The sequence below is a fragment of the Dipodomys merriami genome, unplaced genomic scaffold (assembly GCF_024711535.1).
Source record: "Dipodomys merriami isolate MVZ:Mamm:240054 unplaced genomic scaffold, mDipMer1.0.p SCAF_1717, whole genome shotgun sequence".
Taxonomy (NCBI): Eukaryota; Metazoa; Chordata; class Mammalia; order Rodentia; family Heteromyidae; genus Dipodomys; species Dipodomys merriami.
The window spans coordinates 4,626-76,714 of NW_027203068.1; the positions used below are offsets into that span (position 1 = coordinate 4,626).

Here is a 72,089-nt window from a genome sequence, read left to right on the forward strand (position 1 = left end):
GCTACGTCAAGAGAAAATTCATTTTCCTTGAGGTTTTTTTCCCCCAAGTCACATTTTATGGCTGGAGTTACTCAGCAAATTACTAGGTATAGAAATGCAAAGGTCTTTTTGCATTCTATCGATCTGATTGCAGTGTCATTAATTGAAAGATGGGGTGAGCATGATGGATAGTTGAGAACAGGATTTTACATTCCTGTTGGCCTATTGGAAGAAAGCTGCATGGAGCAGACAGAAGGAAGCCTTTTGGTCTGACATGACTGATTCTTTCTTTGTCAGATCTTGTGAGAGCATTATTCAGCCCTAGTGAGATTTACAATGTGAAAGGGTGAACTGTGTCTGCCCTGAAAGGAAAAATCAAAACCCAAGTTGCTTATTTCTGGAGTTGGAAATAATCCATGTTGTATAACTTCCTCTTAGCGATTCCTTATAGATCACATTTACAACACCCCAATCTGACAACAGCTGATTTTAATCCATTTCACTTGTAATATTGCAGTATTTGCATTCATCCTCATCCCTATGACAGGAGCATGTGAAACTTTAGGAAAGGTGGTATGTGTTTGGGGATATTTGTTTTTAACATTATTTCCCTTATTTGATCATTTGACCTACTATTCCTTGGAATTTGCCCATAAATTCAATCGAGGATTTTTGTGTGTGTACAGAATTGTCCCCATACATATTTCATGGCTAGTTTGTGTGTGAAGGAAAAATTCTTCAGATTGGAAAAGAATATGCCAGTTTATGTTTCACCTGTTTGCAATGGCAAAGAGCATGTCTTTGCTTCCCAGTTGATTGCATGTTAATGAGTCTGGGTAGTTTTCTGTTGTGTTTCTCATGGTAAAGATTTGAAGCTTGGAGTGAATGGGAGGAACAGCTACATTTAAAGCACATCTAAATAGGCCACAGGTCTTCACCCACTCTTCCTGAGCCACGTGCCTTTGAAAACTTGCAGAGTTTGGTCCACATTCTTAATGACTCACCTCCTGTCTCCTCTTGGCCCTCCCATCCATGTTGTTCAGCTTGTCTCTCTCCAGGTGTTTTTTATTTTTTTTTTGTACCTAGCTGTTTGCAGATGTGGGTAGGTAGGATGCAGACATGGTCATGCCTGTGGCATGGTGTCTCTTTGGAGCACCTACTGAAGATGTACAGAGAGCTTTCTGAGCAGAGACAATGGGTGTTGGCTGAGGGTACCACCTCCCTGACCTTAAGTTTGGTGACAAGTGGAAACCATTTCCTCTGGCTTGTCAGCTGCTATCAGAGTTGAAAAGAGGCTGCACTCACGTTGGGAGGCAGATTCTGTGGCTGACTGCACAGGCTGCCTTCCCCATGAGATTGTGTCTAAAAAAAAAATACCTCCAGCGACAGGCAGGCATATGCTGGTGCCTTGGTGTGAAGGAGCTCGCACCTGTGTTTCTTGCTCTTCCCATCCCAGTTCTGGAGTGAGGGGTTAAATGATCCCAGAAGCCCTGCCAGGTTTTGATTTGCTATTGTCTCAGCTTCCTCATAGGTTGTCTTTCAATGGGACTAACAGGAAGTGGCCAGGCAAGATACAGCTTCCAAGGACACATTCCCAGCCACCCACTTCCTCCACCCAGACCCCGTCATTTCCACCAGCTCCCAAGGGTCTAATCAAATCCTGAATCCATCAATAATCAGATCCACTGATCACATCATGATCCGATGAATCCACTGATGATCAGATGTACACTGATCACATCATGATCTGATGAATCCATTCACGATCATCACCCTGATATGATTGGATCATTTCAAAATCCATCATTGACATGGGCAGAAGTGAGCCTCCCCAGTCTCCCCCAAGTTTCTCCATCCAGTCAAGTTGACCAAACAATCAGGGCTAGGACTTCTCAAGCCCTATCACTGGGAGAGGAGGGAGGGGACGTGGGAGTGGTGATGAGGAGGATAGAGAAGAGGGTTTACAAAAAATGGTGTTCAGTAGACAGAAGTGGAGGAAAAGTCCTGGAAACATTTTATTAAGAATTAGGAGACAAAACCTATAGATTCAGAGGCAAGTCAATGACAGACTGGTGGGAAGTTAGGGGGCAGAGGGTCTGCAGGTCTGGAGTCCCAGGCACTGAGCACAGGGGCAGGAAGGCAGGACATCATGTCTAGGGGCATGGGCCAAGATGGACACTGCAGTCCAGAGTGAAACTGCTCTAGGCCTCCCTGAGAAGGCAAGGAGAGGAGTCTATTCTACACAGCTCTCCACCACATGGAAAACATGCGTGTGAGCAGCTCAGGCAGCCAAAGCCATGTCCCACCCCACTTGAGATGGAGGACTGCTGGGGATCTATGGAGGACTCTTCCAAATGCAGCCCCGAAGGCCAGCACGGCAGCTGCGTCCCAGCCAGGGTGCCCTGCTAAGCCTTTTCCATAAGAGCTATTGGTCCATTTGGCTGTCCTCAATGTATTACTCGGTATGTATTGATAGCACAATTGTCAGCCCAGCAAACATTTCCCATTTTAATAGTTCACATGAGATGCTTCATTATTGATCTTACAGCACTAAATAAAAATCTCCTTTGTCAAGGGAACATGAAATGGCTTTTAATGGACACAGCCAAATACCTGCTACTAGTTATGGGAAGAAAAATAATCAACCTGATAGAGGAGATTTGGCTTGGGGATTTTCTGGCCTTTTGGTGACACTGGATATTCCTTCCCCAGCCGACCATCCAAAGGCTGACTCTCAGTGAGAGGAGAAAGAGGAGCCATTGGCCCGAACTTTGCAATGTGCAGGTGGAATGTTTTCTATGCCTCATCTTCCATAGGTCCCCCCACCTCCGTTACAGCCCCAAATGCATGATTCTATCCCCAATAAAAGCAGCTAGGCACTGCAGACATTAACTTCTCACTCAGCCAAAATCTGTTAGTGGATGGTTCCAGGATAGATCCTTCCACTCCTTGGGTTTAGAGCTCTGAGTCCCTATCTCTGTTGTCCTCTTAATTTGATCAACTGGTGCATTAGGACTGCAACCAGACATCTCTGCCATCCCTTTATGTCATCTTCTTCATCTGGGAAGCATGAATAGGGTCCAAAGGCTCCTGGGTTGAAAGCTTGCTGCCATCTGGAGATGAGAGAAATGATTGGGTCATAGAGGTTCTGATTCCACCTATGGGCTCATCCACCAGACATCATAGCTGAATGAACTGTCAGGAGGCAGGGCCTTGATAAGTGATTGGATTGTGAGGGCTCTGACTCTACCAATGGGTTCATCCATCCAGGATGTCACAGCTGGGTGGGATCTGGCTCCTACTTGAAAAACAGGGATCAGGAGGCTCACAATTTAAAGCTAGCTCAGATACACACACACACACACAATTGCAATCAATAAGCAGGTTGTAGTGGCAGCTATGCATGTGGGAGTATCATACAAATAGGAAGTTCACACCAGCCCTGGCAACATGAGACCCTATTTCAAAAGTAAACACCCCATCCTTAACCTAAGCAGTAAGAACTGGGACATGGCTCAAGTAGAGCATCTGCTGAGCAGGCGAGGCCCTGTTCAAATCCTAGTACCACCACAATATAATAATAATAACTTAAGGTACCCTTGGAAAGTCTTGATCGATGTATGTTCTTCCTGGACATCTCCCCTGGGCTCCTCACTGAGGATAGGGGACAGCTTGATTTTTTGAGAAGGGATTAAGAGTTGTGCAATCTCCCTGGCCTTACTAACAAAAGACACTGAGCAGATAAATTTTACAGCAATCAATCTCACCATTAACAAGTGGTAGCCATTTATCTCCATGATAAATCTCATCATTATAAATTGTTTCTACTCCTTATGGAGCTGTTGAGTCATAACTCAGAGCTGAGGCTACATGTGGGACTTACATAGGGCAACAACGGTCCTGGCACCTTATTTCCAAATGGAAGAAACCTGCCAAGGACTCTGGAACTTTACAAATGCAAATAGACCCCCTGAGGCAGGAGAGATGCAGAAACAAGGAAATCGTATCATTTTTAATGAATATTAAAAGTGTCAAACTCAGAAATCAGAAGAAAAAGTAGTTAGTACCCTTCTACCAACTCCATTAAGATGTCAAAACACAGCCAGGGCACCTGTGACTCACACCTGTAATCCCAGCTACTCAGCAGGCTTTAATATGAGGATCACGGTTTGAAGCCAGCCCAGGCAGGAAAGTCCATGAGACACTTATCTCTAATTAACCACCAAAAAGCTGAAAGTAGAACTGTGCCTCAAGTGGTAGAGCATCATCCTTGACCAAATGAAAAAAAAATAACTAAGGGGCAGCACCCAGGCCTTGTGTTCAAGCACCAGGACTGGCACAAAGAAGGAGGAAGAAGAGGAAGAGGACAAAGAGCAGGAGAAGGGAGGTGAGGAGGAGGAGGAAAGCTCCAGTGACTGAGGGATCCTGTATAGTTCAGACCAGAGGCAGGCTCAGCTGACTCCCTGACAGAAGGATGTTTCAGACTTTCATAAGTAGCCCAGACTGTCCTAGAACTCTTGATCTTCCTGCCTCAGCCTTGCAAGTGCTAGGATTTCTGGTGAGTGCTATCAAGCACAGACCTGCCTCCCCCCCCTCTTCCTCAGGATGGGTCACCATAAGCAGTGAGACAGGCTGAGCCCATTCTAGCACCATCAGCAAGCGGCTCCGTGAGCTCCCAGGGAGGAGAAAGGATAAAGTATGAAGGTCACTTTGGACCCTGGATCTCCCAAGGTCACACAGTGCTTAAACCAGAGTCAGGGCCCCCCAACCACAGCACCAGGAGCCCCACATTCCATAGGGCCACTAGTTCCTCTGAGCCAAATAAAGACATGTAGCGAAGGGCAGAAAAGGGATGTCTGTGTCAGGTAATGGATAATGACAGCTCTTCTGTATGTCTTCGGCCATCTTTGGAGAGAGATGTTTGCTTTAGGTTCAACAGAAAGAATCAGGGCGGGAGGAGAGGAGGCAAGCAGAGGCAAAGCAGGGCCTGGTCACCAGTACGTTCAGAACTGGCCAAAGGTGGCTTCAGAAGTGGACTGACAGTTCGTGGTCTTAGGAGAGGTCAGGTGGTGATCCATGGTCTCAAGAGGGGTCAGGTGATGAGCAGCTGCACCTGGCTCTTCGGATGTGAGGAGCCAGGGCCCTGCTGGTCATTGTGAAGGATGATGCCTACCAACTGCCATGGCCACGGTGCTCCAGAATCTATACCCACTGTCACTCCATGGCCACACTCTCCTAACTCCTGACCCACTGCCATGGGTCAGTCAGAGCACTTCTGATTCCCCAAAAGGTGACCATCTTCCTTGATAGCTGTTTGCGGCCATGGGCTCTGACCACCAAGCTCACCCCAGTCTCAGCCCCCCTGTGTGACCCTGGTTCCCATCACCAACCCCTGCACATGGAGTTTCTTCTGGGCAGAGCTCACCCCTTCTCCCCGGGCAGTGGCTCCGAGGACCCCATCCGGGCACAATGGATACACTAAGCAGACACCGAAATGCATGGGCTGGTTTTCCACAGACCTCATTTATCCTAATGGAGCACTAATAACTATGTTTTAAATGTGAATACTGTACTATGTGTCTCCATTAGCTTGCTGTGAGCAGCGAGCAAATGAAGGACAGGATTTCAGGGCATAGAAGGATGGGGAGTAGAGGAAGAAGGAAGCCCCCTGGTGGGGGAGGGAGAGTCTCAAGAGAGCAACTTGGAAAATTCCTGGGTTTCATTACTCTAACCTCGGGGCCTCAAGGACCTCCTGTCCTTACAGGAACTGCCAGTCTCAGCAAGTTCTCCAGCTGCTGTTTCTTGAAAGTGCATCTTAATACCAAAAATGTCCCTTAGCAGGGCTAAGAACACAGAGGTCTCCAGGGGCCCATTCACTCACCCGCTGGCTTGGGGCTGGGGGGGCGGGGAGGGTGCTGTTTCATCTCTGCTATTGCATTAAAGCAGGTAGAAAAGAAAACGGTGGCAAAGAGTGGACCTCTGTTCTGTCTAACTGTGTGTGTGTATATGATTGCTCCCCACCCCATCACCCCAAGCAAAGCTTCATTACTTAGTGGGGATAAAAAAAAAAAAAAGCTAGATCAACCTAAAAATAGTCAATAATTACTTTGCAAATGGTTTCAGAGAGCAATTATGCCATTAGTCCAAGTGCCTTTGACTTCAACGAGTTCTCTCAGGCTCTCCACACTGGGAAAGGAGGCTCCAGAGGAGCATAAATGAGTGGCAGGAGACCACAGCATGACTGCCATCCCTACGTACATACACAGGGGCACAACATCCTGCAGAATCCCCCATGGGAAGGAGACCAGCAGTGGCTCCAAGTGACAGCCCAGTAGGGGTCTCAGCCCCTGGGAATATCTGGCCACAGGACAAAGAAGGTGCCATAGGTGCCCTGCCCCCAACACAACTCTTCCATCATCCAGTAACTGGTCTTGGCTGTTCCCACAAACTGAAGCTCAAATACGCACATATATATGTGTATATATATACATAAATATGTATATGGCACATACATATATATGTAGATATATATGCATATATCCTGTAATTTTGCAATTCCAGCCACTAGGGTGGTGGAGTTAGGAATTTGGCTCTCCTGAGACATAGACAGACACTGACACTGCTCACTGCTCACTGCCCCCAGAGCTCGGCACATGTGGCAGGATGGGAGGGATCCAAGCAGATGTTCACCCCCTGCATCATGGGCAGGGAGTTTGTTACATGGAGTACCAACTGTTGAATGTTGGGTGCTACAATCATAGTATCTATTTATGTGGTAATCTCCAATCATGCATCTACCTAATCAGTGCAAATAAGGTGGCACAACCACACTACCTTGGCTACTAAGATGGGAGCCTATCACCACCAATCCATCCACCCACCCATTGATTGGTTTGGGCTAGCTGTCCTCTGGAAACCAGTGTTTTACACCCCAGATCCAAACCACAAGAGCTCCACTCCAAATAAAGGGACACGGTGAGGGGCATGTAAAGGACAATTCTTCCATGGTGGCGATGGGGTGGAAAACAGCTTGGGCACATCATCAGCTATTTTTGGGGTACAGACATTTGCCTTCAGTTAAATAAGGAGACTTTGGCTGGGAATGTGGCTTAGTGGTAGGGTGCTTGCCTAGCATGCATGAAGCCCTGGGCTTGATTCCTCAGTACCACATACACAGAAAAAAACAAAAGCAGTGCTGTGGCTCAAGTTATAGTACACTAGCAAAAGAAGCTCCAGGACAGTGCCCAGGCCCTGAGTTCAAGCCCCAAGACTGGCAAAAAATAAAAAATAAGGAGACTTGAGGACAAAGGTATGCCAAGTTAAAATGGCCACCAGTCCCTGTGTGGCCTAGGTGGTGATCATTCTGGTCCTTGTTTCTGGTGGATTCTGGAGAGGCATGATGGCTGTCTCAGCTGGTCAGGATGAGCATATCCTGTGTCCTGTGGGGTGATCTGTCCTGAGGAGCTCTGCTGGCCCTCAGTGGTGGCTTCATCCCTTGTCAAATTATCAATTTGTCTGGTCCTTCCTGAACCCTAAAGTGATTGCAAAGCAATGGCTGGAAAAATGGTTCAGAGCAGAGACACATACAACATGAGTTAGAGGTATGAGACTCTGCCCCCACTTTTAGTTCATTTGTGGGCCCAACAAAAGTGGCTTTGAAGCAACTGTCACTTGATGCACAATGAGAATTAGTCATTTTTCTTTTTTCTTTTTGGCTGGTCCTTGGGCTTGAACTCAGAGCCTGGGTGCTATCCCTTCACTTTTTTTGCTCAAGGTTAGTGTTCTACCACCTGAGCCACAGCTTCACTTCTGGCTTTTAGGTGGTTATTTGGAGATAAGAACTTCATGGATTTACTTGCCCAGGATGGCTTCGAACTTCGATCCTCAGATCTCAGCCTCCTGCATAGCTAGGATTACAGGGCACCAGGGCGAGCAGAATCACACACACACACACACACACACACACACACACACACACACACATTTAAATGGGCTTGTCTGAAATGTTTTGCGGGCCATACTGAGGTTGTACTTAGGGCCTCATGCCACACCCAAGCTCTCTTCACTCCAATTATCTTTGAGATGGGGTCTCAACCAATCAGCTGGCCTGTCATAGTCAGTGGCCCAGGCCATGCAGGCCACTTCCCAAACTCCTGAAAACCTCCTTTAACCCTCCACGGACACCATCTGAGGGCTTCCTATACCGAAGAAACTGATCCTTTCTCTCTCAGCTGCACATTTGAGTGATCAAGCTGAGCAGGACTCAACTTCCCACAGCTCCATGGAAGGCAGCCTGGGAGACTACTTCCCACCAGTGGCCTCAGAGGGGCCCTGAAGCAGCAATGCCCTTCTGGCCACACCCCCACACAAACCCCTCTGAGAATGTCTCTTTCCCCTCCCTGTCAAAATCCTCCTGGGGCTTCACAGGAAAACCCTCCAGGGGCTTGACTTGTCAGTGTGAGCTATAATCCCAGGCAGGCCTGGAGTCTAAGCTAAATTGCTCGTGCCACTGTGATGATGAACTCATTCTGCAGGGAATTGGAAATCAATTTTTGTCATCATCCAACAGAGTTCCTTTATCAAGCAGTTCCTGATAATGCAACCGACAAGGAGCTGAAGGGAAACATGGAAATGGGGGGAGGGGCGGGAGGAAACAAGCCTCCGTGTGTGTACATGTGTGTGCATGAACTGTATGTGTGTTTGTGTCTGTGCACATGTGTATATGGATGTATATATGCTCATGTGCATGTGTGCATGCTTGTGTGTGCATACATGTGTTTGCGTGTGCTTGCATGTTGTATGTGTGTATCCCAAAACACACCCTGATCCAATGCTATCCCATGTGCTCCTCATTCTCCCATCTGTAACATAAGACCTGAGGCAATTGGCCTACAGGATGAAAGGTTTCTTTTTGTTCTGGCCCACTTGGCCCTGTTGCTTTGGGTTGTGGAGGGGTAGAACACCTGGTGGAGATCACCAGGTGGGGCAAAATGGCTTCACCCCCACTGGAGACAGACAGAGGAAAAGCAGGGCCAGGCCCCTAACAGCCCCTGCCCGGCCAAGTTTCAATGACCTCACTTCCTCCCTGTGGACCACGCCCCCATTAGCCTTCCTTCTCTAGGCCACACCCCTATGGCCTTACTTTCTTCTCTAGACCCCAATGCTCTTACTTCCTCCCTCTAGGCCACGACTCAAATGCATGGGGTCTCTAGGCCACTTTTCCAATACCATCACTTCCGCCTCTAGGCCGTGCCTCTTACAGGTTCCACTGCCTGCCCATGGTGTGGGGCTGCTGGCCAAGCTGTCAGCCCTGGGCCTTTTCGGGACTGGGACTCAGGCCTTGCCCAGACTCCCCAAGGGGCACCTGGGTCTTGTGGCCCACGCCCAGCCCACCGCAGAGCTGGTGTCTGGAAGCCAGCTGGGCTGCCTTGGCAAGCATCTACGCCCCATGCCCCACTGCTCCTGGGAAGCGGGGCAGGGCTGGACGCCAACTGTCTGGGCCCATATCATTTCAACTATCAGCTGAGAACCCTGAAGCCCAAGGCCAAGACATCAGCCAGGGTCAGCCAGGCTAGGAGCTGCAGGGACAGTGCCCAGGCGCTGAGTTCAAGCCTCAGGACTCGTCCCCATCCCTCTGTGCCCACAACTAATCTTCCCTAAGGTTCATTAGCTGCTGCACTTGTTACACAATCCTCGTAGAACTGTGCTCATAGTAGGTCTGCAAGGAATATCCATGACTCAATAAAGAAGAGACCAGGCTGCAAAAATAAAAAATAGCAATACACACAGGGCCAGGGCCAGCCTTGGCTGTTCCACCCACACACCCACACCCACCCACCCACCCACCTACCCACACACACACACACACCCACACCCACACACACACCCACCCACACACGCACACGCACACGCACACGCACACGCACACGCACACGCACGGCTAAGCCTTCCAGCCTCCTGAAGCAAAATTTGTAACCCAATAATGTCAGCCCCAACAGGGGGGATGAATTTGATCCAGGAAAAATACCATCCCTGGCAACCCTGAAGAATATTAAGGTCTTAACAGCCCGCGGTTTAGAATTGTCTTGAAAGGCAAGCTGGAAATAATTACACACCTGTTACTCAAAACTCAGCAGTAAAAAGGAATTTACATGAGTGCATAAATTACCTTCCCAGCGATATAAATAGGATATAGGATTTGAGTGCAGGCTGAGATTTCCCAGGATGTCAAGCAGCTGGGGCCCATCCCCCAGGCACCAGAGGACCTCAGCTGAGGGGGGATCTAAAGGCCACTGTCACCAGCCCTGCTGGAAGGTTCCATGGCTCCACAGACCACCCTTGGAGAGGAGTGCTGGCCCCGAAAGTCCAGCCTGAGCTTGGCAGAGAACAAAGCAGTCTTCTTCCCTCTCCTCCAGTCTCCCTTGGACAGAGATTCCCCCAGGGTTTTTTACAGCTCTATGTTCACATTATCTACACTTCCCTTACGGATGCTGGGGACTGTTTCCTGTGGTTCGAGCTACCATGATGATACATGAGGTGGGCTGGTTTAGAAGACATGGAAGTTTCTTTCTCCAGCATTCAAGGTCAAGGGCAAACTTGCTGCACCAGGCCATGGCAGAAGATGCCAGATCAGAGAGCAGGACCTAGGTGAACCTCAACCTCAGGAGCCCTCCTGCCATACCTGACCAACTCTGTTCCATTAATCCACACCACAGACCCACTCTCCTCACTTGGGATTCAGTTCCCACCTTCAAACCTCAGCCATGACACCAACTGCCACTGGTCTGACTCGTGGCAAGCATGGACCAAGCAGTTTGGAATCCCAGACTGTCTTTGCAGGAGCTTTGGAGTCTGCAGAGGCATTTCCACTGGCCCTCCTTGGGTCTGCAGGAAGCATTCCCATTGGTCCTCCTTGGGTCTGCAGGAGAAATGCCCATTGGCCCTCCATGGGTGAACAAGAGGTATTCCCATTGGCCCACCTTGGGTCTGCAGAGGCATTCTTATTGGCTCCTCTTGGGCACACACCCACCTCCTGGACCACTCTTTTTATTGTTTGTTTGTTTATGTGGTGCTGAGGAATGGAACCCAGGGCTCATGCAGGCTAGGCAAGTACTCTACCACTGAGCCACCTTCCCAGTCCCCAATCACTCTTGAGAGGGGCTGGAGTGCTGTGATTGGCTGGGCTTAGGTCACATGCCCCTCACTGGTGATGCTGGTGACGGGAAGAATGGTTTTGTGCCACCACAAAGGTGAAGAAAGGGGACAGGACAACACCCAGAGGAAATGGGGCTGGGCCAGAGGCAATGGTGAAGCCAGGTGTTCGGGGCATCAGTGAAGAAGGCAGCACAGGCCTCTACCCTGTGGCTGGGTCCTTCCCCCTGCCATGGCCACAACCTGGGGCCTGCCTGGTCTGAGGCAGCCAGTCTCTCTCCCAGGGAGCCTGGTGAGTCAGAGAGTAGCCCTGAGCTTGGGCAGGGGGTTTGACCTTCAGCAGATCCTCAGGATGCCCCGGGACAGAGCCACTTGGAAGGCCATCCAGGTAAGCCCAAGGCCCTGTATGCATTGCCAGTGGAAGGGCAGACCGTGGTGTGAACTTCCTGGGAAGCTCTGCACAGAGCTGGGGGCCTGTGAGCTGGGTCCAAAGGGGCAGACTGGACGTCTTAGTAGGGGTTACTTACAGAGCAGGAGACAGCTATGAGCCCCTAGCCTGTACCACCCAGAGAGTCATCACGAGGACCCTGGAAGACAGACACACATATACTACCACCCCTAAATTCTCCTGTGACTCTGTCTTTAACAGAATCTAGGTCAGAGCACCACCTAGTGTCAAGCCCGCAGAGTAGCTGCAGGTGGAATATGGGATGGCCTGCTTGCACCCTGCTTGCTGTCACCCAGGATCCAGCCAAGGGAAGGAGGTCTTGTGTGCTGCAGTTCACCTGGTCCAACAGCTAAGTAATGACTTGCTACAAGATGGTGTTACTCCAACTCCAGCAAGGACAGGACCTATACACCTAGAGATCAGTGCTGTGACCTGGAGCTCAGCACTCCTCATGGATAAACAAACCCCTAAGGGTTCACCTAGCCTCACAGAACAACCTCTCTGGGAAGAGAAGGCTGGATGGTGAATCCAAATTCAGAGGTGCAAGATAAGCAGAGCTTAGTTAAGGTCATGCCAAGGACATGACTGCAGTGAGTCTAGATTCCTTCCTGAAACCCATCTGCAAAAGGGGAGAGGGGCTGAGCACATCAGGGCACACCTGTCATCCCATTTACAGAGAAGACATAGGTAGAAGGATCTCAGTCGGAGGCTGACACTGGGCAAAATTGCAAGGACTTTCTGAAAAAGTATCTATAGCAGCTGGGCACTGGTGGTTCAAGCTTTCCATTCTAGCCAATCAGGAAGCTGAGATCTGAGGATCACGTTTCAAAGCCAGTCCGGGCAGGAAAGTCCGTGAGCTCTTAACTCCAATGAAACAACAGGAAGCCAGAAGTGGTGCTGTAGCTCAAGTGGTAGAGTGCTCACCTTGAGCTGAATAGCTGAAGGACAATCCCCATGCCCAGAGTTCAAGCCCCACAACTGACCAAAAAAAAAAAAAAACTTAATTAAAACTGTTGCTGGTGTGCCAGTGCTTCCTGCCACCATCCCCAGCCTTCACCCCACCAGTCCCTAGAGAGATACCAATTATCTCCCCGGAGGATGTGAAGTGTTCAACACGCTCTCTCCTAAATGACACGAATCTTTAACATATTATACCTAAAAAATAAATTCATATAGCACTTTTCTGAGAAAAAGAAATGCTCCAAGTTTGGATGGATGGATGGATGGATGGATGGATGGATGGATGGATGGATGGATGGATGGATGGATTGTGGACAGATGGAGGATGAATTGATGCATGAACGGATGGTAAAGAGGAGGATAAGGGATGGAGGGTAGAAAGATGGATGATAGATGAATTGAGTGGGTGAATGGATGGATGGGTGGATTGTGGATGGATGAGCATGGATGATAGATGGATAGATTGGGTGGGTGGATGGATGATGTGTAGATATTGGATGGGTGAATGGATTATGGATGACTGATGAGTAAATGGGATTGGATTAATGATGGATGGATGGGTGGATGGACAGATGGTGGAGAGATGGATGAGGGATGGATGGGTAGATAGATGGATGATGGATGGATGAATTGACGGGTGGTAGATGGAAATATATTTGGTCTTTGCTCCTCTTAGCACAGAACTTCAAAAATCTTCTTTAAGAAGATATTAAAGTGAATCATGTTTTGATGGTGAGATTCTTACTAAGCCATCTTGACAGGATTCTTGCTATATCTGGGTGATGTAAGGATGAGCAAACCACCTGGAGAGACTTCAGAAAAGCCCCTAAACTTTGGTGCCATTGGGTTATTATGGGGGAGCACTGCCACCTAGTGTCCAAAGAGGTGAAGAGCAGGAGCCTGAAGAGACCATGAAATGGTCAAAGCAGGGTGGTGGCCCCACCAAAAAATCTAATGATACACTTCTTGCCATGTTGTGTGTGTGTGTGTGTGTGTGTGTGTGTGTGTGTGTGTGTGTGTGTGTGAGTTCTGAGCCATGAATTCAGGGCATGGGTGCTGTTCCTGAGCTTTTGTGTTCAAGACTAGTGCTCTACCACTCAGTCCACAGCTCCACTTTCAGCTTCTTTGGGTGGCTAATTGCAGAAGAGTCTCACAGACGTTCCTGCCCAGGCTGGCTTTGAAAAGTGATCCTCAGATCTCAGCATCCTGAGTAGCAAGGATGACAGAAATGAACCTTGCTTTTGCCACCTTTTAATATTTGCAATTGGTTACATTTTTTATTTACTTTGTTAATTTAGAGGTGATATACAGTGGGATTACATTTACATTCACCAGGTAATAAATACATTTCCTTACATAGAGTATCATCTGTTTCCCTCATCCTCTCCCATTCCCTCTCTTCTATCTGCACCCACGAGTTGCATAGTTGGCTTTCATCCATGTTTAGTACACTCCACTGCCACACTTTTTCACCCTTTTCCCTCAGATTCTATGCCCTCCCCTCCCTTTCCACAGATGTTCATGTGAATACACTATCTATAAGGTAAAGAACACAGAGTCATCATATAAATAAAAAAACTAAGAAAAAAGATAGTTATTTCCATATCTTTGGAGTTCATTTCAGTATGTGTATTATATAAATAAAAAGAGGTGCTTGGGTATTTGAGACTAATAGATTATAGGAGAATTATTTCATAGTCTATGAGATCTGGTTCTATTAAATATTGACCCATGTATCTTACAATAAATATATATTTTAAAAATGACCCATGGCAGCTTTAGAATGTCCTTGTTTGTGATCATTTAGGTAAATGCCCAAAAGTGGGATTGCTGGGTCATAGGGAAGCTCTATGTGGAATCTTTTGAGGAACCTCCATACTGCTTTCCAAAGTGGTTGAACAAGTTTACACCAGACCAACAATGCAGTAAGGTTCCCTTCTGTCCACATCCCTCCAGCATCTGTTGTTATTAAAGTTCCTGATTATAGCCATTTTAACTGGGGTGAGGTAGACGAGCAGAAAAGATCAGAAAAGTTGATGTTATGCAAAATGACTCCAAGATAAGGATTCAAATGTTTTTTTTTTTCCTTTCTTGGGATTGTTACATAAGATGAGTTCTTTATTGCTTTGTACGTCCCTCCCCCACAGTATAACCCCTGCTTTCACTCTATTTGATGTTGGTATAATTTGTGAAGAGGAAAGGAAAAAACAAATCATTTAACTCTGGATACAGGAGGACCCACTGCTACAATGATATGTACAAGTCGTTATGTTGAAAAATGAACTTTACAACTTTGGCTGGTGTGGGGGTGGGGGAGTAGGGGTGTGGGGGTAAGTAGGGATGGGAAGGGGAAAAAGGAGGAGGCAACAATTCTTGATAAGAAATGTACTCGTTACCCTGCCCATGTAATTGTAACCCCTCTGTACAGCATTTTCACAATAATTTTAAAAATGACCCATGGTTTGCCTCATTTGTAAGAACTACAATATGTCTATGATATTCTGTAACAAGCTCTCAATACCCCAAATTGCTAAGTGCATAGGACCACATATAATGAAACATAACAACATGAACTCCAGGAATCAGAAAGAAGAGGCTCTTTTCATATCTTGTATGTAGTTATTATTTTTTTCCTCTTATAGTTTTCTGTACCTTGTGTCTTTTATATAAATTTATTCATTCTTTGGAAAAGAAAGGGAATCACAGAAAAAGCAGGACAAAGGATGAAGTAATGCAACATTAATACTCACTTGGCACTAAGTTGGAAATGAACCTTACAACTGTGGGGAAGGGGACTAGGGATGGGTAACATGGAGAAATAGGGATGGGTTAACACTATTTAAAAACAAATGTATCCATTACCTTACTTATGTAAGTGTATACCCCAGATCATCATCTTTTCAATAAAGATAAAAAATTTAAAAAATGTTTTCCTAAAAAGTCAATTCAGCCAAAGGACACTGGATGGAATCTGCACAAGTTAAAGTAACAAGATTATTGCATGCCAAATTCAGTGCCAGAGTTCTTTTTTTTTGGGGGGGGGTCCGGTCGTGGGGCCTGAACTCTGGGCCTGGGCGCTGTCCCTCAGCTCTTCAGCTCAAGGCTAGCACTCTACCACTTGAGCCACAGCACCCCTTCCGGCTTTTTTCTTTTTGCGTATGTGGTGCTGAGGAATCGAACCCAGGGCCTCTGGCATGCAAGGCAAGCGCTCTACCACTGAGCCACCTTCCCAGCCCTCAGTGCCAGAGTTCTAACAGGCACTAAGTATCCTGGTGCCAGTGGCTCACACCTTTAATCCTAGCTACTCAGGAAGCTAAAATCTGAGGATCACCATTCAAAGTCAGCCTGAGCAGGAAAGTCCATGAGACTCTTATCTCCCAAAAAACACCAGAAAATGGGAAGTGGCACTGTGGCTCAAGTGGCAGAGCCCTACCCTTGAGCTGAAGAGTTTGGGTCAATGAGGCCCAGAGTTCAAGCCCCACCACTGACAAAAAGAAAAAAAAAAAAAGAAAACTGGTACTAAATAAATACTAGAGCCCCTAATTCCTTTGAGGTCCTTTGATACCCTCTTGTTACATGCGATCTTTGGGGAATGATACTGTTTTCCAAAACAGTGGCTCATGGGTCATCGGAATCAAAATCATATGAAAAGCTTGTAAAATGAACATTGTCTCAGTCCCAGACAAGAGATGCATTTGTCTGTATCTAGAGAAATAACCTCTCTGTAACAGTCTGGATCTTAGACTCCCTCTGCGTTCCATTACTTCTGGTTGGAGCTGTACTGCAAAAGATGCTACTCGCTGAGCAAGCCATTAAGAACAGTGTCTTCAAATTCACACATTATGGCTGTCCTCATGAGCTACACTCATATGACTGAGATTTCAGAGGCCAGAGAATGACTAAGATACAAAAGCAAAAACTTTTGGCAGGAAAAACTCATAAATACACAAAGTCCTCTACAGACAGACAACAGGAAAAGCTGGAAGTGGGAATACTGGGTAAGGCCTTGGTCCTTACACACCTTACACAAGAGACCAACACAAAACTGAGGCTAGGAAGCACTGCTCTGACAGTTCAAATCAGCAGTTTACAAGAAGTGGCACTGTGGCTCAAGTAGTAGATTGCTAGCCTTGCACAGGACAAGCTGAGGGACAGCGCCCATGCCCAGAGTTCAAGCCACATGATCGCCAAAGAAAAAAAATCCTCTGTTTACTCACACAAAATGAGATGCTACTTTTTTTTTTTTTTTGTGGCTCAAGCGGTAGAGTGCTTGCTTTGAGCTGAAGAGTTGAAGGACAGTGCCCAGGCCCAGAGTTCAAGCGCCACAACCAACAACAACAACAACAAAAAAGAAGAAGACCACTGAGGTTAAAAGTCGATATAGAAGCCCAGCAATGGTGGCTCACACCTTATATAATCCTAGCTACTCAGGAGGCTGAGATCTGAGGATCACAGTTCAAAGCCAGCCCGAGCAGGTAAATCCGTGAGACTCTTATCTCCAATAAACCACTAGAAAACAGGAAGTGGTGCTGTGGCTCAAGTGGTAGAGCTTTTGCCTTGTGCTGAAGAGCACAGGGACAGCTCTCAAGCCCAGAGTTCAAGCCCCATGACCAAACAAAAAAAATCTATAGAAAGAATTATCAAATGTGATTATAGACCAGGCACTGATGGCTCACACCTATAATCCTAGCTACTTAGGAGGCTGAGATCTTAGGATCATGTTCAAAGTTAGCCCAGGCATAAAAGTCACCAGGAGACTTTTATCTCCAATTAACCACTCAAAAGCCAAAAGTGGCACCATGTTAAAGTGGTAGAGGACTAGCTTTGAGGCAAAGAGCTCAACGACAGCACCTAGGCCCTGAGTTCAAACCCCACTACCAAATAATTATAATAATAATAATAATAACCATAACCTAAATTGCTAACAAAAAGCAATATTGCTTTACAAACACTCATCTGAGCCAGGCACCGGTGGTTCACTTCTGTAGTCCTAACTACGTAGGAGCCTGAGGTCTGATAATAATAGTTCAAAGCAAGCCCCACAAGGAAGGTCTCTGAGATGCTTATCTCCAATTAACCACCTAAAAACTAGAAGTGAAACTCTGCCTCAAAGTGGTAGAGTACTGGCCTTGAACAAAAAAGCTCAGGAACAGTTCCCAGGTCCTGAGTTCAAGACATGACCAATGACCAATGGAAAAAGAAAAGAAAAGAAAGCACGAGAGACAGAAGGGTAGGGAGGAAGGGAGGGAGTCAGGAAGGGAGGGAGGGAAGGAGAGAGGGAGGGAGGGAGGGAAGGAAGGGAAGAAGGAAGAAGGAAGGGAGGGAGGGAGGGAGGGAGGGAGAAAAATCTCATCTAAGCATTTTAAACATATAAATTTAATCTTCTTTCTTTGCCAGTTCTAGGACTTGAACTCAGGGCATGTGCACTGTCGCTGAGCTTCTTTTGCTCAAGGATAATACTCTATCACATGAACCACAGTACGACTTCTGGCTTTTTCGTTTATATGGTACCTGCTGAGGGATCAAACCTAGGGCTTCATGCATGGTAGGCAAACACTCAACCATTAAGCCACAGTCCCAGCCTCATAAATTCAATCTTTTTAACACTGCTAGATAGATACCTGTTAGAGAGATACCATTATGACCCTGATTTACAAATCAGGAAAATAAGGTCATTTGCCCTACTTAACAGGACTAATATTAGACAAATTGAATTCATACTTCACAGTTTGGCTCCATGATATGTCATTTTAACCTATAATGCCTTTCTGGAAGAAAAGAAATAATTAAAGGAAATAAAAGTAGACATTCTGAAGAAAATAATTCAATGTGTGTTCAATGCTGAAAAATATCAGACAATGGAGTTGGGAGAGACCCTCCAGCCAGGTGCCAGTGACACACACTAAATCCTAGCTATTCAGGAGGTTAAGATCCAGATCATCAAGGTTTGAAGCCAGCGTGGGGAGGAAAGTCCTAGAGACAACATCTCCAAAATAGCCAGAAAAAAGCCAGTCTGGAGGCATGGCTCAAGCAGCAGAATGCCAGCTAAGCATGCATAAGGACTTGAATTCAAACCTCAGCACAGATAACAGTTCCTCTAATGAGAACTGTTTAAACTCCAAGTCTCATTCAAGCCAGGCATCCTCCCACTTAAGCTATACCATAGATGGGATCACAGATATGCACCACCATGCCAGGCTTATTGACTAAAAAGGAGTGGCACTGTGGCTCAAGTGATAGAGTGCTAGCCTTGAGATGAAGAGCTGAGGGACAGCGCCCAAGTCCAGAGTTTAGGCCCCACTACTGGACTCAAAAAAAAAAAAAAAAAAAAAAAAAAAGAATCAACTCAACAAGAGAAAGAACATGTCAACATAAAGATTGGGGGGAGGGGTATGGTCATGGGCCTTGAACTCAGGACCTAGGCATTGTCCCTGAGCTTTTTGTGCTCAAGGCTAGAACTCTACCACTTTGAGCCACAGCTCCACTTGCAGTTTTCTGGTGCCTTATTGGAGTTATCTCATGGCTTTTCCTGTCCAGGCTGGCTTCCAATCATGATCATCAGATCTCAGCCTCCCAAATTGCTAGGATCACAGGTGTGAGCCACAGGCCCCCTGCTGACATAAGAATTGTATCAAATGTTCATAGAAGTCAAAAGTGGAAACAAAGCAGAGGCCTGGTGGCTCACACCTGTAATCCTAGCTACTCAGGAGGCTGAGATTTAAGGATCGCTGTTCAAAGCCAGCCCCAGTAGGAAAGTCCATGAAACTCTTATCTCCAATAAGCCACCAGAAAACCGAAAGTGGTGCTGTAGCTCAAGTGGTAGAGCAAGCTTAAGAGTTGACGGACAGTGCTCAGGCCCAGAGTTCAAGCCCCATAATTGACAAAAAAAAAAAAAAAAAGTGGAAACAACTCAAACACCTACTAACTACTGAATAGATAACCAAAATGTAGTATATCCATACCATAGAATGTTCAGCAATAAAAAGAAGTAACATTTTAGCCGGGCGCTGGTGGCTCACGCCTGTAATCCTAGCTACTCAGGAGGCTGAGATCTGAGGATCGCGGTTCAAAGCCAGCCCGGGCAGGAAAGACTGTGAGACTCCTATCTCCAATAAACCACCAGAAAACCGGAAGTGGCGCTGTAGCTCAAGTGGTAGAGCGCTCGCCTTGAGCTGAAGAGCTGAGGGACAGCGCCCAGGCCCAGAGTTCAAGCCCCATGACCGACAAAAAAAAAAAAGAAAAAAAAGAAGTAACATTTTGATACAGGCTACAACATGATAAAGCTCAAGAATATGTCCAGTGAAAGAAGACAAATACTACATATTCCATGATATGAATTAGAATCTGTTAAAAGACAAATGTATATGTTACTGGTAGTTTAAATAATTTTTTTTCAAATTCTAGAATTATGAAGAATACTGTAGCCACTAATAATATGAAAGATTTCTAGTCATTTTCCCTTTCCTAACTAAAAAAGAATGAAACTAATGTGAACTATTGTACCATTAATATATTAATACTTTTGTAGGAAAAAGTCTGGACAAATATTTCCCAAAATATTATTGGCAGTAAACTCTAAGAAGTAGGATTACATTCAAACATGTATACCATCTAGATCTATCCTTGCCAAATTAAGTATGAGAAAAGACTATCCCCTCCCAACCCTCATGATGCTTCTGCAGTTTGTATCTGCCATTACTGTGGTTTAAACTCAGGGCCTTTCAGCATCCCTCAGCAATCTCCTCCTCACACTGGTAATATATTACTTGAGCCATACCTCTGCTTCCAGCTTTTTGCTGGTTAACTGGGCGGGGTAGGGGGAGGTTGGGAAGGTATGGGAAGGGGAAACAAAGGAGGAGGCTACAATGCTTGATAAGAAATGTACTCATTGCCGGGCGCTGGTGGCTCACGCCTGTAATCCTAGCTAGTCAGGAGGCTGAGATCTGAGGATCGAGGTTCAAAGCCAGCCCTTGCAGGAGAGACTGTGAGACTCTTATCTCCAATAAACCACCAAAAAACTGGAAGTGGCACTGTAGCTCAAGTGGTAGAGCGCTCGCCTTGAGGTGAAGAGCTGAGGGACAGCGCCCAGGCCCAGAGTTCAAGCCCCATGACCGACAAAAAAATAAAAAGAAATGTACTCATTATCTTGCCCATGTAATTGTAATTCCTCTATACAGTGTTTACAGAATAAATTTAAAACAAATAAAGAATATAAATAAATAAACGTCTCATGGATTTGACTTCCCAAGCTGACTCTGAACCACATTTATCAGATCTCAGCCTCTTGAGTAGCTAAGATAATAGACATTAGCCACTTGCACCTGGCTTGTAGAATATCTTTTTTAAAAGATTTTATTTATTTATTTATTTGTTTGTTTGTTTGTTTGTTTGTTTGTTTGTTTTCGGTCATGGGCCTGAACTCTGGGCCTGGGCCCTGTCCCTGAGCTCTTCAGTTCAAAGCTAGCACTTTACCATTTGAGCCCCAGCGCCACTTCTGGCTTTTTTCTGCTTATGTGGTGCTGAGGAATCGAACCCAGGGCCTCATGAATGCAAGGCAAGCAATATACTGCTTAGCCACCTTCCCAGGCCCTAGAATATCTTTTAAATAAATTATTTTGAAAACAGAATTAAATATACAGAATATAATCCCCAATTATTTTAGATTTAGCAGAATTTTTCTGTTATGTGACTATAAAAGTTCTACATAGCCAGGTGCCAGTGGCTCACGCCTGTAATCCTAGCTACTCAGGAGGCTGAGATCTGAGAATCCACGGTTCAAATCCAGTGCAGACAAGAAAGTCCATGACACTCTTATCTCCAATTAACCACCAAAAAAACAGAAGTGGTGCTGTGGTTCAAGTGGTGGAGCACTAGTCTTGAGCTGAAGAGCTGAGGGACAGCGCCCAGGCCCAGAGTTCAAAGTCCCACGACTGACAAAAAAAAGTTCTACATATATAGGTTCAATTTCTGTACTTACCTTTTTTAAAACTATATTTAATAGAAAGTTAAATTCTCCTCAAGGGCCCAGTTTTGTAATACCTTAGAATACTGTACTCCACCTACCATAGGTGAATGAACTAAAATTAATCACCTTACTCAAAGGTATAAAGGAATCTATGATACAAAAAAGATGAAGCAAGCTGGGCGCTGATGGCTCACACCTGTAATCCTTGCTATTCAGGAGGCTGAGATCTGAGGATCTCGGTTCAAAGCCAGCCAAGCAGGAAAGTCCATGAGACTCTTACCTCCAATAAACCTCCAGAAAACTAGAAGTGGTGCTGTGGCTCAAGTGGTAGAGCATTAGCCTTGAGCTGAAGAGGTGAGGGACAGCACCCAGGCCCAGAGTTCAAGCCCCATGGCCAACAGAAAAAAAAATCTCATTCTACCTTCAAATGATGCAATTAAATGCATCTTCTCAAAATGTAAACTGAGAGATAAAGTACAAGAGCAATTAACAGTAGAGCTAAAACTAAAAGAATGCTTAAGCAGAAGCAATTAGGGCTACTGAGATGAACAAGAGAAATTAGAATCACAGACATTATGGCAAAATGAAATAATGGCCAAACCCAAGTGGAAATAAGCAGAGACACAAGTAAAAGATTTAGAGTAATGGAAAAGAACAACCAAAGCTCTAGTCTCAGGACAAACTTCACATACACAGAGTTAATAAAGTTCACAAAGAAGCATAATAATCCCTATAGAATCTCTGGACCCAGAGCTATGTTTATAAGCCATCATCCTGTTTGCTCCATTTCAAGATATTTTTACTTCCTTTATGCTTCCATCAAAATTCTTCCAATTAGCTCTGACAGTCACAATTACTTGTTCCTTGCAACGAATAGCATTTTTCAACTAAAAAAAAGAGACTGGAGGCTTACCTTTGAGTATCACCAGTGGCACTATTTGAAGAGTTTACACTCATGGTAAGTCTTGCAACTCCTTAAAAATACCCCACTGTTTCTTAATGATATAGTTCTTTATTGGCGATTGAAATTGTTCAAGATGTCTGTGTTACAGGTTAGGTGGACTAAAGTCTGTTAATATAATAAACAATACAACAGCAAGTTTATATTTGAATCCTGAAAGAACTGATTATTTTCCTTTGGATCTATAGGCTGGTTGCTAATTTTTTTTAAATTATTGTATAACAAACAAGGGATTTTTTATTTTTTTTTATTTATTTTTTTTTTTGGTCCGGTCGTGGGGACTGAACTCTGGGCCTGGACACTGTCCCTCAGCTTTTTCAGCTCAAGGCTAGCGCTCTACCACCTGAGCCACAGCACCACTTCCAGCTTTTTACTTTTTGCTTACGTGGGGCTGAGGAATCGAACCCAGGGCCTCATGTATGCAAGGCAAGCGCTCTACCACTGAGCCACCTTCCCAGCCCCACAAGGGATTTTTTCAAAGAAGGGTTTATTTTTATAAAGCAGCAGGCACTGGTGGCTCACACCTGTAATCCTAGCTAATCAGGAGGCTGAGATCTGAAGATAAAAATTCAAAGCCATCCTGGGCAACAAAGTCCATGTGACTTTTTTTTTGGTCGTGGGGCCTGAATTCTGGGCCTGGGCGCTGTCCCTCAGCTCTTCAGCTCAAAGCGAGCACCCTACTACTTGAGCCATGGCGCCACTTCTGGCTTTTTCTGCTTATGTTGTGTTGAGGAATCAAACCCAGGGCCTCATGCATGTGAGGCAAGCACTCTACCATTGAGCCAACTTCCCAGTCCCATGAGAATCTTTTATCTCCAAATAACTACCAGAAAAACTGGAAGTAGCACTGTGGCTCAAAGAGGGAGAGCACTAGCCTTGACCAAAAGAGTTCAGGGACAGCACCCAGTACCCAAGGTTAAGCCCCACAATGGACCAAAAAAAGCATTGGAAGCAAAAATGACGAAAACATTAAAAAAAAAACCCACAAACATGATCCTTCTTGAAAGAACAGGTATTTACTTTTAATATTTTATAAGAAAAGTTATCCAAAAAATAATAATTGTGGAAAAATAATAACAAATTATGTTTGAACTTGGAAATGGAATATGTAGTACCCAACTGCAGGACAGATAATTCTATTTCTTTTAAAAAAAAAAAAAAAAACAAGCAGCTACTCCTAATGAAGTTTTTTGTTTTGTTTTGTTGGTTCTGGTCCTGAAGCTAAAACTCAAGGCCTGAGTTTTTGGGCTCAAGGTTAGCACTCTACCACTTGACGCACAGCTGCACTTCCAGCCGTTTTAGTGGTTAATTGTAGATGAGTAACAAGTCTCCTGGCTGGATTTGAACCAAGAGAGTCAGATCTCAACCTCAGGAATTGCTAAGATTACAGGCATTAGTCACCTACTCCCTCTGCCCAACCAGATAGTTGTAAAACTATATTGCAACTGAAAAGTCCAAACCACTCCCAAATAAAAGGTCCAATGGTGATTTGTGGTTTCTTTTATTCAGCGTTCCTCAATAGAAATTAAAAAAAAAAAACATGAAAAAGAAATAAAACAAAAAGGGGCTGGGAAGGTGGCTCAGTGGTAGAGCACTTGCCTTGCATGCATGAGACCCTGGGTTCTGTTCCTCAGAACCACATAAGCAAAATGAAAAAAGCTGGAAGTGGCGCTGTGGATCAAGTAGTAGAGCACTAGCCTTGAGCTAAAGAGCTGAGGGCCAGCTCTTCCGGTCGTGGGGCCTGAACTCTGGGCCTGGGCACTGTCCCTCAGCTCTTCAGCTCAAGGCTCGTGCTCTACCACTTGAGCCACAGCGCCACTTCCATCTTTTTTCATTTTGCTTATGTGGTGCTGAGAAATCGAACCCAGGGCCTCAGGGATGCAAAGCAAGTGCTCTACCACTGAGCCACCTTCCTAGCCCTAAAAATTTTTTTGAAAAGCTAACAATCCAATAAAATATACAATTTAAAATGCCCCCTTTTTTTTTTAATTCAGCAAGTCCTGGGAAAGAAAACTACAGTTATCTCTCTCGACAGGTAAACTCTCACTGATAAACAAAAATAAAAAACAAAAGCAAGAAAATTCAGCTGACACTGGTGGCTCACTGATAAGAGGACAATTAAAATTTAAAACCATCCTGGTCAGAAGTCTTTGAGACTGCATCTCAAAAAAATAATAATAAATGAAAGATTGAAATTGGGGCTATGTCCATTTTACTATATGGGCCATGTCCATTTTAATATGCTAACTGCTAATTCTGCTTCTGTAAACCTGCTTGCGCTAACACTGACTCTTCCCCTCCCAGAAATAAGTTAAAAAGTTACAAAGTCCAGATGCAGGCCGGCCCAGGGACAGGGTCTGCAAACATAGATATGTTCTTCTAACGCCCTGTTTAGAAACTCTCAGCAAGGGGGCTCAAAATAAAGACCATCTGGTGAGCCCAGCAAACTAGGGAGCCTGTAACTATGTGGACTCCCCTCCAGAGAAGCCTCCCCCCCCCCTTAGGGAACCAACTAGTTTTCAACAAGTGTTACAAAACTTCCTGTGCAGAGCTGAGCCAATCCTGGGGAGCCTGGGGTCTTATGCTAATCCTGTGGTTTTTGTCTTTAAAAGTGCCTGTAACCTCTGCTCGGGGCTTCCAGTCTGCCTTCGACAGGGAGACCGTTTGCACAAACGCCTAATAAAATCCTCTTGCTTGTTGCATCTGCTGGTTTGGAGTCTTGGTTCTTGGGGTGCCCTCCCGTTGAAGAAAGCATCCCAGTGAGTCTGGGGTCTTTCAATTAAAAAAACAGCAAAAAAGGTAGGGCCAAGGCTCAAGTGGTAGAGGTCCATATATGAACAAGAAAGCTAAGTAAGAGCAACAGGCCCTGAGTTCAAGCCCAATACCAACATAGAAAAGAACAATAATGATTAACTCTCTTGATCATAGAGATATCTCTATAAAAATCTTTTTTACTAATGTGTACAAAAGGCCTTCTTCATAAATTACCTTTTAATAATATAATCTACGGTAATTTTCAAAGGCCTTCTTGCAAAAAGATAAAAGGAAGAAGGAGCCAGGTGCTGGTGGCTCACGCCTGTAATCCTAGCTACTCAGGAGGCTGAATAGTTCAAAGCCAGCCTGGTCAGGAAAGGCCATGAGACTCTTATCTCCAATAAACATACAGAAAACAAGACGTAGCGCTGTAGCTCAAGTGGTATAGTACTCGCCTTGAGGGGCAGTGCCCAAGCCCAGAGTGCAAGCCCCACAACTGACAAAAGAAAAAAAAAAAGGAAGAAGGAAAGAGAACTTGTCACTTGCTTTAGCCTGCCTACTTCCTAGAAACCTCTTCTATAGGAGATACTTCAACTTATATAGAGCCAATTTACCTTACTTCAGTATTAAGGAATCTCTGGGTAAATATACTAAACAGAGAGAAAATAATTCACAGCATCCAAATATATGCAAATACTAATAAACCACGAGAACGTCTATTCACAGAAATCTAATATTCTAAGAAGACAATGGGTTTTTGTTATTAATTTTTTTTCATTTTTATCTTCTAATGATTCTACAAAAGGGTTATAGTTTTACATGTACATTTGTTTGTACACTGAGTCTTGATCAGTCACCCCTCCCATCACTCTGTACTACCAACCCACCCATCCAGCAGCCATATCAAGTTCCTGTCCTTCAGTTTTTATTACTTAACCTAGAACTCTGAAAAACATTATTCCTGATTAAGAAAGGGAACAGGTAAAACTTGAAGTGATTTGTTGAAGGGGAAAGAAATAATGAAATAATTATTGACATTTTGAACGTACAAAGACATCCTGAAGGGGCTGGGAAGGTGACTTGGCCATAGAGTGCTTGCCTCACATGCATGAGGCCCTGGGTTCGATTTCTCAGCAACACATAAACAGAAAAGGCTAGAAGTGGCATTGTGGCTCAAGTGGTAGAAAGCCCTAGCCTTGAGCTGAAGAGCTCAGGGACAGCGCACTGGCCTGGAGCTCAAGTATCATGGCCAACAAAAAGAAAAAAGAAAAAAATACATCCTGAAGACTAAAAAGAGGAACAAAATACCAGTGTGCTCTGTCTCTGCTCCCACTAAGCAAGCCTCAGAAAGGACCACTGGGGATTTAAAAAAATTATTCAAATAAAGAGACTAAGGAGAAGACACAACACAGTACCAAGAACTAAGTCTCCAGGCTGGGAAGGTGGCTCATTGGTAGAGCGCTTGCCTTGCATGCATGAGGCCCTGGGGTTCAATTCCTAAGCACCACATAAGCAGAAAACGCTGGAATTGGCTCTGTGGCTCAAGTGCTAGAGTACTAGCCTTGAGCTGAAGAGCTGAGGGACAGTGACCAGGCCTAGGGTTCATGCCCCACAACCTGAAAAAAAAAAAAAGTAAAGTCTACCACAAACACAAAATGTTCAAGAGTAATAGACTAATAAAATAGTTTGGCCTAAAAACGTGAAATATCAGCCAAAAGGTCAAAAGGCTGACAAATGAATGACAAATGATGAGGAATGAACGAATGAGTGAATGGCGTGGCTATGCCCCTAGGGGCTGACTGTGGGGAGGCGGAGTCCTACCTGCTCTTCTCTTCCTAGGATGCTCCTCCGAGATCTAGCTGCAGTGGGCCAGGACTGGCTGGGAAGGCTTGTCCCGGCTAACGATGGGGCCCCGCAGCGGCCCAAACCAGCCCGGGGACCCCCGTTCCCCCCACGGCTCCGCTCCACACCTCCCGTCCCAGTCGAACCCTTTACCTCTGGGGGCGTTGTGGTCCAGAGGTCCTTAGACCCCAGAGGCAGCTCCCAGCCTCCGAGTAGGAGGCCCCAAATGAAAACTGTTGGAACCTGAGGGCCTCTAGGAGCCTGGAGAGGGAGGGGGAATACCCCGCCCCCCGCAGCCCCCACTTCTGGGGGCTGAGCAAAGAAGGAACTTCCCTCACACACAGCTCCTAGGACTTTCTCGGGCCTTCCAGGCTATGCCCAAGTCTCACGTCCCGCCCCCCCACCAGCCGTGGGGCCTGCCCTCTGCTCCCGCCGCCTGCCACCAGCCTCTAGCTTCCCGCTTCCCGCTGCCCAGTGCGGGCAGCTCCAGGATACGTACTCGGAGAATGCCGGGCTCTGATTGGGAGAGCTCACCCGCTTCAGCTTTGCCTTCGCCTAGACAGGCGCATGCACTGTTGCTGTGGAGGGGAAAGGAGAGGGAGGAGGCACCGATGCACCTGCACAAGGTGCGCACGAGTGATCCGGCACTAGGCTCTCCTCCTCCCCAAGCCTGCCTTCATGCTCACACTGCCTTGGCTCCGCAGGGGGTTCTCGGGTCACAGAGACTCCTGATCCTAATGGGAGCGCAGCTTCCCGCTCCTCAGCCCTTTTGCCAGCCTACTGAGTAAACATCACCGAAGCCAGAACCCAGCTCCTGCACCTTTACCCCAGCAGGCGAGCCTGGGGGCGCCCCAAACCCCACCCCAGTGCTGGGGGGGGGCGCAGGACCTCCAGGGACTTCTCTGGGGGGCTGCTGCATAGGTGGCTGCATTTCTCTCGCTCTAGTCCCCTCCTCCCATCCTCTTTGTATCCCAGTTTGGGGTGGGGAGATCAAAGGGGTTGGGAGCATGCAGGTGGATTCAGTGCATCTGTTGGTGCTCCTGTTATAAATAGTGTGTAACAGATCTCGATCTCTCTCGTATACACACACCTAGATAATGTGTACAGTACTCTGATTTCTCTTGTTAGCTGCTTCACAATCTGCCGCTGCTTTGGGGAGATTGGAAAACCAAATCCTCTTTTGTTCCTTGGCTTTTGAAAGCCTATTCCCCAATGAACAATGCAAATTGGCAGGATTTTGATTAATGATTGTATGCTCCTTTCCAAAAAGGTGTTTAACACAAAAAAAGCCTTTTATGTTAAACTATTCCGTGTCGATTGTCTTCAACCTGAAAGCAAGGTGTAGGGGTCGACTTTCCCCAGCTCTCCCTCTGGAGAGGCAATGGTCATAAATGCAAATATAAGTTGAGATTAAAACCTCCTTGATTCTTGTGTCTCTGAAATCTTAATTGGTTTGAGTTTAGTCATTTAGATTTAAAAGGAAGATTGTCTGTTTCCTAATACTTTGGCTAGAAAAAGGATAATTGCTTCAAAAGAAAGAGGCTTAAGGAAAGAAAAAAGAATTAACCTGCTCCAACATTTACAAAAATAATGGAAAAATACATAAAGCTAGTAACAGTAGAGCTTTTTACAAGCTCTAAATAATATTTTGTAATTTCTTATGTAAGTTTTAATAGCATTATAAAAATGTGTAGCAAGAACAAATGGTAAATGTACATTTTTAAATGAAAAATTAGTTCAGGGCTGGGAATGTGACTTAGTGGCAGAGTACTTGCCTAGCATACATGAAGCCCTGGGTTTGCTACCTCAGTCCCACAAAAACGGAAAAAGCCAAAAATGGTGCTCTGGCTCAAGTGGTAGAGTGCCATCCTTGAACAAAAGAAGCTCAGGGACAGTGCCCAGGCCCTGAGTTCAAGCCCCAGGACTTGCAAAAAAAAGACAAGGAATGAAGGAAGGAAGAAGGGTGGGTATAATGTGAAAGCTTGAAATCTGTTTATTCAATCATTTAGTATCTACAGAATACAGAGTATATACCCAACATGGAGAGACCTAATAGAAATACTAAAGAGAAATGTTTATATCAAGCCTGAACTCCTACAAAGAATTTATAGAGAACTTTCAATTTTATCAGGGAAGACACTTATAGACTCAAAGAAACTGGAAGAAAGACATGGAAGATACAGATATAAACACAAAAAACAGCAGGAGGCTGTAAAAGAAGTAGAAACTGTGTGCATGAGGGGACAAAGAGGAGTGAGACCAGATGGAAAAATAATGCAAAACCCATTCACATGACCTTTTAGATTTACTAAAAATTGTAATAATAATTAAAAAATCAGATCAAGCTGAGTGCTAGTGGGTCACACCTGTAATCCTAGCTACTCAAGGGTGAGATCTCAGGATCATGGTTCAAAGACAGCCTCAGTAGGAAACTAACCACCAGAAAACCAGAAGTGGAGCTGTGGCTCAAAGTGGTAGAGTGCTAATCTTGAGCACAAAAGCCCAAGGACAATGAACATGCCCTGAACTCAAGTGCCACAACCGACCCCCACCCCAAAAATTTTTTTGTTAAAAACCAGATCATTCCAAAATACCTATATTATTCTTTTAGTTATAAGGTAGTTCTCTGTTATCTCCTTTAGTTAGCATACTACTTAAGAAACCTGTGTGAGGGGCTGGGAAGGTGGCGCAGTGGTAGAGCGCTTGCCTTGCATGCCTGAGGCCCTAGGTTTGATTCCTCAGCACCACATAAGCAAAAAGAAAAAATGCCGAAAGTGGCGCTGTGGCTCAAGTGGTAGAGTGCTAGCCTTGAGCTGAAGAGCTGAGGGACAGTGCCCAAGCCCAGAGTTCAGGCCCCATGACCGGACCCCCCACTAAAAAAAATCCAAATAATATTATTAAACATATACATTCCATGTTCTATGCTAAGTGGCTTCACCTCTGTTCTTTTTCAACAATACAAATATATTTATCACTCGTTCCAATAATGCATGATAATTTTAAAATTGAGTGCAATTACAGAACAGTAAGTCTCTCAAAGCACCCAAAATAGGTAAAGAACTCTTAAACTAAAAAAAAAAAAAAAAAGAACTCTTAAACTTCAACAATAAAAAGAAAGCAAACCAATTCTAAAAGTTGGCTAAAGGCTTTAAAACACATCAAAGAGGATAAGGCAAACAAGCATATGATAAAATGTTCCACATCATATTTCATAAAAGAATTGCAGGGGCTAGGAAAGTGGCTCAGTGGTAAAGCGCTTGCCTTGCATGCCTGAGGCCCTGGGTTCGATTCTTCAGCACCACATAAGCAAAAAGCCAGAAGTGGCGCTGTGGCTCAAGTGGTAGAGCAGTAGCCTTGAGCTAAAGAGCTGAGGGGCAGCGCACAGGCTCAGAGTACAAACCCCACGACCGGGCTCCCCCCAAAAAAATTGTGGATAAAAGAATCGCAGATTAAAAAGAGCCAGGTGCAGATGGCTCATACCTATAGTCTTAGGTACCCAGAAAGAAAACATTAAAGGATCATGGTTCAAAGCCAGCCTAGGCCTAAAAGCCTGTGAGACTCATTTCCAATTAACCAAAACTCCGGGCTAGCCCTATGCCTCAGTTCAAACCCCAAGATTGGCACGAGCGTATACACACACACATACAGCACAGCACAGCACACTTATCAGAATGGCCAAAATCCAGAACATGGACAACAGTAATTGCTAGTGAGAATCTGGAAGAACAGAAATATTAACTTCTGGGCTCTACTTAACATTCCACTTTGGAAACCAGTCTACCAGACTAAATACTCTTTTTTTTCTTGGGGGGGGGGACAACTAGTTTTGGAGTTTGAACTCAGGGCCTGAGCTGTCCCTGAGCTTTTATGCTTAATGCTTGCACTCTAACATCTAAGACACAGATCCACTTCCAGCTTTTGTGGTGATTTATTAGCAATAAGAGTCTCACAATGGGGCTGAGAAGGTGGCTCAGTGGTAAAGTGCTTGCCTTGCATGCATGAGGCCCTGGGTTCGATTCCTCAGCACCACATAGCAGGAAAAGCTGGAAGTGGCACTGTGGCTCAAGTGGTAGAGCACTAGCCTTGAGCTGAAGAGCTGAGGGACAGTGCCCAAGCCCAGAGTTCAGGCCCCACAACTGGCAAAAAAAAAAAGAAAAGAAAAGAAAAAATAAGAGTCTCACAATGGACAAGTCGTTATGTTGAAAACGAACTTTTGGTCGTGGGGGAGGGTTGGGTGAGAGGGTCTGGGGAGGATAGGAAGGGATGAGAAGGGGAAACAAAGGAGGCTACAATGCTTGATAAGAAATGTACTCATTATCTTGCCCATGTAATTGTAACCCCTCTCTACAGTATTTTCACACACACAAAAAAAAGAGTCTCACAGACTTTCCTGCTTGGGCTGACTGCAAACCACAATCCTCAGATCTCAGCCTCCTGAGTAGCCAAGATTACCAGTGTGAGCACCAGTGCCCAGTCAAATGTATTGTTATACAATCCAGCAATCATGTTAGATGGACTGCTAAGTTCCAGTTAGAGCAACAAGGAGATCAAGTAGAATAAGTAGAGCTTACCTGGTTCTTATCAAGAATTGACCAACAAATATTCTGAAATGACAAAACTCATTAGATGTGATGAGAATTTTAGCATAGATATGCCCAGTATTTTAGAACCATTTAGTCAGTAGTAGAATACACAACACAAAACAAAAAAGGCAAAACTTAAAACCTAAAATTTCGACAACATTTAGACATCTTTGCTAACAAAGCATATCAGATGGTTGGGCCTCCATTACTAGGGCCTGTGAAAAGAGCAACTTGTTAGCAAGGCACCTTAGAATAGATGCAGTAGTAAACTTAGTGGAAGGTTAAGGGTCAGATGGGGTCAAACCCTTAACCCACCACGTGGCCAAGATGGCGAATTCAAGATGGCGAATTTCTGAAAGAATGCAAAGAAACCCTGAACAAATAGATCAAGCCTACATTGGCTAGCCTTTGAGAGGGAACCTAGAGGGGGGTCCCTGGGACCCAGCCTGCGTCGCACTCTTCAAGGCACAAGCCAAAAAGTTGTAGAAAAAAGGGTAGAAAGTTGGACATGAATGGCAGAGAGAGAGCAAAGACAGCCTGAAATTAAACTTCTGACCATTGACCATTGCAGTAGCAAAAACTGTGTAAAATTAGGCTCTCTGGCTTTCCAGGGAGCACAGGAGGCATTTCAAAGGGGTTTCACGGCTCAGGCGTGATTCGTAGCACCCCATTAAATGAGTAGAGTCAGTCTGGTGAGTGAAGGAGAGAGCTGACCAGGCTGAAGTGGCATCCCGACTTCCCCCAGAGCCCTTTAGAGAGAAATGGCCAAGCCCCCAAAGCCAAGCGTCCTCGGCTTCAGAAGTGACCGGCCTTTCAGCTAAAGGCTGTAGGAGCTCTCTGGCGTGGCACCACGTCTGGACAGAGACTGAGTAACAGAGAGCCGTAGAGTAGTTTCACTCACCAGAGTAGAGAAGTGGTGTGGACGTGGATGTGAAGGCAGCAATGGTATCGATGCGTTGATTCCGCCGCAGACAGACTGGTTCGCAAAAGGCCGTCAGAACTGCGGGTATTCCTCAGAGCAAAAAGGAAAGAACAAAAAAAGAAAAAAGAGGAAAAAAAAACACAGAAATCCCAGCTTTCATGACTTTAAGCCTTTATCCGAGTCACGGCACCATTTATGTTAGGTTTTTAAAAAGAGGTAACCGAGTAAGAACTGCACCAGCACTCACGTGGTATTCAGGTAAGGGGTAGGTTTATTCAGTAGCCCTGCTGGGACCAGGCAAGGTTGGCACTACACGTGGCTGGCAAAAGAAAGAGCTAGAAAAGAGCAGAGAGAGCAAGAAAAGAACAGAGAGAGCTAGAAACGAACAGAGAGAGAGCTAGAATAGAACAGAGAGAGCTAGAATAAAACAGAGAGAGAACTAGAATAGAACAGAGTGAGCTAGAACAGAGAGAGAGCAGAGAGAGCTAGAAAAGAAGAGCAAGAGAGAGGTAAGAACAGAGAGAGAGCTAGAATAGAATAGAACAGAGAGAGAGGAGAGAGCTAGAAATGAACCAAGAGAGAAAAAGGAGTTTGGGCCTGGGCTAGCCCTTATCTAGGGTATGGGTGGGGAAAGGTGTGGCCACATCAAATTCAGATGTGACCTCAGCGGATGCAGATGTGACGTCTTCCAGGTGTCCCAGTTGCCTAGGTAACGCAGGTACTGGGTGGAGACTTTGCTGCGAGGAGGGTGGAGTCTGCTCGCCATCCAGGAGCGGACCTTACAAGAACTTGCATAGATTTGCTGAGTTTTTTCTTTTTTTAGTAACACTTATGGCTTAAGAGAGAAAGCAGATAATAACCCAATTCTATCTCTTCCATCTTTTGAGCTGTAGAGTGAGAAAGACTCCCACATGAGGCACTGTGAAGGTGGCTCAATGGTAGAGTGCTTGCCTTGCATGCATGAGGCCCTGGGTTCGATTCTTCAGCACCACATAAGCAGAAAAAGCTGGAAGTGGGACTGAGGCTCAAGTGGTAGAGCCCTGGTCTACAGCTGAAGAGCTGGGGGACAGCGCCCAGGCCCAGAGTTCAGGCCACACAACCAACAACAACAACAAAAATAAGATTCCTACATGAACAGAGTAAATATAGTATTGATAAGAAACACAGAATAAACCAGGGGCTGGTTGCTCACACCTGTAATCCTAGCTATTCAGCAGGCTGAGATCTGAGGATCACTGTTAAAAGCTAGCCTTGGCAGGAAAGTCCATGAGACTCTTTTTTTTTTAACTTTCTTTTTATTTTTGGGTCCGGTCGTGGGCCTGAACCCTGGGCCTGGGCACTGCCCTCAGCTCTTTAGCTCAAGGCTAGCTCTCTACCACTTGAGCCACAGCGCCACTTCCGGCTTTTTACTTTTTGCTTATGTGGTGCTGAGGAATGAACCCAGAGCCTCATGCATGCAAGGCAAGCGCTCTACCACTGAGCCATCTTCCCAGCCCTCCATGAGACTCTTCTCTCCACTAGAAAACTGGAAGTGGTGTTGTGGCTCAAGCGGTAGAGTGCTCACCTTGAGCTGAAATGTGCAGGGACAGAGCTCAAGCCCAGAGATCAAACTCCATGACTGACCAAAAAACCCCACCAAACTAACAAAAACAAAAAACTCAGAATAGTAAAGTATTTCTCCTTCCTTCTAAACAAATACATCTTCTTAGCCATTCTCATTACTCATCTCTAGAACTTGTCATTCACTAATACATCATCTTCACACGGATGAAGTACTACTAGTTAGTGAAATTTGATTTTTATAAAAGTTTGTTATTATTATTATTATTATTATTATTATTATTATTATTATTATTATTATTATTATTATCTGTCAGTCATGGGGCTTGAACTCTGGGTTTGGGCCCTGTCCCTGCACTCTTGGGCTCAAGAAGAGCACTCTACCACTTGAGCCACAGCACCACTAATGGTTTTCTAGTGCTTTATTGGAGGTAAGAGTCTCACGGACTTTCCTGTCTGGGCTGGCTTTGAACCATAATCCTCAGATCTCAGCCTTCTGAGTAGCTAGGATTATATGCGTGAGCCACGGGCCACCAGCTAAGTTTGTTGTTATTATAAAGGTAATGTGCAGAGGGGCTGGCAAGGTGGTTCAGTGGTAGAGCTTGCTTTGCATGCATGAGGCCCTGGGTTTGATTCCTCAGCACCACATAAACAGAAAAAACTGGAAGTGGCTCAAATCATAAAGTGCTAGCCTTGAGCTGAAGAACTTAGGAACAGGAGGCAGGCCCAGAATTCAAACCCTACAACAATTTCCCCCACCCCTTGCTCAAAGCTGGTGCTCTACCATTTGAGGAATGCCTCTAATCCAGCATTTTGCTGGTTAACGGGAGATGGAGTCTTTAGGTTTTTTTCTGAATGGACTGGGTTAAAATGTTGAGCAACCTTTGTCCAATGAAGCTTGATTCAAAAAAATTTTTTTGAGTTTTAGTAAGGATTTTAGATTAACACGGGGAAAAAACAGAAAAAGAAACATTTCCTGCTCTCTATGCAGGACATGGGAATTAAAGCCTAGTTTGATTCTTGAAATGCAAATAGAAAATTTCTGAAAACTATTAAATATTTCTACATATACTGGTTAAAATCAAGGATAAATGTCTAAGTGTTTATTTCAAATTGAATTCAATATCTAATGATACATTTTCAAAGCATATTATATCATATAGTTTTTGGGTTTTTTTTGCCGGTTATGGGGCTTGAATTCTGGGCCTGGGCGCTGTCCCCCAGCTCTTCAGCTCAAGGCTAGTGCTCTACCACTTGAGCCACAGTCCCCCTTCAAGCTTTTTCTGTTTATGTGGTGCTAAGGAATCAAACCCAGGGCTTATGCATGCAAGGCAAGCACTCTACCACTGGGCCACTTTCCCAGCCCCATATAGTATTTTTTAGTTAACCTTAATTTTAGTTTATCTCATGAAAGTTAAAAGTTCTACCATATGATTAGAGAAAACAAAATATACACTGCCGCGGACCGGGTTCTGTCGGGACGACAGAGGATACCTAGGGGAGGAACCTGGAATAGGATGGGGAGATGGCAAACAGACAACTCACACACATTAGGAGTGGATGCTGAGTGCTGAGTGCTGAGTGCTGAGTGCGATTTAATGCAGAGGATAACAAACTTTTATAACAGAATTCTTCATAAGAAAAGGGGCAAAAGGTTATACAATCTTGCTGCAAGGCTTCGTTCTTGGATGGTCACCAGCTGGTCGCCTGAAAGGGCAAAAGTTTACACAATCTTGCTGCAGGGCTTCATTCTTAGGTGGTCACCTGAAAGGCACTTGTTTCCGGCTTATCTCTAAGAAATATAATGGGTTTCGACGTTTGTCACCATCTCACCATTACCTTATTTCTATAGAGGCCTTAATTATAAGGTTACGGAGGCCTAGATCTAGCAAGTCTCTTAGTAAATGAGAGTGCCAGGAAGTTCTTTCTCCTAAGTAGTTATCTCAGCAATTGCCATACATTCTTTCTGTTCTAGCCGCGCCTACAACTTTTTGTAAATTTCTTACAATTCCTTCTGCTGGAGTGACTTTGTGAAACCTCCAATACTTTTATATTTACTTATAACTTGTCTACTAGCCTCCATAAGAGGGGTTTCAGGGTAGCACTTAACTCTGGTGAGTTAGTCATATTTTTAAGACACTCATCAGATATTGGAGTCATCAACACTCTTAAGAAAGAGCTTTGAATAAGGGAACGTTGACAATGAGTAAGTACAATGAACAGCAGAAACAGTAAAAGATTGATAGGCACTCTTATGAGGAGAAGAAAGACAGAAACACATCTTTTCCCAGGGGTTTTTCCAGCCTTTTCCCAGGAGTAGGCCTCTTAGAAGCCCTATTCTCCGAGGTAGACTTCGGTGAAGTCCCAAAACTTGGAGATAGGTTTCTGTAAAGCCCCATTCTCTGAGGTAGACTTCGGTGAAGTCCCAAAACTCAGAGATAGGTCTCGAGGCCCCTATCATGGTCTGATAGATGGTTTCCCATGCTTAAGCAGACTCTACTGGGGTCGGCGTGGCATTTGCCCCCTTTTTTTTTTTTTTTAATTTTAATTTTCACCAGTCCTGACTCCGTGTATCAATTTTATACCAGCTGTACTTGTAAGCTCCAATTTTAAGACATACTCATACCATTTGCGACATACTTAAACTTTCTGAGGTTTGTCTTAAAGACAATCCTTACTTTTCAAATTTCCCCAATTCTCTTTCCAAGGCTTTCTTTACTTCCTTCTTTCTTTACAATTCCTTTCCCAAGGCTTTCATTACCACCCTCTTTCTTTACAATCTCTTGACCATCTTTGTGGCTGTAGTTTAAAACTGCCCAATTTTCCTTTGGCTTGCGGAACCTTTATCTTAGAACAGCCTTAAGGCACCACCGTGATGCAGAAGCTTGCTAGATTTTAAGGCTAAGAGTATTACCTCTATTGATAACACACTCAGGTTATTACCATATCAGAGTCAAACTAGGCTGTGACCATAGAGTGGATTTCCAGTTACTATGCACTGAAGTGCCTAAGACAAGCAAGCCAGTGATATCCTTGTCCCCAATATCCACTGTGGGAAGAGAGGGTTTCTGGATATCACCCAAAAGAATGTCCCACAAGATCTTAGATTTAGCAGCTTTCAACCAGGAAGCCGACTCAGGTGATGGAATCAAGCAGGAGTTCCTCCAGGTGACTGTCAGGCCGTCGTTGAACTTTACCCATTAAGGTGTACAGCAGTAGCAGCAGCAGCAACAGGGTCTCTCGTGCTGGGCTGCAAATTCCTACACAGACTGGTTAAGGATGCAAGTAATACATAGGCTTGGCAGGCCGTGACTCCGTTGGTTTCTAAGAACATTTAGACAATAGCCCAGGACAATTTACCAAAATAACTTTTTTTTACTAACCAGATTTTTTTTTTTTATAAATAGACACAGAAGGCTTAGTCTTGTAACCATCTTTGACAGATGCAGTCTCCACACTTGCACACCTACAGCTGTTAACACTATTCTTTATGCCTTTTTCTAAAAAAAATTATTTTATCTATTTTGCCTCATTTTTTCAAAACTGACTCTGGACTCTTGATCTTAAAAGGGGGTTGATGGGCGAAGGTCCATCTTCTGTAACTTCTTCAAGCTGACTTTAGGGGCGTTGATCTTAGCTAGCCAGGAGCCTATAACCTTAGCCTATTTTACAAAGAGGCTATCAGGGTAAGATGTCATTAAGAACAATATTTAACTTTTGACAACTGCACAGACCTTTTCTCCGGCTACAGTAGTGTAGCTTGTTTAGCACTCTGGTTTGTAAAAAGCATCTTTTTAGATGGCTTAGGAATGTGATCTCTAATGATCCCAAATAATGCCTAAGACAGATATCAATAGAAACACTCTCTCAGGTTTACAAACTTTTTCCTGGGCAGATGAATTTCATGTAACTAGTGTCAGCTCAATAGTTACTGCCAATTAGAGCTTTTGGCACATAAAGGGATTAAGATTTAACCTATCTCCCACATTTTATAACATTAGCTTTTTACTATCACAGAGGACTGGCAAGTTCCTGTCCCTTACAAGGTAGTCATGAACATTAGGCATGCTTATAAACTCTTCCCATGACCTCCCGGCTCTGACCAGTTTTGAAGGGCCATGCACAAATGACTCTAGGATCTGACATTTTTGCCATCCAAGCAGTGGCTTACTGCCTCTGGATGCTCCTCCATTGTTTTTGTCCCAGGAGTGTCTTCTCCACATTGGGATAAATGCCTCATTGGCATTTCCCTTTAGCTGGTTGCTGGATTTGAACTCGGGGCCTGAGCACTATCCCTCAGCTCTACAGCTCAAGGCTAGCTCTCTGCCACTGTGAGTCTCCAGCTTGGGGCTTGAGTACTGTCCCCTGACTCTTTGGTCCAGGGCTAGTACTCTGCTGCTGGCTGAATAGAGGTGACAGTCTCACAGGAACCTTTTTGTGCCCGGGCTGGCTTTGAACCAGATTGCAGATCAAGGAGTCTTACAGAAGGCCATTTTACTCCAATTAAAAGCAACAAGGTGGTCAACATAGAAGTAGCTTTTAAGCATGCTCTTACCTGAAACTTATTAAGAGTCAAAGTTACATCTGACAACTTGTAAGAATCCTCTGTGCTTTGCTTTGGGCTTGCTGGAAACTTAAAAAACCTAGAAGAGCAAACTAGAATAGCAATTATTTTGATAATCCTAATTTTTTCTTTTTTCTTTTTTCTTTTTTTTTTTTTTTTTGCACATTGAGGCCAATGTCAAGAATGATTTTACATTAAACTTTATATCCAAAAATCCATTCCCTATTTTTTTAAACCTCTTATTAATCACCTTTAACATTTTATACTTTAGTTTTCATTGCATTTTGAAAAGATCCCTTGAAATCTTGAGGCCAAGTGTCACTCATTGTCTCTTGGCTGCTTGTTTTAAAACAGACACACATTAAGATTTTTAAACTCAAATGACAATTTTCCTTAATGCAAGAATTACAGTCACCTTTACTATACCACAAAGCTAGATTTAACATCTTTATAACTTTTAAAAACATCCTAATTGTAGAACATAATTGAAAGTAAGCCACATTATACAAATAACTTTTTACCCTCTTTTTAAGGCCTTCCTAATTTTAATGTTAACACATCCAAGGGAAAGTTTTAGCAATACTAATCAGATCATCACATCATTCATTTTAACCATCATGTTTTCAGTGCCTATCTGCAGGGAAAAGAGACAGAACAACGATGGGCCACTTGGCCCCTCCTATGGAATAGGCAGGCACACACCCAATCTGACTCTTTAGGGTTAGATGAACTGCGTTTGTGCCAGTTTGCCTCATCATGTTTGGACTCCTCCCAGGGCCTGTCCCACTGCATGACCAGCTGAACTGCACTTCTGCTTGTTCACCCTTCACCCCTAAAGATAGGTCTTCTGTTGGTTTCTAAGTTTTTCCCAGTCTCTTCTCTTGGTTCTCAAATGAAATACAGTTTTAGATAGACAGAACAGGTAACATCTTTGACAGTGTTAAACTAACCTTTACATTTAAATTTCTAATATTTATCCCCAAATTTTAGCCAAGGGAATTAGACCCCAAACAGCCAATGCATTTTTGTTAAGCCAGATAACTTGATTACAGTATAAACAGACTTATGCATTTTAAAATATTAGTTTTTAAAATACCAGATTTTCTAATTTGCAAGTTAAAGAACCTTTTAAAAAGCCATTTAAAACAATGTGAAGATTTTTAAAAAATTTTTGGTAATGTCCAAACCTCATAACCTTTTGAATTTTTAAATTTAAACTCACCCAATTGTTACAGCATGCTGACAATTTTTTATCTTTGAACACATTCACAGACACACACAAAACACACAGATCTTAAAGCGCGCAAAAATCAAAATCAGTTGTACGTACACCTTTTAAAGTTTTTAAACAAAAATTTAAGACAGTATTTCTTTTAAACTAGGTACCTTTGTTGGGCTTCATTTTCCCAGAGCTTGCTTGTTAGCAAGGCAATTCACTAATTAATCTTTTGAATCTCTGTGCTGTTCTCATTCGGCAAGCTGAATCCAGAGTCTGCTGAGTGAGCCTGCCACACTCACCCAAAACTTTCCTACCTCAGAAAACATAAAACGAACACACACACTAAACAAGACAAACAAGTGGCCACAAAGACAAAATCAGGTCTCAGTGAATGGGGTGACATCTCACCACTTACCAGGGGACTCGAACCCCCTCTACTTATTCTAGAGAATTTTTCTTTTTAGATTCTTCTGAGATTTTCAATTATACTCAAATTATACCCCCTCTCTTTTACCTCTTTGAAATGACTGAGCAGGAGGTTGAGAGGAGTAAGCTTGCTTTGTCCTTGCCCCATCTCTGCGACAAGGAGTGTCCAAATTAATAAAACCGAGATAAGAAAGAAAAAGAAGTTAAAATTACACACACACACACACACACACACACACACACACACTGCTGCATACGGGGGTTGGTAATGTACGCGCACTTGGTCACGCTTTCTCTGGGGAGGTGGGCGATCTGCTCCGGGCACTCCTGGAATTCTAAAAGGGTGGAAGGGGCAATTAAGTGGGAAATGTGCACTCTACCTCTGGTCTAGGGGATCAGTAAGCCCCTCATCCACCAGCCCCCGGGCTGCATGCCTAAGATTCAAATTAGAGTTAACAGAAGACATATACGCACACTCAAGACAGACAGCAAGCGCGTCAGACTGCTGGTCAGACAGTCTGTCCAGAAGGGCTTCCAACCAGAGAGAATCGGCCAATCGGGGGGACTCGAACCCCCTCTACCCGATCTCGAGGACAGCCCCACCCAGGGGTCCAGGGGACGTCTCCCACTGGCCCCACTGGCAGTCTTATAGCGCGTCCACCAAGACTCTCCGCCAGCCCCAAGACCACACCTGCAGGCTTTCACCATTCCTGAAATATGAAAATTGTATCAAATGATCTAACTGTTTCTTATTCTCTTGGGGAGGGGCTGGTTGCCCCTCTGTCCGTTTTTTGTTTCCTCTTGAAGAGGAGTTCCCTCTTTATGGAACTTAGATTTACATTCACTTTTCAGTGGTTCCCTTTTTCCGTTTTTTGTTTCCTCTCGAAGGAGGAGTTCCGTCTTTATGGAACTTAGAGTTACATTCACTTTTTCAATGGTTTCCTTTTTCCTGCGGGAACCAAGGATTAGTTTGTTCTCCCACTGCTGCTGTGGAGTATATGTTTTAAAATAGAGACAAACTGTCCTTATTCTTAGAAGATGAACTCCCCATGATTTACTCGTTATCTTTCTCAGTCACAAGTGAGGGGCCTGCAGCACCCCAACGAGCTTCTGACTACTATTCCAGGTGAAAAGAAATGAGAGAGAGAGAGAGAGAGATGCTTACCTCCCAAGGTTCCTTGACTGAAGAAACTGCTTCGTGCCCCGCTTCGAGCCCCGCGTTGGGCGCCACCTGCCGCGGACCGGGTTCTGTCGGGACGACGGAGGATACCTAGGGGAGGAACCTGGAATAGGATGGGGAGATGGCAAACAGACAACTCACACACATTAGGAGTGGATGCTGAGTGCTGAGTGCTGAGTGCTGAGTGCGATTTAATGCAGAGGATAACAAACTTTTATAACAGAAGTCTTCATAAGAAAAGGGGCAAAAGTTTACACAATCTTGCTGCAGGGCTTCATTCTTAGGTGGTCACCAGCTGGTCACCTGAAAGGCACTTGTTTCCGGCTTATCTCTAAGAAATATAATGGGTTTCGACGTTTGTCACCATCTCACCATTACCTTATTTCTATAGAGGCCTTAATTATAAGGTTACGGAGGCCTAGATCTAGCAAGTCTCTTAGTAAATGAGAGTGCCAGGAAGTTCTTTCTCCTAAGTAGTTATCTCAGCAATTGCCATACATTCTTTCTGTTCTAGCCGCGCCTACAACTTTTTGTAAATTTCTTACAATTCCTTCTGCTGGAGTGACTTTGTGAAACCTCCAATACTTTTATATTTACTTATAACTTGTCTACTAGCCTCCATAAGAGGGGTTTCAGGGTAGCACTTAACTCTGGTGAGTTAGTCATATTTTTAAGACACTCATCAGATATTGGAGTCATCAACACTCTTAAGAAAGAGCTTTGAATAAGGGAACGTTGACAATGAGTAAGTACAATGAACAGCAGAAACAGTAAAAGATTGATAGGCACTCTTATGAGGAGAAGAAAGACAGAAACACATCTTTTCCCAGGGGTTTTTCCAGCCTTTTCCCAGGAGTAGGCCTCTTAGAAGCCCTATTCTCCGAGGTAGACTTCGGTGAAATCCCAAAACTTGGAGATAGGTTTCTGTAAAGCCCCATTCTCTGAGGTAGACTTCGGTGAAGTCCCAAAACTCAGAGATAGGTCTCGAGGCCCCTATCATGGTCTGATAGATGGTTTCCCATGCTTAAGCAGACTCTACTGGGGTCGGCGTGGCAATACACTAACCACCTTGCTGTGTAGTATTTAACAGATATATTTTTCTTTTTAATTAACTACAAGTGTTTTGAAGCTGGACCTCTATGGATTACAGCTGTAATCCTAGCTAGGTAGGAGACTGAGATCAAGAGGATTGAAATTCAAAGCCAGCTTCATTAGAAAAGTCCATGAGACTTCATGTCTAAAATAACCAGCTAAAAACATGTGCTGGACATATGGTTCAAGTAATAGAGCTCAGCCAAGCCAACCAAGCAAGTACAAGGTCCTCAATTCAAACACACAATACAGCTGGGAAGGTGGCTCAGTGTAAAGTGCTTGCCTTGCATGCTTGAGGCCCTGAGTTTGATTCCTCAGCACCCATAAGCAAAAAAAAAAAGCCAGAAGTGGCGCTGTGGCTCAAGTGGTAGAGCACTAGCCTTGAGCTGAAGAGCTGAGGGACAGCGCCCAGGCTCAGAGTTCAGGCCCACGATAGGACCAAAAAAAACAAAAAACAAAAAACAACCCCCCCACACACACAATACAAAGAAATATATATAAAGATGGAAAAAAAGTGAGTGAGAACATACAAGAAAGAACATTAGCTGGGCACCAGTGGCTCACACCTGTAATGCTAGCTACTCAGGAGGCTGAGATCTGAGCATCACGGTTCAAAGCCATCCTGGGCAGGAAACTCCATGAGACTCTTATCTACAATAAACCACTAGAAAACTGGAAGTGGTGCTGTGGCTCAAGTGGTAGAGTGCTCACCTTGAGTTGAAGAGAGCAGAGACAGCATCCAAGTCCAGAGTTCAAGCCCCACAACTGACCAAAAAAAAAAAAAAATAGGTGCCATTGGGACAGTAGCATGTAGTCTAGGCAGCACTCATTGGAGATATCACAGGTCACCCATCAATCTCTGTCCTTGCATAGCTTCTTTTCTAATTGGCTGAGCATTCAGACTCATTAAGACTTCTCTTATCCCATGAATCTGAAGACAATATTCTTCAGCCCATTGGCAGACCAGCTTAGAAAGCATATCTAGTCACTGTCTCACAAGCTTGCTTTTCATTTATTTTAAATAAGTTTTTATTGTGAAAATACTGTACAGAGGGGTTACAATCACATGAGCAAGGTAATGAGTACATTTTTTTTTGTCGGTCCAGGGGCTTGAATTCGGGGCTTGGGCGCTGTCCTTGTACTCTTCAGCTCAAGGCAAGCTCTCTACGGCTTGAGCCACAGCGCCACTTCTGATTTTCTAGTGGTTTATTGGAGATAAGAGTCTCACGAACTTTCCTTCTCCAGCTGGCTTTGAACGTCAACCCTCAGATCTCAGCCTGCTGAGTAGCTAGATTAAAGGACTGAGTCATCGGTGCCAGGCATGAGTACATTTCTTATCAAGCATTGTTGGCTCCTCCTTTGTCTTTTCCCCTGCCATCCTTTCTGTCCCATCTCCACAACAACATCCCTCCCTGTCCCCATATTTTTTATTTTTTATTTTTGTTTTTAACATACTGGTCAAAGCTCTCATTGTTTTTTTGGGGGGGGCGGGGGAGTAACTGGTCCTGGGGCCTAAATTTAGGGCCTGGGCATCCCTTTACTATTTTTGTTCAAGGCTAGTGCTGTACCACTTTAGCCACAGCTCCACTTCCTACATGTCACTGGTTAATTGGAGATAAAGAGTCTCACAGGATTTCCTGCTCTGGGTACCTTCCAATGGAGATTTCCAACACTCAGTCTGCTGAGAAGCTAGCATTATAGGCACCCAGGTTCTGATTGCTTTTTGATATTCACGGTGGAAAACTTACACTGACTTTATCACGCCTCTGACTGAATTGGATCTTTGATTACTATTCTTATAAAAGTTTATTGCTATAATTATTATTATAAAGGTAAGGTACAGAGGAAGTACAGTTACATTAAGTTAGGAAAAGAGTACTTTTTTTTGTCCATTGTGGGGCTTGAACTCTGGGGTTCCGTGTTGTCAGCTCTTCAGCTCAAGGCTTGCACTCTACCACTTAAGCCACAGTGCCACTTCCAATTTTTTCTGCTTATGCGGTGCTGAGAAATTTAACCCAGGGCCTCATACATGCGAGGCAAGCACTCTACGATTGAACCACCTTCCCAGCCCCCAAGAGTATATTTCTTTTGGACAATGTCACCTCTTCCCTTTCTCTGTTTTTCCATCCTGTCCTCACCCACAGGTTATATAGTTCACTTTTTAACATAGTGAATACCACTGTTGCATTTGTTCACTAATGTTCTTTATTTTCGTTATATTTCCCTATATTTTTGCTAATTCTCACTATGTTTACGTCAGATTTAAAACATCACATGAAATGTCTATAAGTATTATAATATATATAATAATTATATATTATATATAAAGAATATATATATAATTATAAAACCACAAAGTGTAAGATATGTTAGTACTATTGTGTATTAAGATGAATAATTATATTAAAATATAAAGGAAGGGATTGTCATTGTTAATTTTTGGGGAGAACAGGACTGGGGTTTGAATTCAGTGCATGTACTAGGTCAGTGTTCTACCACTGGAGCCAATACAATGCAAAAGATTTTCATTAAAATGAATGTATTTGTCCTAAAAAAAATCAGTGCTTTTAAAGGGTTAACTTCTTAGTACATGAAAAGTTCATAAAGTAAAGATAAAATATCCTCATGCATGTGTCTTTGTTCCTAAGAATTAAACCCAGAGCTCTATCACTGAGCTATATTCTTAACCCTCTCTATTCTATTTTATTTTTTTTGGTCGGTCGTGGGGCTTGAACTCTGGGCCTGGGCACTGTCCCTCAGCTCTTCAGCACAAGGCTAGAGCTCTACCACTTGCAGTGCCACTTCCAATTTTCTGGTGGTTTATTTGAGGTAAGAGTTTCACGGACTTGCCAGCCTGGGCTGGCTTTGGACCATGATCCTCAGATCTCAGCCTCCTGAGTAGCTAGGATTACAGGCATGAGTCCGGGCAACCCTCTATATTGTTTAATACAGGGTCACATTGATTTGCCTAGGCTGGCTTCCAATTCCTGATCCTTCTACCTTCACCTCTATGATAGCTGGGATTATAGGCAAGCACTCTGACCCTCTATGCCTTATCTTTCCATCAAGGTTTATCACTTGCTTCTTCTCATCCATTTAAATATTTGTTAGAAAAATTGATTATCTGCCAAGTATAGGCAAAGCATAAGATGATGTCTACTTCTAAGTAGTTTACAACTACCAAGAAAGATTGTAAGTATGCACCACTGGAAGATGAAGCAGAGCCTTTCCAGATGTGATTTTTGGCCTGAGTCATTTCAGAAAGAGTTAGAATGATCAGGTGGTGGAAAACAAGCTAGGGAATGCAGAGGTATACAGGGAAATTATTAGGAAATTTGCAGCATCCTTTACTGATTGCAAGCTCATTGTGCCTGCAGCCATGTAGCCTCTTTACCCTATCTAGAAGCTGTGTAGCATCACCAAAAGGAATGGCTGGGAGGAGGAAGGACTGGAAGGTTGCCTGGGCCTCTAGATTCCACGTAAGACCTTGGACAGGTTGCTTAATTTTTAATGGATCTGTTTTCTCATCTGTATAATGGGATGAATAACATCCAGATTACAGGGGGAAAAGTAGGCTATGTTCCAGCGTAACCACACTAAGGTTTTCCACTCTCTCCAGCTGGTTTGGAAGTCTGCTTTCTCCTATGGGGAAGGAGCACGGCTCTTAGTTAAGAAAAACTCTGGAAGTGGCTGTGATGCACCCAAACTTCCCCCAAATCCATTCCCTTCCTTCTCTCCCTCCCCCTGTGCCCCATTCAGATTCAGAACTGCTGCCCCCAGGGATCCTGGCTTCCCCCAAATCCATTCCCTTCCTTCTCCCCCTCCCCCCTCCCCCATTCAGATTCAGAACTGCTGCCCCCAGGGATCCTGGCTTTTGTTCTGTGGAGGCTTAAACTCTGACCTGTTTTTGCCCTGGTTCATTGTTGAAAAGTTATCACCTGCTGTCTGCAGAATATTACAAATTGAAACTGCCAAAATTTATTGGCAGGAAATGCTAAATATCATGCTTTGTTCAATATTTACACATCAATGCTTTTACTCTTTTTTTTTTATTTTCCAGATGATCCCCTCCTCCATCATAATAACCACTCCCTTTTCACTTGTTGGTATTGTCATTTAGTAATTATGTTCTTATATATTCTTTTAATATTGATTACAATTTATCAACTTATCTGTCTATATGTGAATTTTTTGTTTATTTTTGAGACACAGTCTCATTATCTATTACAGGCTGGCCTTCAAAACTATCCTCCTGCCTCAGCCTTCCCATTGCTGTGTAGGAGCTCCCATCCAAGTGATTGTAAGTTCTTACAATCTGTTTTAATATCCTCTGCAACTCGTTTTTCAAGCTTGAATATTCATAAGAACCATCTGGGAACTTGTTAACATGAAGATTATGATTTAGTAAGCCTGGACTTTTAACAAATGCTCAGGTGAAAAGCTAATGTTGTGGGCTATGACCACAGGACCATCCACTGTTGAGAACAAAGGACATGCTGAGAAGCATGATATATATATATATATATATATATATAAATATAATATTTTTATATATTATATATTTATATATAATATATATTTATATATAAATATACACATATATTATATATTTTTATATATTATACATATATTATATTCATACTATATATACTATATAATATATATTATATTTTACATAATATAATATGGAATATAGTATGCATATAATATATAGCATTATATACTATATAGTATCATATATACTATATAATATATACTATATAGTATACATAATATATTATATATAGTATATATCATAAATATTATATAATATATAATATATAAAATATGTGTATGTTTATATATATTGGTATATAATATGTGTATAATATATAATATATAATATTTATATATATATATATATATATATATATATATATATATATAAAAACCAGATAGACCTGTATTTGCCATTTTTGTATTAGACCTGCTTGAAGAATGCAGCTGCTATTCTACCCGCCCTGGAGCCCTAGACACTCCCGGATCTGGAGCTGAATTTAACACATTCCAGACCCCTACCCGGGCTTGGGATCAGAGATAGGTGCTGTAACCCTGTTTTGGGGGCCTCTCTCTGCACTCGGACATTAGTGCACAGAGGGGTCCGTGCTCGAGCTAGTCAATAAATGACTCATTGCTGCTTGCATTGATCTTTGGTCCCTGGTGGTCTTTTCGGGCTCTCCAGTCTCTGGGTTTTACATTTGGTGCATTGGCCCGGAAGCCCCTTTACAGGCCACCCAGATACCTTGATCATTGAGTCGCTAGAAACGTCTGGTAAGTTTTGAGGCATTGCCGATTTATACTGGTTATAACCAATTTGAGAGTTGCTTGCAAGCTTTGTATTTGTGCCAGCAGGGTCAGTGGAAGACATCCCCTCAACCTCTGAACCCTTTGGTGGGCTGCTCCCCGAGGCCTGGCGCTAGTGTCTGGTCCTTCTCTTTCTGAGAGCCCTTCTGAACAGACTGTCTGAACTCTGGTGGGCTGCTCCCCGAGGCCCAGCGCATAGTGCCCGGTCCTCTCTGTCTGAGAGCCCTTCTGTTTGCATCTGAAAGCCTGCAGGTGTGGTCTTGGGGCTGGCAAATAGCTTTGGCGGACATGCTTTAAGGCTGCTGGCAGAATCAGTGGGAGACATCCCCCTGAACCCTCTGGTGGACTGCTCCCCGAGGCCTGGCACCTAGTGCCCGGTCCTCTCTGAGAGCCCTTCTGAACAGACTGTTGACCAGCAGTCTGCCATGCTCGCTGTTCATATTAAGTCTTGTTGGTGCTTAGAACTGCTCATTGATGGTGGCAGCCTCGCTGAGTAGTTTTTAAGACCATCCATTGTGTGTCTCTGTGTTGGTATGTTGATTTATGACTGGTTTTTAATTGTCTTAGGAGGTACTTTATGCTTTTGGGACTGGTCTTTGTTGCTACTCTGGGTCTCACCCTGGTGTCTACTGAGCTTTCTGGCCTGCTTATGCAGCCTCTTTTTTGACCTTCTTTATTGCTTGAGTCTATCTGACAAACTTGTTCACTTTGTGCAGCCCATGATTGATCAGGCTCTAGGACTGTCACTTGGGCGGAACTAGGGGGACCTCGCTAGAGCATCAATAGGGATGGATGTCTTTGCATCTAGTGATTTGTGACGCATGCACGAGGGCCCCTCCATCAGAGCGCCTGGAGTGACCACACCTCCGACTCCATTCTTCATCCCATTTCTTTTTCAGACTCGCTGTCGGATACCGGCCCGCAGCTCAGTGCCCTTCCTCCTTATAATTAAGTCTAAATTTTATTCCTTCATTCTGGAAACTGCAAGCGGCGACTTCACCCACCCTCTGGGGGGTGATGACTCCCACCAATCTCCTAAGCGCCCAATCTTTCAACCTTTTGGGATAATTGACCCCCCTCCTAACAGGCCCAGTCGACCCCCCGGAGACGCAGCAATCCAGTGTTTGGTCATCTCCAATCCACGGCGACACCAGTGGTGTCGGTATCTAACCTATTTCTTTTTCCCTTTTTTTTTTTTTTTTTTGGGCGGTCCGGTTGTGGGGCCTGAACTCTGGGCCTGGGCGCTGTCCCTCAGCTCTTCAGTTCAAGGCTAGCACTCTTTTTCCCTCCTAGTCGTTGGTGTATTTGTCTGGCTACTTTTGTTTATAGAGATGGGGCAAGGACAAAGCAAACTTTACTCCTCTCGACCTCCTGCTGGTTCATTTCAAAGGGGTAAAAGAGAGGGGGTATATTCATTTAATGGGGTGCTGCGAGTCACACCTGAGCGGTATAACCTCTTTGAAATGTGTCCTGTGCTCCCTGGAGATCTCAGAAGAATCTAAAAGAAAAATCCTCTGGAATGAGTAGAGGAGGTTTGAATCCCCTGATAAGTGGAGTTGAGATGTCACCCCATTCACTGAGACCTGATTTTGTCTTTGTGGCCACTTGTCTGTGTTGTTTACTTCAGTGTGTTTTCTGTTCTGTTTCCTGGGGTAGGGAAGGTCTGAGTAAAAGCGGCAGGCTCACTCAGCAGACTCTGGATTCAGCTTGCTGAGTGGGAGCATCACAGAGTTCTGGTAGGGATGAGCTGGGGGTCCATTAGTCCAAAACTCAGCCTTTGGTTGTTGTCTTGTCTAGTTCTTTTTTAGAATTGGTACCAGTTTTAAATGTGGATCTTTGGTTTTTGTGTTTATTTGTGTTTGTGTTTTTTATTTGAACATCTCTAGGGGAATAAAAGTTCCAGCCTCTGGCTGGGCTTGGTCACAGGCCTGCTATGCCCACCCTCCCTGTGAGGCATGGAAGGTTGCTGATCTAGTTTGATTCCCTTCAAGCCTCAAGCTACATTTTCTCCTTGTGGAGGCTGCCGTCAGGGAGGGTGTTGAAGGCTGTTTGCCTGGTTTGGACTTTTTCAGCTAGTCCTGACAATGTAACAATTTGTAAAGTGCTCTTGTCTAAAATTGGGTAAAAATCAGGCCAGTTTAGTTTCAGGTGATCCCTCCCACCCCCAACCTTCCTCTGACAGAAGGGATTCAAAAGACTAATTAGTGAATTGTCTTGCTAAACAAGCAAGCTCTGGGAAAATGAAGCCCAACAAAGGTACTTAGTTTAAAAGAAATACTGTCTTAAATTTTTGTTTAAAAACTTTAAATAGTGTATGTACAACTGATTTTGATTTTTGCGTGCTTTAAGATCTGTGTGAGTGTTTTGTGTGTGTTTGTGAACATGTTTAAAGATAAGAATTGTCAGCATGCTGTAACAATTTGTTGAGTTTAAATTTAAAATATAAAAGGTTATGAGGTCTGGACATTACCAAATTTTTAAAGAATCTTCACATTGTTTTAAATGGCTTTTTACAGATTCTTTAACTTGCAAATTAGAAAATCTGGTATTTTTAAAACTAATATTTTAAAATGAATAAGGCCGTTTATACTGTAATCAAGTTATCTGGCTTAACAAAAATGCATTGGCAGTTTGGGATTTAGTTCCCTTGGCTAAAATTTGGGGATAAATATTAGAAATTTAAATGTAAAGGTTAGTTTAACACTGTCAAAGATGTTACCTATTCTGTCTGTCTAAAACTGTGTATTTCATTCGTGAACCAAGAGATAAGAAAAGGGAAAACTTAGAAGACCTATCTTTAGAGGTAAGGAGTGGACAGGCAGAAGTGCAGTTCAACTGGTCATGCATGGTGGGACAGGCCCTGGGAGGAGTCTACACATGGTGAAAGAGGGCAAGCTGGCACAAATGCAGTTCATCTAACCCTAAAGAGTCAGATTGGGTATGTGCCCATTCCATAGGAGGAGCCAAGTGGCCCATCTTTGTTCTGTCCCTTTTCCCTGTAGATAGACACTGAAATATGATGGTTAAAATTAGTGATGTGATGATCTGTAGTATTGTTAAAACTGTCCCTTGGACTTAAAAAGAGAGTTAAAAAGTTTATTTGTATAATGTGACTTGCTTTCAATTATGTTCTACAATTAGGATGTTTTTAAAAGTTATAAAGGTTTTAAGTCTAGCTTCGTGGTATGTGATGGTGACTGTCATGCTTGCATTAAGGAAAAATTGTCATTTGAGTTTAAAAGTTTTAATGTGTAAAAACAAGCAGCCAAGAGACAATGAATGACAACTTGGCCTCAAGATTTTAAGAGATTTTTTAAAAAATGCAAATGAATACTAAAGTATGAAATATTAAAGGTGGTTAATAAGAGACTTTAAAAAATTAGGAATGGATTTTGGGATATAAAGTTTAAATGTAAAATTGTTCTTAACATTGGCCTTAATGTGCACAAAGGAAAAATTAGGATTACCAAAATAATTGCTATTCTAGTTTGCTCTTATAGGTTTTTTTTTTTTTTTTTTTTTAACAGTTTCCAGCAAGCCCAGAGCAAAGCACAGAGGATTCTTACAAGTTTGTTAGATGTAACTTTGGCTTTTAATAAGTTTCAGGTAAGAGCATGCTTAAAAGCTACTTCTATGTTGACCACCTTGTTGCTTTTAATTGGAGTAAAATGGCCTTTTGTAAGACTCATTGATCTGAAACTGGTTCGAAGCCAGCCAGGGCAGAAAAAGGTTCCTGTGATACTGTCACCTCTACTCAGCTAGCATAGTGCTAAAAGAGCAAGCAAAGTTACTTTGGGACTCAAAGTGGCAGAGTGCTGGCCTTGAGCTGGAGAGCTAAGGCCCTGAGTTCAAGTCCAGTGACCCGCTGAGGGAAATGCCAATGAGGAATTTATCACAGTGTAAAGAAGACACACCTGGGACAAGAGCAATGGAGGAGCATCCAGGGGCAGTAAGCCACTGCTTGGATGGCAGAAATGTCAGATCCTAGAGTCATTTGTGTGTGGCCCTTCAAAACTGGTCAGAGCCGGGAGGTCATGGAAAGATAGTTTTTAAGCATGCCTAATGACTACCTTGTAAGGGACAAGAACTTGCCAGTCCCCTGTGATAGTAAAGTTAATGTTATAAAATGTGGGGAACAGTTTAAATCTCAACCCCTTTATGTGCCAAAAGCTCTAATTGGCCGTAACTTTTTTTTTTTTTTTGTCGGTCGTGGGGCTTGAACTATGAGGCCTGGGCGCTGTCTCTCAGCTCTTCAAGCTCAAGGAGAGCGCTCTACCACTTGAGCTACAGCGCCACTTCCGGTTTTCTGGTGGTTTATTGGAGATAGGAGTCTCACGGTTTCTCCTGCCCGGGCTGGCTTTGAACCGCAATCCTCAGATCTCAGCCTCCTGAGTAGCTAGGATTACAGGCGTGAGCCACCAGCGCCTGGCTGCATAACTGCTTTTCTATGTATTTGCAAAAGAAATTCAATCCACATAAGTTTACTGTTAGATTTGGAATTTACCGCTTAATTTTTTCATTGTTTTTAAAAAGCAAATAATAAAAGGAAAGTTCTACAATGTAACCACTAATGAGAAAGAATAAGGGGCTGGGAAGGTGGCTCAGTGGTAGAGCACTTGCCTTGTATGCTCAAGGCCCTGGGTTCGATTCCTCAGCACCACATAAGAAAAAAGCTGGAAGTGGCGCTGTGGCGCAAGTGGTAGAGTGCTAGCCTTGAGCTGAAGAGCTGAGGGACAGTGCCCAGGCCCAGAGTTCAAGCCCCACAACCGGACCCAAAAAAAAAAAAAAGAAAAAGAGAAAGAATAGAATAATATTTTTATATTTTAGAATTTCTAAACCTGTTGTGTTCTGATGGTTTTTTTCCTCTGAACTTTCACAATTTTCCTTCCTTCATTCTGTCCTTTCTCTCTCCCTTTCCTCTCTCCCTCCCCTCCCTTCTTTCCATCTTCCCTTTCCTCCCTTTGTGGAGCTGGTACCAGCGCTTGAACTCAGGGCCTAGGCATTTTCCTTTAGTGTTTTTGTTTTTGGTGCAAGGCTGGTGCTCTGCTACTTGAGCCACAGTTTCACTTCTACCTTTTTGAAAGTTAATTGCAGATAAGTGTTTCATGGCCTTTCTGCTTGAGCCTCCTGAATAGCTAGATTACAGGTGTGATTCATGGGTTCCTGGCTTCAAAATTTTTTTGTATTTGCTATCAAAATGTAATTAACATTATGTCCTATTTCCATTTTGCATATAAAACACTTTTTGTAGGCCATTTGAAAATGGAACATTTCTAAGAGAAAACCATAGCCACAGCCACCATAAGGTGTTCCTTGGTAACTAGCGGTGCGGTCTCTAGGCTAATTTATGTACTATTCAGGAATCTTAGGGGATTGTACCCCCATGGACAGTTCTTTTTTATCAGCTTTGTTTTTGACTTATCAGTCTTGAACATATCCTTTACCCCACCTATACTTGGAATTGATTGTGAAGATCAAACATTGAACAGTATATTTACTGTTACAATATTTATTTTATTTTATTTTATTTATTTATTTTTTTGTTGTTGGCCATGGGGCTTGAACTCTGGGCCTGGGCACTGTCCCTCAGCTCTTCAGCTCAAGGCAAGCGCTCTACCACTTGAGCTACAGCGCCACTTCCAGTTTTCTGGTGGTTTTTATTGGATATCGGAGTCTCAAGGTCTCTCCTGCCCGGGCTGGCTTTGAACCGCGATCCTCAGATCTCAGCCTCCTGAGTAGCTAGGATTACAGGCGTGAGCCACCAGCGCCTGACAATATTTATTTTATTTTTGTGTGCTGATGCTGAATACTGAATTCAAGGTCTTATACTCTTGCTTGGCTTTTTCACTGGCCGAGTGTGTGCTACTTCTTTTTTTGTTGTTGTTGTTGGTCGTGGGGCTTGAACTCTCGGCCTGGGCGCTGTCCCTCAGCTCTTCAGCTCAAGGCGAGTGCTCTACCACTGGAGCTACAGCGCCACTTCCGGTTTTCTGGTGGTTTATTGGAGATAGGAGTCACGGTCTCTCCTGCTTGGGCTGGCTTTGAACCGCGATCCTCGATCTCAGCCTCCCTGAGTAGCTAGGATTACAGGCGTGAGCCACCAGCGCCCGGCTAGTGTGTGCTACTTCTTGAGCCACACCTGCACTTCCAGGATTTTGCTCGTTAATCGGAGAGTCCCTTGGATTTTCTGCCTGGCTGGCTTCAAACCAACATCAGACTGAGCCTCCTGAGTAGCTAGATTACAGGCATGAGCCACTGGTCCCAGACTCTTAAAATATTGCAGCCTCCTGGCTACTTAGGAGAACTGAGATCTGAGTATCTTGGTTTGAAGCCCAAAGAAAAGTGCTTGGGAATCCCAATTAACCAGCAGAAAAGCAGATTGGAGTGTGTAACTCAAGTGATAGAACACCAGCTATGAGCAGAAAAAAGACAGCAGGTGTATGAAGCCTTGCCTTGAGTTCAAGCCCTCATTATTGGCACAGAAAAAGTGCTCAAACAATAGATTGATAGATCCATTTAGCAAAATGTATTAAATAATTACTGACATGAAAATCTGTTCATATTTAATTAGAAGTATATAATGATGTTTAAATTAGGTACTTTCTGTTTTTTCACAGTACTAGAGTTTGAGCTTGAGCTTTGAGGCATTGAGCTTGGTTCGTTTGCTTGGCTGGTTCTCTACCACTTGAACCATGCTTTCAGACCATCTCTTTGCTGGTTATTCAGACTTGGTAATTTTTTTTTCTCCCCAGCCTGGCTTTGTCCAGTTTGGGGGAGAAATTTTTTTTGTTGTTGTTCATGGGGCTTGAACTCTGGGCCTGAAAAGCCTGTTCAATTAAACTGAATGAGACCAGGTGCTAGTGATTCCTGCCTCTAATGGCCTCATGAGGCTGAGATCTGAGAATTGAGGTTCTTAGCCAGTCTGGGCAGAAAAGCTCATGAGAATCCCATTTCCAGTAACCAGTGGAGCTATGCCTCAAGTGGCCTAAAGCTGTAGCCTTGGGCACAAAAGTTCAGGGACAGCACCCAGGCTCTGAGTTCAAGGCCTAGGATCAGTACTAAAAAAAAGTTTATGTACATGAGATGGTGTTATGAATCTAGGAACTCATTACTGAATTAATAAAGTATATCAGATTGACATGTAGTTCTGTGGTTTAGTGCTTGACTTGTTTCAGTGAGACCCTGGATTCAATCCTTAGTACTGTAAATGGAAAAAAAAAAACAGTAGTATTTGGAATAAAATATAGTCTACCTTATCCCTACCCCTAAACAGAAAACATTTATTGTTCTGCAAAGAAACGGAACCTAAAAATCTTTTAGAAGCCAGGTGGCTGGTGTTTCACACCTATACTCCTAGCTATTCAGCCTGAGATATAAGGATCAAAATTCTAAGCCAGCCTGGGAAGAAAAGTCTGTGTGGCTCTCTTGTGTTCCAAGCTGGAAGTAGAACTATGGCTGTAGCAGAGTGACTATAGGCTTGAGTGAAAAAGCTAAGCAATAGTGGGAAGCTCTGAGTTCAACCCCTAATATCTGCACATGTACTCCTCCCAAAAAACTTTTCCAACATTTGTTCTGCCAGTACTTAGAGCCGTCTCATGTCTCGGTGAGATTGTGTTCATTGAAATGAATTCATGCTTTATATCCTTGTCTTCCCTTTAATTTGTATTTTATGAAATGCATCATATAATAGTGTTATTTTAGTAATGTAATATGTATATATTTATTTGAGGTTGAATTGCACTTATTATCTTCATCTGTTTTAGTGCTTTTTTAGGACCAAAGGATATATTTCCTTACTCAGAAAATAAGGAAAAGTATGGCAAACCAAATAAACAAAAAGGTTTCAATGAAGGCTTATGGGAGATAGATAACAATCCAAAAGTGAAATTTTCAAGTGCACAGGTGAGTCATTGGATACCCACTTAGTTTAGTATTATTTATTCAGTCTTGGAGGAAAAAATACCATCATAGCTATAGGAAAATTAGATGGCATTTAAGAGTCTTAGTAATTTTGGATTAAATTGTGTTCTTATTTATGGGATAAACCTTGACTTATGTCTAGATAAACTACTGAAATTATTACACTGCTAAAGAGACCTCAGAAAACTGAGAAATGCTTGGTTATTCACTCCTAAGAATAAAATTTAATATATTCGATTTAAAGCCAAATGTACTGTCTTTTTTTTTCTTTCTTTTTTTTTTTTTTTTTTTTTTTTTTTTTTTTGTCGGTCGTGGGGCTTGAACTCTGGGCCTGGGCGTTGTCCCTCAGCTCTTCAGCTCAAGGCCAGCGCTCTACCACTTGAGCTATAGCGCCACTTCCGGTTTTCTGGTGGTTTATTGGAGATAGGAGTCTCACGGTCTTTCCTGCCCGGGTTGGCTTTGAACCGCGATCCTCAGATCTCAGCCTCCTGAGTAGCTAGGATTACAGGCGATCCTCAGATCTCAGCCTCCTGAGTAGCTAGGATTACAGGCGTGAGCCAGCAGCGCCCGGCTCTTTCTTTCTTTTGTCAGTTGTGGGACTTGAACTCTGGGCCTGTGAACCATCCCTGAGCTCTTCAGCTTAACACTAGAGCTCTACCACTTGAGCCACAGCACCACTTCCAGTTTTCTGGTAGTTAATTGGTGATAGAGTGTCAGGGACTTTCCTTGCCCAGGCTGGCTTTGAACCTCGATCCTCAGATCTCAGCCTCTTGAGTAGCTGGGATGACAGGCGTGAGCCACCAGTGCCTGGCTTCTACTATATTAGCTCTCAGACATTTCCATACATGCATACAAATAATTGAAAATAAGTTTTATTCTATTTTCATATGTGTGTAAAGTACTTAATTTGCCCTCTCCTTGGCCTTCTTCCCTCCTGCTAGTACCTGATCACCCAGAAGAGCCTATATTACTTTCCTATCATTCATTTTTTAAGTGTGTATTACACAAAGGAATTTTGTCATGTTATTTCACATATATACATATATGCTATGTTCAGTTCAGGATATTTTTTGGAGGGGTCGGTCATGGGGCTTGAACTCTGGGCTTGGGTGCTGTCCCTGAGCTCTTCAGCTCAAGGTGAGTGCGCTCTACTGCTCGAGCCACAGCACCATTTCCAGTTTTCTAGTGGTTTTTATTGGGGATAAGAGTCTCATGGACTTTCCTGCCCGGGCTGTCTTTGAACCGTGATCCTCAGATCTCAGCCTCCTGAGTAGCTAGGATTACAGATGTGAGCCACTGGCGCCCAGCTTCAGTTCAGGATTTTTATAGTGTGTATCAAATTTTCTTTTTCTCTTTAATTTTTCTTTTGGGGGGTCTGGTCATGGGGCCTGAACTCTGGGCCTGACTACTGTCTCTCAGCTCTTCAGCTCAAGGCTAGTGATCTATCACTTGAGCCACAGCACCGGATTTTTTCTTTTTGCTTATGTGGTGCTGAGGAATCAAACCCAGGGCCTCAGGCTTGCAAGACAAGCGCTCTACCACTGAGCCACCTTCCCAGCCCCTGACACTTTTTTTTGCCCAATTTGTGTTTTTTCTCATGCAATAGGAATTACTGTGTTTCTCTTTTTTTTTTTTTTTCCTGTCCTGGTATTGATGCTATTTTAAACATGTTTTTCTCTATTTTGCCACTTACACTCAAACTATGTAAATACTGTCACATGTCACATGGAAGTCCCAGAATTCTTACTATGTATAATCATCATGCCGGTTTTTCTAATAGGGCCAAAGAATTATGAGAGGTGGTCTTTTTTTTTTTTTTTGGTCCGGTTGTGGGGCCTGAACTCTGGGCCTGGGCGCTGTCCCTCAGCTCTTCAGCTCAAGGCTAGCGCTCTACCACTTGAGCTACAGCGCCACTTCTGGCTTTTTGCTTATGTGGTGCTGAGGAATCGAACCCAGGGCCTCATGCATGCAAGGCAAGCACTCTACCACTGGGCCACCTTCCCAGCCCTGAGAGGTGGTCTTTATGAAGTTTAGCTTCTCACTCATCAATAAAAGTCTACTTATTAAGACTTGAGATATTAAAAATAAGGAAGAACATGAATAAACCTAAAAATGGACGTAGCAACAAATTGGACATTCTTTTTTTTTTTTTTTTTTTGGTTGTAGGGTTTGAACTCTGACCCTTAGTTCTTCATATCAAGGCTAGTGCTCTACCACTTGAACCACAGGGCCACTTCTGGTTTTCTGAGTGGTTTATTGGAGATAAGAATCTCACAGCCTTTCTTGTCCAAGATGGCTTTGAACTGCAAGCCTCAGATCTCAGCCTTCTGAGTAGCTAGGATTACTGGTACCCAGCTGAACCTTCTTTAATCCTTAAATTTACCCTTTTTTTTTCTCCCATTTTGACAAATCTGCTTTTTCTCACCTTTGAGAACTTTTTACATGCTATGTTATCTTTTCATTGTTAAAATGTATTATATAATTATTTTGTACTTTTTATCTGTAATTGCCACAAACTATTATATTCACTCTGTGAATAAAGAAAGTCCATGTTTTATGTACCCAGCACTGTTACATGTGTGGGAAAAGTTATTAGATGTTTAATGGACACATTTCCCATCATGAGTGTCTTGACATGGATGTGAAAGCATCTGTCTAAATAGATAAAATTGTACCTTGAAACAACATTTTATTCTATGAGATCATCTGTCTATGACGGTTGCACTCGAGAGCTTCAAAGTCACCTATAGATCCAACTGGTATCAGGTCTATAGGTGACTGAGCATGTCAGCCTTTGCGTTCTGTGCTTTTGTTCCATTAACATCTTACAATTCCAGGTGACGGACCGGGGGTTGTGTGAGTGTGTGGTGTGTGTGAGTGTGAGTGTGAGTGGTGTGTGGTGTGATTATGTGTGGTGTGTATGGTGTGAGTGTGGTATTAGTGTGAGCGTGTCTGTGGTGTGATTGAGTGTGGTGTGATTGTGAGTGTGAGAGTGTGTGGTGTGAGTGTGGTGTATGGTGTGTGAGTGAGCGTGTGTGGTGTGTGTGTGGTGTGTGTGGTGTGGTATGAGTGTGATCATATGTGGTGTGAGTGGTGCATGTGTGTTGGAGACCCGAAACCTGCCTGAGAATGCTCTGGCCTCTTTCAAACACCTAATTGACAAGTAGCCGTTCTCAGAAATTCCCAGGTGCACATTTAGATAACTTCCCATAACAAACTACATCTGGCTATCCATAAAACTTATCTTATCTCTGGCCCTAAGCAAACGGCGCCTGGCTAACCATAAAAGAAATCACAGGAGATACCTTTAAGAAGAGCACAACGGCCAAAGGATAAGCACGACCCATCCCTGACCCCGGGACTCCTCACCCTTGCTTCTGCAAAGTTTTTTTTTTCTTTTCTTCTTTCCCTTCCCCTGTCCCTTCGGGTATTTAAACCCTGCCTCACTTTAATAAAGTAGACCTTGACGCGACTCAGAATGGCTCTGTCTTTCTTTATGCGCTTGGTCTCGATCCTCTCTCGCCCCCCTTGGTTCTTTTAGGAGGTGGCCCCTCAGATCCCCCACAAAATTACCTGGCCTGCTGGACGGGTCACATGTGCTGTGTGGGTGGTGTGATTGAGTGTGAGCATGTGTGGTGTGTGTGTGAGTGAGTGTTGTGGGTGTGGTGTGTTTGGTGTATGGTGAGTGTGAGCGTGAGTGGTGTGTGTGTGGTATGACTGAGTGTGTCTGTGGTGTGAGTGTGTGTAATGTATGAGTGTGGTGTAGGTGTGGTGTGGGTGGTGTGATTGAGTGAGCGTGTATGGTGTGTGGTATGAGTATGAGCATGTGTTGTTAGTGGTGTGTGTGATGTGGGGGTGGTGTGATTGAGCGTGTGTGGTGTGTGTAGTGTGATTATGAGTGTGAACATGTATGGTGTGAGTGTAGTTGGTGGTGATTGAGTGTGAGTGTGTGTGGTGTGTATGGTGGGAGTGTGGTGTTAGTGTGAGTGTGTGTGTGGTGTGATTGAATGTGAGTGTGAGAATATGTGGTGTGAGTGGTATATGGTGTGTGAGTGTGAGCGGATCAAAAAAAAATAGACATGTGATTTAGCAATTGGAGTAGCTAGGATTACAGGTGTGAGCCCCCAGTGCCTGGCCCCAGGGGCTTTTACCTGTCATTTTAGCTCTTCAGGGGTGGGGTAGGAGAGCTCAGGGTCACCATTAGGAATCAGCCTGGACAGGAAAGTTCATGAGACACTTACCTTCCATGAACTACCAAAAGGCCTGAAGTGAAGCTGTGGTTCAATGGTAAAGTACTGGCTTTCAGGAGAAAGGGAAAGCACAGTGCTCTGAGTTCAAGCTCCTGCAGTGGCACAAAGCAAAACAAAACAGAGAGCAAAGTAAAATAATAAATAGTGGAAAATGTGTGCTTATGTAGACCTCTGACATAAGGGCTGGACAGGCCTATGACAAATCTTGGCAAAGTCACCTATGCCAATACACTGGCAGGGCTGACCATGGCCAGTGCATGGTCCCTGAACTAAAGGCAGAGGTCCAGAAGCAGAGGTCCAGCTTCTGAGTAGCTAGGATTAAGCGCATCAAGCTAGGAAATAGACTAGGATTTGAGCCAGAATTAAATGCAGCAAAGGGGTTAAATGTAGCAAATCTGTCTGCCCAGCCTCTCAGCCTCTAGGATGATAACCTTTTGTCCTTCAGGGTTATGAAAGGTCAAACTTTCAGAAATTTGCTTCCTATGCCTTATGTGATAAGAAGTTACTTGTACTTTAAATGCTATTAGACTTCTTAAGCATCCAGAAGTGTAAAAGAGACATCAATAACCAACCCTGGGTTCAAATGAAGTTTTCAGGGTCCATCCTACAGCTGTGTTAGCAGGAAGAACTCTTCAGTGTAACAGTTTATTTCAAGAATAGAGTAGTTGGGCTGGGAAGGTGGCTCAGTGGTAGAGTGTTTGCCTTGCATTCATGAGGCCCTGGGTTCGATTCCTCAGCATCACATAAGCAAAAAAAAAAAAAAAAAAAAAAAGGCTGAAGGAGGTGCTGTGGCTCAAGTGGTAGAGTGCTAGCCTTGAGCGGAAGAGTTGAGGGACAGCGTTCCCAGGCCCAGAGTTCAGGCCCCCAACCAGACTGAAAGATTAAAAATTAGAGTTACATTTTACAATTGCTAACTGCTGGTTTTGCTTCTGTAAACTTGCTTGAGCTAGCACTGACCCTTTCACCGCCCTGGAGATAAATAAAAAGCTTTGGAGTCTAGATGTTGGCCCTGGGACAAGCTCTGTAGTCGTAAAAAAAAAAAAAAAAAAAAACTAACAGGTGGCCAAATGGGACCCAAGATAAGGAACAAAGAGTATGTTCCTCCGCATTCCTGTGTAAAAAATTCTCGGTTTAGGGGGCTCAAGATAAGGACCATCTGGTGAGCCCAACAAATTAGGCCAAATGTTAATCGATCACAAGCCTGTAACTATGTAAACTCCCCTCCAGGGTGACCGCTCCCCCTAGACTTGCCCTGAGCCAACTGTTATTACAAAGAGTGTTATAAACTTCCCCGTGTAGTAAACTGAGCCAATCCCGGGGAACCTGGGGTCTTATGCTAATCCTGGGGCTTTTGTCTTTAAAAGTGCCTGTAAACGCTGCTTGGGGCTTCCTGTCTGCCCTGGACAGAGAGCCCGTTTGTGCAAACGCCAAATAAACTCCTCTTGCTTATTGCAGCTGCTGGTTTGGAGTCTTGGTTCTTGGGGTGCCCTCCTGTTGAAGGAAGCACCCCAGGGTGTCTGAGGTCTTTCACAGACCCCCCCAAAATAAAGAATAGAGAAGTTTCACAAAGGCAGAATGGGTGCATAGATCTAGGTCTGCAAGATGAGGGGGCAGAATTTCAGGTTCAAAACAGAAGCAGGCTGTAAAAGCAACTTAATTGGTTACAAGGACAGCCAGCATTGGCAGGAAACTGAAAAATTTGTTAGAGTTACACAGGAAGTCAGGCTTTTTCTCAGCCTGTTGAAGTAATGACTTTAATTAAAATGCCTCCCTCAGGTTCTGGGAAAGCCTCAGGCTATCATTAGGTTAACAATAGTGAGGTAGTTCACTGGAGCAGAAGCCTACAAGGGCCCTGCTCTCTGGCCTTTGGGAATTGGTGTTTTACTCTGAGTCAGATTTGAAGGCCTGTCCTCTAACTGTGCTAGTACATTTTCCTTCCTTGATCCTGTAAACCATTGGAATTGTTGGGAGGGAGCCAAGTAAACATTCTCAATGTAATTTCCCACTCCAAGTAGAAGAGCAGGGCTCTTTCTCTGCTGTCTCCATGTATTTAAATTAGAATCCTGGCCATGCCCTCTTGGCTCTGGTACCTTAGGCTTAGAGGCAGTCTGGCTGATCTGTGGTTGTGGGAAGGTGATGCTGGCAGCCAGGCACACTGCCCAAGGCCTCAGCACTGGGAAGTGATCCCTTCTTTCCTCCTGAGGTCCTTGAACCATTTTATGTGTACTTTCTCCAAGTTTTCAAGATGAATGACAATTTTAACTCTACCTCTAGAATTAATGTATATATATATAGATGTATATAGATATACATCTATATATATTTCAGAAATAATTTATCAGTATACACTCTAGTACATGGAAAGATAGCCTTAGTTATAACATGATAACAAACATTGTCTGGTACATTTTATTTAATTTTATTTTTTTAATTTAATTTTATTTTATTTGTGAACATACTGTACAGAGGGGTTACAATTACATGGGCAGGATAATGCATACATTTCTTACCAAGCATTGCAGCCTCCTCCTTTGTTTACCCTTCACATCCCTTTGTCTGGTACATTTTAGGTAACAGTTGAATAATGTGCTACATTTTTATAGGATATTCTCTCTACTAATAATTCATATATATAATATATATATATTACTTGATTTATTTTTTGACAGTTGTGGGGCCCGAGCTCTGGGCCTGGATCTTGTCCCTCAGCTCTTCAGCTCAAGGCTAGTGCTCTACCACGTGAGCCACAGCGCCACTTCTGGTTTTCTAGTGGTTAATTGGAGATGAAAGTCTCACAGACTCACAGACTTCTGTGCCAGGGTAGCTTTGAACCGTGATCATCAGATCTCAGCGTCTAGTATGACCGCTGTTAGCTACCTGTACCTGGCATGAATCTATTTCTTTTTGGACAATGTTATCACTACCCTTTCACTCTCCCAGTTTTTCCATTCATCCCTTCCCACAAGAGGCTTGTCTTTTGAGCAAAGATTTTCCATATTAATACCTTGCATGAGTTTATTGTACAGTATGAATTCTCTGTGGTTGTATAAAATGTGTAATTTGAATAAAGGATTTAGCACATTATTTACTTTGCTAAGGTTTTTATCCACTATGAATTCTATTTTTTTTTTTTTTGTCAGTTGTGGGGCTTGAACTCTGGGCTTGGGCGCTGTCCCTCAGCTCTTCAGCTCAAGGCGAGCGCTCTACCACTTGAGCTACAGCGCCACTTCCGGTTTTCTGGTGGTTTATTGGAGATAGGAGTCTCACGGTCTCTCCTGCTGGCTTTGAACCGCGATCCTCAGATCTCAGCCTCCTGAGTAGCTAGGATTACAGGCGTGAGCCACCAGCGCCCGGCCACTATGAATTCTATTAAAGGGAGGCTCAGTAACTATTCAGGGCTTTGCTCTTTACATGTGTAGGGATTCTATCCCACAGGAACTCTGTAGGGGTGGAGGAATGTTTCTATTAAGATAAAGAAGCTTTAAGGTTATGTATTTAGAGGGCAGCTGTAGAATCAATGGCTTCTGTTCTCTAAGGCTTCCTTAGTTAGAAAAGGCTTTGCCCATTTTACAGTTTTGCAGGCTTTCTCACTAGTATGAGTTTGATGTTGTATAGGAATGTCTGAACGGTGCTTAAAGGCTTTGCCTCAGTCTTAACAGGTTTAGAGATTCTCACCAATATAAGCTATCTGTTGTCTATCATTTGAATCTTCCTATAGGGCTTTTTTAGATGGTTTATGGTGATAAACCTTTTCTTGAGGATAGAAAATTGATGGATAAAAATGTGAGGGTGGATGAAGTATGTTCTGCATTTGTTGACTTTGAAATCATTCTCTGGAAAACAAATGCTGATTTACACCAGGACATCACCAGACCAAAAAAGATGGTCAGTTTGGCCTGATGCATTCACATGAAACCTGCAAAGCAGAGGACAACAGCAGTGAGTCAAATGTGGCAGAAGAGGAAGGAGAGAAGTGCAGCCCTGAGAATTGTTTGCCATGTTTTGACAAGGTAGTTCCTCACATAAGTTCCTATATCAGGAACTTATGTGCAAGGACAGGAGAGGCCTCTAGAACTAAGGGTGGTCCCAAGCTTCAAGCCAGTAAGGAAACAAGAACTTTGTGGGAACCTCCCTTCCCATCCCCACCCCCCACTCACCCACAGGGAATTAGATTCAGAGAGCAAATTGACTGTGCTTAGATTCTGCCCCCAGGCTCAAACTATGCAATTTTAACATTATTACTGGGATTAATGAATAACATATTAGCTACAGAGTGGTGCTGTGGCCCAGACTAGATTTTTTTTTTGGTCCAGTTGTGGAGCCTGAACTCTGGGCCTAGGCGCTGTCCCTCAGCTCTTCAGCTCAAGGCTAGCACTCTACCACTTGAGCCACAGCGCCACTTCTGGCTTTTTTCTTTTTGCTTATGTGGTGCTGAGGAATCGAACCCAGGGCCTCAGGCATGCAAGGCAAGCGCTCTACCACTGAGCCACCTTCCCAGTCCCCCACACTAGATTTTTGCCCAGGAAACTCATGTAGGATTTCTGACCAACATAGACTATGAGATAATATGTTTGCATTGTTTTGAGCCTATTAAGTCTGTGGTAATTGAGAACAGCATCAATTAGAAACTAATTCAGTCATCAAATTCCCTACAGAATGGCATGACATCTGCCTTAACTCCTGGCCAGAACATACCCACAAATAGAAATAGTCTCTCTACTGGATGTAAGGGGAGGTCCTTCATTCACTGAATTCTAGATAAAAGGCAAAAAGATTGCTATGATCTGCAGAGAAACCAGAATGTCAAGTGAATATTTGGATACTTAAATGTTTAGGCTTATAATGGACAATATTCAAATATTTTCTTATGTGTGTGGGGGGAGGGGTCGTCGGATTTGTACTCAAGGCCTCAAGTCTCTGAGACTTTTTGCTCAGAGCTTATGTTCTATCACCTGAGACACTGCCACATTTCTGGCTTATTTGAGGGTGCTTCATTGGAGATAAGTCTCAAAGCCAGGAGCTGGTGACTCATGCCTCTAATCCTAGCTACTCAGGAATCTGAGATCTGAGGATCATGGTTCAAAGTCAGTCCAGGCAAGAAAGTCCATGAGAGTCTTATTTTCAATTAACCCACACCAGATGTGGTGCTGTGGCTCAAGTGGTAGAGCACTCACATTGTGCTGAAGAGCTCAAGGCAATTCCCAGGCACAACGTTCAAGCTGCACAACTGACCAAAAAAGAAAAGTCTCAAGGATTTTCCTGCCCAGGCTGGCCTCCATCCTCAGGTATCAGCCTTTTGAGTAGAAGGGATTACAGGTGTGTGCCACTCTTTCCAGCTTCAATTAATTTTTAATGGAGTATTTAACTTTTCCTAACCCAATGTGTTAGTGAAATGAGCTCCTTTCTCATAGCTTAGTCCACTCTTTCCCATCTCCACAGCTTAGCATGCTCCTTTCCTAGGCAACACCAGGCCCTTGTAGTAAAGGCAGTAAATAATCATCTTCCAACCCTTTTAACCTTGGGATGGTACTTCTCTGGGGGAGCTACCACCATATAAAGCAACACAAGCCCCTTAGAGTGACCCCAAGTCTGGGCAGTGCAGGACCCCTTATCTACTATTTGGACAGCAGCCATAAATCCTAGTCTGCCATGATGAAGCTCCCGGCCCACACTTCCACACCAGGGTCTCTGCCTCCTAGCCCCTCCTAGCCCCTCCTAAACCTCCTAAGTTATATAGGTCACCTCAGACAATAGCTGGGGCTGCTTCTCACTTCTCCCCTGTGAGAAGGGTTCTTGCTGGCCCCTTTCCTGGCAATAAACCTTTCTTTATTCTCTGTACCTGGATGTCTGCATTGTTTTTCCAGGAAAGTCTAATAATCTAACATGGACTTTCCTGACCAAGCTGGCTTTGAAGTATGATCCTTAGATCTCTGCCTCCTGAATAGCTAAGATGAACAGATGTGAGCTATCAGTGCCCAGCCTGGATATATTTCTTTCTTTCTTTCTTTCTTTCTTTCTTTCTTTCTTTCTTTCTTTCTTTCTTTCTTTCTTTCTTTCTTTCTTTCTTTCTTTCTTTCTTTCTTTCTTTCTTTCTTTCTTTCTTTCTTTCTTTCTTTCTTTCTTTCTTTTGGATGTTGTTGTTGGGAGTGGGGGTGGGGGACTGGGTGCTGTCCTTCAGCTCTTCAGCTCAAGGCTAGCACTCTAGCACTTGAGCCACAGTGCCACTTCCAGTTTTCTGAGTGGTTTATTGAAGGAAGAGTCTCACGGACTTTTTCTGCCTGAACTGGCTTTGAACCATGATCCTCAGATCTCAGCCTCCTGAGTAGCTAGGTTTATAGGTGTGAGCCACCTGGTGCCCAGCTCTGGATACATTTCTTAATCTCTTTCTTCCTGGCAGTAAACCATTCTTTGTTCTCTGTACCTGGATGCCTGCGTGGTTCTCTGGCAAAGTCTAATTAATCTTTTTTTTGAAGCTTTCACAAAGGCCTGTCTTTTACTTAAGTAATAATGTTTTCCTGACTGGCCAAGTTCTATTTTGAATAGAACAATATTCTTGCAGGTGTACCAAAGGATTATATCTTCAAATTCTAGCACTATAGTATGATTTCCCCTACCCCCTAAAAAAGTGGAGTTGGAGAGACAGAGTATAGGAATTGTTTACAAATTATCACTAAAATCATTTTCTGCCAGGACTTAATTAATCAGGCAACATTTTATAATTCATTCTCAATTAACAAATATATAGAGCTGATGATAGGAATATTGTGGCGTGATACACTTGTTTTCTGCAAGCAGAAAACAGTAAATGAGACACTTATATTAAAGAGCAAGTTGGGCACAGTGGCACAAGCCCCTTACAGGCTACGTGGGAGAAGTCGGTAGGATCATGGACAAAAGCCAGCCCAGGTAAAAAGCACAATACTGGGTTAGGAAGGTGGCTCAGTGTTAGAGTGCTTGCCTTGCATGCATGAGGCCCTGGCTTCAATTCCTCAGAACCACATAAGCAGAAAAAGCCAGAAGTGGAGCTGTGGCTGAACTGGTAGCAAGCTAGCCTTGAGCTGAAGAGCAGAGGGATTATCTCCCAGGCCCAGAGTTTAGCCCCCACAACTAAAAAAAAAAAAAGCACAATACCATATCTGGAAAGGATATGGGAATGGAGAAATCAAATGGTCTATTAATAAAGGAATAAGGGCTAAAAGCATGGGAGAAGTGGTAGAGCACTTGTCTAGCAAGCCGGAGCCCTGAGTTTAAACCTTACCACTACCAAAGAATAAAAATGACACAAAATATCCAGCCAAGTGCCAGTGGTTCTCACCTGCCAGCCAGATCTGAGAATCGTGGTTCAAAGCCAGCCCAGGCAGGAAACTCCATGAGACTCTTAGAGAAAATGGAAATGGCATTATGGCTTAACTGTTAGAGTGTTCACCTTGAGCAAAAGAAGCTCAGGGACAGGTACAGAACTTGAGATCAAGCCCCGGGACCAGCAAAAAAAAAAAAAAAAAAAAAAAAAGAAAAAGAAAAAGAAAAAATCAAATCCACATGACATAACTTCATAAAACACATTTCAGAACACAATAAGATTATATCCATTATCTCTGGTCTTTATCTATGCTACTGATACAGATCTGTAAGGTTCAAAATAATATTAAGTGAGAAGAAGGGCTCTATTCCAAGAACAACTATCAAAAAATGAAGAAGAGAGCCGGGCTCTGGTGGCTCACGCCTGTAATCCTAGCTACTCAGGAGGCTGAGATCTGAGGATCGCGGTTCAAAGCTAGCCCGGGCAGGAAAGACCGTGAGACTCCTATCTCCAATAAATCACCAGAAAACCGGAAGTGGCGCTGTAGCTCAAGTGGTAGAGCGCTTGCCTTGAGCTGAAGAGCTGAGGGACAGCGCCCAGGCCCAGAGTTCAAGACCCACGACCGACCAAAAAAAAAAAAAAAATGAAGAAGAGATCAAAACTCAATAAACTACTAACTTAACATGGAGGTGAATATTGACTCAGAGTTCTAGGCCATGTTTTAAGCCAAGTTGTAGGAACAGTTCTATAACTGTTGCTCAAACTCAATTTCATATGAATCATAAGGGAGAAAACTCATAACCATGTAACTGATGGGGTAATGCCTTTATTTGAATTTAACATTATTCAACACCAGAGACTGCATACAGTACAATAAGCACATATATAAATGAATATAATTACACATATTACATTTAATATTATACATATATACCGCATATCGATCATATATAAATTTGGAACATATACCAAAATAAAATAATAAATAATTTCTTCCTATTTAGCTAATTTGCTTGACTTTTTTTGTCTGTCATGGGCTTTGAACTCAGGCCTGGGTGCTGTCCCTGAGTTCTTTTGCTCAAGGGTAGAAGTCTACCACTTTAAACTATAGCACCACTTCCAGATTTTGAGTGGTTCATTAGAGATAAGAGTCTCACAGGGACTGTTATACCCCCAGCTGGCTTCAAACTGCAATACTCAGATCTCAACCTCCTGAATACTAGGATTATAGGCATAAGCCACAGTCTCTCGGCTGGCTGTTTGATTATTTTGCTTTTAAGGATTACTGCCAACGTCTGGGATATAAAAAGAAAGAAAAAAATCACAGCATGCCTATAATCCTAGCTATTCAGTAAGATGAGAATTACAGGATTGTGGTTCAGTGCATGCAGTAAAGTCCACAAGACTCCATCTCTAAAATAAGCAACAAAATAAGCAACAAAAAACTGACTGGAGACATGGCTCAAGGGGTAGAGTACTAGCCAAGCAAATAAGTTGAGCAAACACAAGGCTGAGTCCAAACCCTTGCACCATTAATAAAAAAAAAAAGTGTTATAGGCCTGACGCCCATGGCTCACACCTATAATCCTAGCTACTCAGGAGGCTGAGATCTGAGGATCACAGTTCAAATCTAGTCTGGGCAGGAGACTCATGTCTCCAATAAACCACTCAGAAACAGGAAGTGGCACCGTGGCTCAAATGGCAGAACGCTAGCCTTGAGAAGAGCTGAGAGCCAGGACCAAGCCCACCACCAACCAAAAAAAAAGTCAATTATGTGCCTTTTTTGCAATGTAACTTAGATTACATCTGTTATCTAGCTTGTATCACATCTGCTGAGACTGACCTAACAGACTGACCTAACAGCTATGAAGATCTTCTGAGAAGGTAACTTATTAACTGAGGAAAGATTTCTTTAAAAAATAAAGGTGTGGTCTGGGAAGGTGGCTCAGTGGTAGAGTGTTTGCCTTGAATGCTTGAGACCCTGGGTTCGATTCCTCAGCACCACATAAGCAGAAAAAAAGCCAGAAGTGGCGCTGTGGCTCAAGTGGTAGAGTGCTAGCCTTGAGCTGAAGAGCTGAGGACAGCGCCCAGGCCCAGAGTTCAGGCCCCATGAACGTACCCCCCCCAAAAAAAATAATAAAAATTTTAAAAAAGGTGTATGGTTTAGTATCTAAAAGATTCCCTGCCTTACACCTAGTTTTCTGCTGACCTAAAAAGGGGGGGAAGCTTTTGTTTCCAATAATGCATTTATATTCTTTTTTCCCCATACTGAGTCTTGAACTTCAGGCCTAAAACTCTTGCTCAGCTTTCTCACACAAAACTGGTGCTCTAACACCTGAGCTACAGCAGTTTCTCTATTTGTTTGGAATATCCAAGTTATTATCCTCTGACATCATCCATGCTGACACAAAAGATCTAAAAGGCAAACCAGAATGACAGCATAAGATATTCAAAACAGCAAATGGAGATGGGCGGGGTGGCTCATACCTGTAATCTTAGCTACTCAGCAGGCTGAGATCTGAGGATCACGGTTCAAAGCCAGCCTGGGCAGGAAAGTCTGTGAGACTCTTATCTCCAATAAACTACTAGAAAACTGGAAGTGGCGCTGTTGCTTAAGTGGTAGAGCACTCGCCTTGAGCTGAAAAGTGCAGGGACAGTGCCCAAGCCCAGAGTTCAAGCCCTACTACTGACCAAAAAACAAAAAAAATAACAACAACACAAAACAGCAAATGGACAGCTGTCATGTCTGTGGCCAATGGGCAGAGCAATTTATTAAGCCAGCATAGGTAGTTTAAGTAAGGCAGTGTAAAGGAAAGATCTCTGGAATCTGGGCTACAGTTTTCTGATGTCAGCTAAGTCCTGGCTAAGCTCTGTAACCTGACTGTATGACCAAGGACAGCTCTGTGACTATCTTCAATAATGGCCAACAACAGAGACTGACCCATGACCTCACGGAGCATAGGGAAGACAGCCTCTAGGCTGTGCTCTTTCTGAGGACTCTTAAAGTAGCTTTTTTCAAGGGATTCACTGAAGAGCTGCTCTGTACAAATCTTTGTCTAAATCTTGACAAAGATTAGAGAAAAATAGAAACATGAAGATGCCTCTATCATATTATAGATACTTAAGGCTGGGGACACAAATAACAACTATTAGATCATTTTACAGACAAAAGGAATGATACAATAGAATGAAGACCACTCCAGCTTTCAGTCCTCTTGTCCTGAGACAGTAAATGGGCTGCAAATTGATACTATGAGACAGAATTGGCAAGTTGTACTGACATTTTCTCCCAATTCCTGTGACAGTCATTTCTCCCATTTAGTTTGAAAACTATTTCCAAAGTGAAAGATGAGGTGAGAAAATCCTTCTCAGAGAAAGTAGCTATAAAAAACATGGGGTAGTTTATTTACAAATTCAAAACATTGGAATGACACTGTTAAAGCATTCACATTTTCAAAATTAAAAAATAAGAAAAGAAAGCCAGGTGTCAGTGGCTCCCACTGAAAGACCCCAGACTCCAGTATATGTTCACCCATTGAGCCCCCCATTGAGCCCTTTAAGGAAAACTGCTGCCCCTTCCCCTGCATACCTAAGAGAGCGAAGCAGGACACAGGCAAGTCATTACATGCCCTAAAACCAGACATTCCTGGAAAATAGCCGACCCACCCGTCCCTTCCTGTAAAATTCAGCTCTAATAGCAGGGTAGGGCAGGAGGTAATAAATCACTTGTCAAAATTAGGGAACGAACAGTTTCGGAGCATAGCGACCAGCACAGACTTGTCAGGGCAAGTACCGACACGTCAGCTTTCCCCCAACCCCACCTACCCCATCTGGCCAGCGTAACCTGACCAATCCTCACCCTGAGCATAATTTGAAATTAACCAATCAATACCCTGTAACCAGGCATCTCGCTTCTGTAACCTCGCTTCTGCTGCCCATAAAAATAGGGTGCTTTCAGGCACTTGGCGCGCAAGTCTCCCGATAGACTCTGTCGCCCCGGGTACCCGTGTAACCGGTTCCCAGATACTCAACCCGAACCTTGTGGATCTCGAGGTTGAGTGCACCTGGGAGCCGAGGCATGCCCGAATAAACCTCTTGCTGTTTGCATCTGCACAAGTGGTCTCGTTGTTCCTTGGGGAAGGGTCTCTTCAGATTGAAGGACACCCCACGCCTTCGGGCGTCTTTCATCTGGGGGCTCGTCCGGGATAGAGACCCCCACCCAGGGACCACCGACCCATTTTCGGGAGGTAAGCTGGCCAGCATCTGTGTGTCGTCTGTGTGCTGTCTGTGTGCTGTCTGAAGTCACGTGTGGCCAATTACTGTGCGCTTGCGAATCTGGTGAGTTCGGCCGTTCTCGTCTGTATCAGGCGGACCCGTGGAGGAGCTGACGAGCTCGTACTCCCGACCGCGGTCCCCAGGAGACGTCCTGGGGGCTTCTGGGAGCCTGAAAAAGTGGCTCATCAGGGTGGCCTGAAATATTGGCCCGTCAGGGTGGCCTGAAATATTGGCCCGTCAGGGAGCCTGAAAAAGTGGCTCATCAGGGTGGCCTGAAAAAGTGGCCCATCTGGAACTCAGTCCTCTTTTAGACGCATGATTTGCCTAGGAGACGAGAGATCCGGACTCTCAAAACAGTCTCCGCCTGGTTTTTGCCTTCGGCTGATTGTCGAAACCGC

The 72,089-nt window shown here is 43.8% G+C and overlaps 1 long non-coding RNA gene across 2 annotated transcripts; it reads right to left on the minus strand.

The window, feature by feature from the left end:
- Positions 1-1,927: 1,927 nt before the first annotated feature.
- Positions 1,928-27,850, minus strand: LOC138829442 (uncharacterized). Of its 2 annotated transcripts, none has more exons than XR_011372607.1 (3): positions 27,560-27,850; positions 22,417-22,572; positions 1,928-3,092 (listed from the first exon to the last, which is right to left on the minus strand). It is a non-coding gene; the product is annotated as an uncharacterized lncRNA (long non-coding RNA). The 2 variants fall into 2 exon arrangements; XR_011372608.1 differs by lacking the exon at positions 27,560-27,850 and adding an exon at positions 27,040-27,355.
- Between the last annotated feature and the right edge of the window lie 44,239 nt (positions 27,851-72,089).